At 45.0% G+C, this 56,974-nt stretch overlaps 2 protein-coding genes across 2 annotated transcripts; one reads left to right on the top strand and one right to left on the bottom strand.

Moving 5' to 3' along the window:
* The first annotated feature begins 27,185 nt into the window (after window positions 1-27,185).
* On the top strand, window positions 27,186-29,500 carry LOC135389317 (putative nuclease HARBI1). Its single transcript, XM_064619383.1, has 5 exons — window positions 27,186-27,372; window positions 28,081-28,350; window positions 28,443-28,555; window positions 28,649-28,756; window positions 29,471-29,500. The coding sequence occupies exons 1-5, from the start codon at window positions 27,186-27,188 to the stop codon at window positions 29,498-29,500; spliced, it is 708 nt and encodes a 235-aa protein (XP_064475453.1).
* Window positions 29,501-31,843: 2,343 nt separating this feature from the next.
* Window positions 31,844-36,888, bottom strand: LOC135372778 (uncharacterized). The gene is made up of 8 exons (XM_064606249.1): window positions 36,653-36,888; window positions 36,455-36,580; window positions 36,220-36,379; window positions 35,256-35,419; window positions 34,968-35,176; window positions 34,527-34,863; window positions 34,071-34,198; window positions 31,844-32,530 (listed from the first exon to the last, which is right to left on the bottom strand). The coding sequence occupies exons 1-7, from the start codon at window positions 36,862-36,864 to the stop codon at window positions 34,099-34,101; spliced, it is 1,308 nt and encodes a 435-aa protein (XP_064462319.1). The 5' UTR covers window positions 36,865-36,888; the 3' UTR covers window positions 31,844-32,530; window positions 34,071-34,098.
* Between the last annotated feature and the right edge of the window lie 20,086 nt (window positions 36,889-56,974).

Below are 56,974 nucleotides of genomic sequence, written 5' to 3'. Positions count from 1 at the left end.
GATGGCGATAACGATGCTGATTCATGTGAATGACTTGGAGCAGGTCACCCACCATACCAGTGCTCGGGATTTGAAATTCCAGATTTAAATGAAATCCGGAATTTCAAATCCACAAAAGAGACTGCCATATTTGGCTTGGACTTGGTCGGCAGCTTGATTATGAACATGATTTGGATTTGGCCTGTATCACACTTTTGCTCGGAAATTTGGATTTGGATTGAATCCTACGCTTGCTTAGAGATTTGAATTGAATCACGCTTTTCCGCAAACATTTTTTATTTGGATTTACATAATTTATCATGAAATTCAGCCTATGTGCATGAGTGACGTACATGCCTGCGCGATTGCGGCGCAACACTTGCCCCGACTCTGTCTGCCTGTGTTATACTGTGTAACTAACTAAGTGTGCTGCCACTAAATTCAATACTCCTCAATATTCGGCGACTAGCCCACTGAGAAAAGCTCGGCGACTCTTCATAGGATAAACGATTGCTCTTCGGTGGTACAGCCAGAACACTGCAAAGAGGGTTTTGCACTCTGGTTACGTCAATTTGCGGCCTATACTTCATGCGCGAAAATAGAAAAAAAAAGCGCTAGGACCTACCTTATCCTTCCAACTCCTGGTGCTGTATCATTATGCTCCTCTCCCATCTCTTTATCTTACATAGGTCTTTGCATTCGTTACGTAAGAAGAAATGTATCAAGGTGTACCATACCAGGGCCAGCGACAAGGAAGTAATATGAGCACTGCATGCGTTTCCCGCAGCGCGACATTCGCACAAGAATCAAGTTCCTATTTCTTTTTACTGCAGTATATGCTCATTAAAGGAGTACAGAGGGCCATAAAAAAAAAAAATTCAGATTAAGACATCTGATGAAAGTGTGTGTGTCATTATACCGAATAGCGCGAAAGGTTTTGATGTGTGCAATTTGCTTCCCAGAAAAAAAATTCACATAAACATAGCTCCGCGCGTTCCCCCTTAACTCGCCACTCCAGCTATAACGAGGACGAGGAGGTATGATGCCACGTCACCGATGACGGTATAAGGAGAACTCGTTCTGGTTCGCCGGTCAGTGGGGGTCAGCGCCTTGTCCCTTTGCCGCTGTAAACCTGTTTTGCCAGTTCTCCCAGAGAATTGGGGATAGAAGGAGCGGCCGAAGCATTACCGAACAAGGAGAAAGGCTTTATCAGAACCCCGAACAGCCGAGAAGCAGACGACAGCGGAGTAGCAGACAACATTTATCTAGGCCAATCAGCGAGCGTTCTCCTTATAGCGTCAGCGCGAGGTTCCAGGCAGATCACAGGCTGGTACTGCTCTTCACCACCGTTGCGCACGGTCGCTTTTTGCGGCGTATTTTAAATTCAATTTCTGCGATAATTATGACTCTGCGGTGTGAATTACTTCCCATGGTGCATCTTACTGGCCTACTTAACAGTTTTATAGGAAGAAAACTGTCTGTTAAAAGTGACTTCTGTGCTACTTTAAGCTCCACTGAAGTAGATGTCTTCCATGTTTTGCCTCCTTTTCTTAGTTATATACGCAACTGTTAGGAATTCGTGTTAGTATAATTAGGTATCCTGTGGAAAAATCCGTGCTTCGAAAACTGCGGTATTCTGAAACAATTCCACAGCTGTTCCGAGGGCGGTAGCAATGTGGGGGAGGTAAATATTGCTCCCAGCACCGTGTGTCAGAGATTGCCGGCGCACGTCAAAAGAACCCCAGGAATTATCACCAGTTCTACCCTGCGGCACGTGTAACATATCGCCACAATACGCAGACAAACCTTTTGTGTGACAAGTCGTACCATTATCTTCAGCAGTGTTAGTTACTCTTCCAGATTTGTATGGGATTTTGAAAAAGCCGGATTTAAAGAGGGATTTGATTTGGAGAGCGGAAAATAAATCCGGATTTAAAGTGATTTGGTTTACGCGAATAAATTTAAATCCGGACTTGATCCGGACATCATACTGCACTTTTTTTGTCCACGCATTTAATCCTCCATCGAATGTATATGCTCCATCTACAACGCAGAAAAGAGTTGCGAAAAGGACGTTAGTGCACAAATTAGTCCTGCAAAGCCCTGATGCGTTCGCTTTTTGGTGAGAGCAGCTACGCCGATATCCTAGATGATTGAAACGGTTGTGGTACTCTGAAAGCCCACATCGAACTCACAAGAATACACCTTTCGATACATTATTCCCATTTCGGTACAGTATCACGTGAAAAAAATAAAAAATCCGAAACACACATATGGGCACAGCCATATTTTATTACGTAAATGCACCCGACCAGGCACTGTGACGTGTACGCGCCTTCGTACTTGTCAGAAGAGATCGGAACCAGTAATTTTTTCGGTCTGGTTGCGGGTACGGGTACAGGCATATTGGTTCGATTCAGGTTTAGCTGTTAGCTCTGGTGAACCGAATTTATTTGCTTGAACCGGTTCAGGTATATCGGGTCGGTTCGGGTTCGGCTCAGGGAGAACACCCCCCCCCCCCCACACACGCACACACACAAAAGAAAGCGCTCAGCGATCACCGTTACTTTTTTGGGTCCCGGTTCATAGGTCAGCTATGCCGATGTCCCAAATAGCCCAAACGGTTGTGATATTCTGAAAGCCCACATCCAACTCTCCCCAAAATGCACCTTCATTCTCCTAGTTCGGCATAGTACCATGTAAAACAAACAGATAATTCATTCCGAAACACACATGGGCGCAGCCATATCTTTATGCCGTAGATGCACCCGAACGGGCATTGTGCGTGTACGCGCCTTCGTACAATGGATTCCAGTTACGGCTTTTCGTGGCTTCACGTATCTGTGTTTGACCATAGCGGACAGCCGGGTTCCACTTAGGTTCCACTGGTTCTACGGTGGGTAAACAGTGCAGCATCTGCGAACTCCTTCGTGAGCGATGCTCTGTGCGATGTTGTGACTGGAATTCGTCGTTTGTGTTTCGTGAACAATTTGTATCAAGTCACGTCTGCGTTAGCCCCTTTACAGCACTTGCCCAGTGTAGGGTCAATTATTTTCGGAAATAGACTGATGTTTCGACAGCCGTTTTAGCAGGAAAATGCCGACAACGTTTTATTTTTGCAGGAAAAAATCATACGCTATGTATTTGAGAAACCGCATAATGCTATGGGACATGTTTTTTGCACGATGTATCAATGTGTAACACCGTCGACGATGTTATGGAACGACGAGCGATGTAAAGCAAAATACCAATCACATTTTAAACTTTTTGTGGGATTCTGTGCATTATTTTCCAGAAGCTTTCTTTTTATCACGCACTCCCATGTCATGCTGCGTCGTGTAGCACGCTACAAACTACTGCATTTTCATGTCTAAGTTTTTGATTTAACATCTGGATTTGTTTTTATTAAGCACCGTAGCACAAAAACACGCACAAAGCTCCAGACGCCATATGGCTGCACACCATGTAGACGCAAAAGAAATACCAGAGCACATATTGCCACTTAGAAATGTTGTTTCAGGGGTCTGAAGAGTTAGGACATAGCATAGGTCCTATAAATCAAATCAGTAGGTGCACCTTATCCCTCTGTAGAGTGCCATTTCAACTAACAACTCAGCCCATGGGGTGTAAAAGTGTTAGAGGAAATTTGTGTGACTGTCGTCATGGGTGACATCACTGGTCAGCCTCTCAATTAATTCCGTTCTCAGGTATTATTGCGCAAATCACTTTATTCATAGCAATCACTTATTTAATATTTATCATGTAGGACATAAGCAATTTGTAAAATGCAACCATCTCTGCAGCATTCACGAGTGCCTCCTATATACATTTACAGTTAGAGACACGTTACCAAGCTACTCACAAAGGCCACTCTTACAGGGCCCGTGTAACTATAGCGTCTTCATGAAAGTTATGCTTTAGCATAACCATCGCACATGAAGTACAATTATACAGGATGTCACGAAAATCTCCCGGCTGAATAATTCGTGAACAGGTGGCGCCATCGAAGCAATTTCTTTTTGGTAAAGATCCTTGGGACATCGTCATGAACTGAGTAGTGAGTGGCTCATTTGCATACGCTCACTGGTTAAATAAACATCATAACTTTTAAATTTTACTTCGCACGCTTAGGGAACTTCTGTTTTACGCATCGGGACCTTAAGCGAAAAATAGTGCAAGAAAAAAAACTGTGTCGACACTCAGTGAGTTTTCCGAGTAATTAATCGGTTTTGGTTTACATATTTCTTGCGCGGAGCAGCGCCAATGCGCTCTTTGGATCGGCTATCCGGCTGTCAATTTCGTGTTCATCCGCCTGGTTCACGCACCGGGGCGACGGAAGATTAGCAACAGCCGCAAGAGAGGCTTTAGTATTCCTTCTTAAAGTCTGGTAAACAGCGCTGGCGGATCTGTCGTTCCATAGGTGAGATAGCGTGATCTTAGCACGGATGATGACGAATGCCGGAATGCGCCGCGAGCGCTGTGAACTAGTGGGGTACAGAGCCGTTCATAGGGACAGTTCGGCCATTAGGAGTAGCCTAACTTCAAGCTCGTTATGCGACGTCACGGCTAAGTGACCTCCCTCTCCGTGTTCTATAGACCTGTTCCACTAATGTTTGGCTCGGCGACCGCAGCGCCGGCCAGGCCCCTGTTGTACAGCTACGGTACCAGTAGGTAGAGTCACTGTACCGGGTACAGTGACTCTACCAGTAGGTCGTGTAGGGCGCCTCTCCCGTCGTTCCGCTGCATTGGCTGCACCGCGATGGCATCTCTGCCAAAGAAAAGAAAACTGGGAACGCAGTATTGTTGTGTTAAAAACTGCTCCAACAGCCTGGAGAACGCGAGGGGTCGACTTCCGTCAGTGAAGTTCTACCGTTTCCCCTGGAAAGCGTACGAGAAAGTCAGGCGAGAGGCGTGGGTGATAGCTGTGCGTCGTCAACGGTAAGCTGCGTCCGACTGAAAGATGAGCTGTGTGACCAATGAAGTCGTTGCATTTTTTTTGTAACTTGCAGGGAGGATGGAACGGCGTGGACACCGAACTCATCAACGCGAATATGCAGCGATCATTTTGTTGATCACTGCAAGAGCGAGAGTGAAAACCACCCTTCGTATGTGCCGTCGATGTTTCCGCCGGCATACCGAAAGAAGACAACAACTGGTGACAGACACGTGAGGTAGGGCTCACTTCACAAAAATTTGCGCGTTTGCAAAAAATATACGAAGCTGTAGGATCGGCACCCAACTATGTAGCTGCCGCCTTCTTCCTGCATGTGGCCAGTTAAACACAAGGAGCATGTGAACGTATCCACAGTAATAACAGCATGGGCAGTCTTTTGTTCCTTTGTGTGTTCACTCTTCCTTGTATTCCCCCGTTTGGACCATTATTAAAAAGTTATCTTTCTTTGCTGCTGTGGTCATAGTCTTGTGAAATATTACAGGTGGCTAAAGCGATCAATGCAAGACCCTGTCTTGCCTGACCACTCGACGAATTATGATGGGGAGGCTTTGAACAGCATGCATGTGGATGACTGTCTGAGTACTGAGGCGGCTACCGATCAGCTGCCGGAGTCTTCTAATTATCTGAACCTGCTGGCGGACGCAGTGGCTCTGCTATGGTGGCTAAATGAATATTGTCTGGTGTGAGGAGCACCTACAGCCTCCTATCCGACGGAGCGGGACTCTTTCGGAAGACGGCCACCAGGCGCGCTGCTCCACGGATGTATGCTAGTTTCTGGGCGCTCTGGCTGGTTCCCGGGCGGAGTTCTTTCGCCGTGACATATTAGAGGGTGGGATAGCGACGCTGTCGCGTCTTTGAAGTGCTTTATTTTACTTTATCGTCGGCTGTGCACTGTTTCTGTGGAATGGTGAACCTTTAGCAGACTTCTGACGCCCCTGTGCAGAAAAAGCGGCGTGCAAAAACGAACAGAGCGCCGATCATCCGTCGTAGTACATGAATGAATTCAACAGGGGGGCCCACGCTACTATTCAGAAACACTCTTCAAGCTTGTCTCCAAACTTGAAGATACCTTCACAATGCTGTTTTCATATCATAAAGGGCATACAGACAGCCTACTAGAAGTATTGGCATGTGCTAGGGGCAGTGATGGGCAGTACTTGATGTACCAAGTACTCAAGTAGAACTTTAAGCACATTTCTGTGTACTTGCACTTTACTTTAAGTACATTTTAAACCGCGTACTTTGTACCGTACTTAACGTACTTTTTTCCAAATACTTTCCCATCAAGTACTCAAGTACACAAACTTGGTATCCAGACAAAAAGTCACAAAAGAGTATCAAAAATGCTGATCAAATGCCCATCAATGCTTTTAGGGGGATGCATGCTGTACCAAAAGTCCGTCTGACACTTTACCAAAAAGGATTTTTGTGCTGTTAAAGAGCATATTTGTTGAAGCAAATTTATTGTTGAGAGGCTTGGAACGTTGAAAAAGTAGCAACGCTTCTAAGATTATGTAAAATGAATGGAATGCACAGACATCCCACATTATAACACTGCAACCGGCAGCACAATGACTTGGTCAATTGTCATTTCAGTTCTTCCAATGCAGGGTTCTATGCTTTATATTGTCTCGTTCATTGGCAATTAATAATCATTTTATATCACAGTGTGTCTGCATTACATGATGAACACTCTGAAAGACACACATGCTTTACTTTTTACATTTTACGTTTTTTAATTGGTCACATGGATTAGGTTGCTGCAGATCACAGTCGTATAAAAATCATGACTTGCATTGTGCTTCATCCTTTTATATTTTCTTCGTGAACTTTTTAAACATGTTGTATTTCCAAAAGCACCATGGAATGCCCAGACATATATAATCTCCGTTGGCCTGTACGTGTTCCCCCCTTGAAATTTCCTAGCCTGTTATAACAGAAGATTAGTACCGGAACACCACACTAGGCAGGTGATCTTCGATCAGTCAGGGTATAATACATAATCCCAGCCCAGATGACTCATTACCTCTCTACATGTAACTGCAAATTATGTCATCTGATTATGTCCATATTCACGGGTTAGCACTTAACCTAGGACTTTATGGCTTTAGAGCATTTGTCAAGAATGCTCGCTAAGCCAGACACATATACTAAACAGTGAAATGTAAAGTGATGCAAATTAAATTCGCAATGTACTTGATGAATACTTGAAGTACTTTGCCTAGTACTCTGTGCTTTACTTTAAGTATAATTTTGAGGTACTTTTCCTATCACTGACAAGGCGAAGCCTTGAGCATGTTGGCTGTCAAACCCATAGCGAATATCTCACAATGAACATTGTAGAATTCTATGCTGTGATGAGAGTGCACTTTCCCGTAAGGGGCATTAACCGTCCTCGCGCAGAGCGGAACAAAAAACAGAAACTTTCAAAGGAGGCGCGTCTCCATCAGTGAATACACTTACGTGAGCATTCAGACTCGTGCACCGATGTTCTTTGTTTTCGTTGTGTGCATATTTATTCATTTATTTATTCATGATACCCCAAAGGCCCTTGCAGGCATTACATGGGGGGTGGGGAAAGAAAACAGTCAGCAACTATCGACTAAGCAAAATCAAATAATGATAACAACATATATACAAACAAACAACTTCGCGAAGGCACACAACTATCAATATAAGGAGAAAAAAGTTTAGTGGAGGCACACACAAGCAGAAGATAAAAAGTAGGTAACACACCAACCAGTGGTTCGCACTCGTGAGTATGGACGCTAATTAGTAAGGGACCTGTGGAACAACGAGTGATCGGTGATATCAGCTATCTGAGAAGGGAGACTGTTCCAGTCAATAGCAGATTTGCAAAAGAAGGACTTCGAGTAGATATTTGTGCGGCACTTGAATCTGTTGACCTTGAAACGGTGATCAAAGCGGGGGAAGATAAGAAGATACGAAGGCAGAAAAAATAGGCGATGTCAAGTTGCCGGTGGTGAGTAAATCAAAGAGTGATATTAAACGGTAGGAACAACTTATTTATTTACACATGGTAAACAAGACTTTCGTGCACGAGACTGCACTTCTTCGTGCACGAAAGTCTTGTTTACCATGTGTAAATAAATAAGTTGTTCCTACCGTTTAATATCACGGGGGAAGATAACTGAGGAACGGGAGAACGGGGGGATATCAGATGGGAAATTATGGATGAATTGGTGAAAGAGCAATAACCTGGCAACAAGCCGACGTTTATCCAGGCTGGTAAGGTTGAGTTGTTGTTTGATGGATGATACAGAAGAATTCCGCGAGAAATCAGCAACAATGAATCTCGCAGCTCGGTTTTGAACCGCTTCAAGTGATAGTGGGCTAGTTCCATCTCAAATCGAACAATCCGGTACACTTGATGTCTCGAATGAACGGGGAAAAAAATATATGTTGAAGGCCATCGGTGAGTTAGGAGAAATAAACGCTTTCCGAATTCTCTGCGCTGCGCAGTTCGGGAAATAGGAGAGGAGGAAAAAACTGCCTCTCATAAGGCGACGTCGTCGCGAGCGGGTTTGAGCGTTCGCTACAAGGCCATTTCTTCTCGCATTATAGTAATTTCTTGATCTGGCTTTAGACCACTTAGGGCACAATAGGATCCTTCGTTGGCAGTGCTGTACCGGTTTTTGTTTGTCTGCAAAAAAATATCAAAGTTTACTCAAAGTGCCGAAAAACACCATATTCACTGCAGCTTTGCGGACGATGTACAAAACGGATAAGACTGAGCTTTATGCCGTTTAATTTGCCATTCATAGGGCTATCGAATGATGTATAATTTGTTGCTCTACTCTGTAAGGAACGTAAGCGATACGTCTTTAGTAGCACCATACCACCGAAAAATGACGAATTTCGGAAGCCTTTATCTAAAACACCCCACCAAAAACTTACCTCGAAAGTTTTATATGTTGTAGGTAGTTCCTTAGACTATGCACAGAAGCAAAATCAAAATTCGGACTTGATCGGTAGGCGCACTGTGCGCACATTTTTCAGCCTGGGCTGACTTCTTTCGTCATTTTTCAGCCTGAGCCGACTTGAATCGCTAATTTTCCCCCGCTACAACTGGTGTGCAGTAGGCTGTTTACATGCAAAGAAGGCTCATACACAAAAAGTACAAGTGAAAATATATTTATTAAAGTCATTAGTGTCGAGAATTATGTTATGACTCAGTGTGAAGGAGAAAAACTTAGCCAAAAAATCTGATGCAATAGCATTGAAGGACTATCACAATTTTTCTTTATTACTGATAATTACGAAAGTTTTCATTAAGCAGAATGGGTAGCACATTTTAATCAAGGAATATATTTTAATCAATACGGTTACAATCAAAATTAAAAGTTTTATTATAAAAACTATATCATTATTATATGTGACCACCATAGTGGAGTTTTAATTACAAAGTTCTGATATGTAACTTCAAGAACAATAGCTGGACCGATTTCTCTAGTGATTTTTTATTATTTTCTTCCAGCGCGGTGGGTGGCGCGCAGGTGAGGGGCTGTCCGGGTGGTTACCAGCAGGCCAACGGGCTCGGTGCGCCCTGGGCCGACTTCTTTGGCGATTTTTCCGCATGGGCCGACTTCTCAAGCGATTTTTTTTTCAGCGCGTGATGGGTGGTGCGCAGATGAGGGGCTGTCCGCGTGCTTACCAGCGGGCTGATGAGCTGAGCGTACACTTATGGTTGTACACACTGGGCTGACATCTTTGGCGATTTTTTCACCCTGGGACGACTTCGTTCGCAATTTTTTTTCAGGTGGTGCGTGTATCAAAATTAAAAGTTTTATTTTAAAAGTCTAACATGAGCACTCTAGCGGAGTTTTAATTACAAAGTTCTGATACGTAACTTCATGCACAACAGCTAATATTCCATTATGACACTTTTAATCAAAAAATATATTTTTAATCAATATGATTACAATCGAAATTAAAAGTTTTATTATAAAAAGTCAAACATGACCACCATACCGGAGCTTTAATTACAAGTGCCGATATATGTATGTGGACAGCAGAGAAACTGGAAGACCATGGGACACGAACGCAAGAGGAAATCAAATCTATAACACTACATTGGTTAATCAAAACAACAGAGGAGGAGACTATCATTTAACTATCATAAAATCATCATCGTGACTTCCCCATACAATTTTCATTCTAAGAGACACTACTAACCTTACTTTGTTTGATGAATTCAATACAGAAAATATATTAAAAAATGAACTTCAACACATAGCACACTTCTAGCCAACAATCAGCTCTAATAATATCTGCCCTGATTTGTTGAAGACGGGAGGCGTACACCTGACAGTTATGAACATTTTCGAGCGCAATAGGGAAGATTATTCCAACATTACACAATTAATCATTTTCTTATTAAGTAAACAGCATAGGCATGCGGAAATAATGAGAAACACGATCAACAGCTAATAGAGAACCAAAACCTATCATATAAACAACAGACAGATGCAGGAAAATAAATGAAAAAAAGAATCTATCAAAACGATAAACCTGCACGGACGAATAGCAGAGAAACACTCTAAACGGCGCATCTGCCAACGTGTAAACAACAGACAGGAAAATATTACTGAAACAAGATCATCAGCTAATAGAGAGCCAAAATCCAACACGTAAACAAGAGGTACACAAAGGATAAATAGTTGAAGAACAATCTAACAAAACAGGAAACATGCACGGTGAATAGCAGAGAAACACTCTAAACAGTGCATCTACCAACGGTAAACAACAGACACATGCAGGAAAATAATTGAAAAAGAATAAATCAAAACGATAAATATGCACGAATGAATAGCAGAGAAACGATTTGAACGATGCATCTGCCAACATGTAAACAACACACAGGAAAATAATAGCGAAACAAACTATCAAACATTACAATTTGAAATAGAAATAATATATCTTTTGAACTATCATAAAATCAACCTTGCGAGCTAACAATATATAATTTTCATCTTGCTCAGGCACTATAAACATTACCTTGACAGAGCTATCCAAACATGCAACACAGCTATGCTTTACACAGTACAACCAGACTCGAGACTCGGTCACTCTCTCCATCTATGCAGCCCGGTGGGGTCACTCTCTCCATCTCTACAGCCCAAAGTGAGGAACCGGTTGTCAATCTGTGGGCTGGGGAAATCCTCTCTCTTTTTCACATTCTTTCCGCCAAAAGGAAATATTCTTAGGACTGGTGTACAGAGACGAATTTTTTATTGATTTCAAATAGACATTGGAATTATTCGACTCTCAAGAACACAATAAGAATTCCATCAAAAAACAATAGCACGCAAAAAATCTAAGAATAGACTTTCTAAGCAAACGAGAAAATATTATCGGCGCAAATAATATACGCAGAAGCCACAAACAACTCATCTGAAATGTAAATTATTGTGTTTGCTACAGCGAAAATCAACGCACACAGCTCAAAAATACATTCCCAACTAGTAGAATATTTTTATTAATATGAATCGAGTGATCATCTGAAACAAAGTCAAAGGCAGTAATTAATTTAGGCAAACATTTTTAGTAATCACGCAACGCAAATATACATCACAGATACACGTATTTTTCATTTCAGGACCCACTATTGGAAACGAAGTGAGAGAGGGAAGCTCCCGTACACTTTCGTTAAGGTTACGCCCGCAGGGAGTATAGGGGAACCCAACAATGGTCTTGGTATACAAAGCCATAAACTGACTCCCGCAAGTTAAGTTAGGGAAGGAGGGTCTCTAGCGCTGTCTTGTACGTAGAATCATTGAAATCACACATTTTTTCATTACACATTACATCTTTTCTTGTAAATTGACTTTCATAATTCTAACGTCAGGTGGAACATTATAAACCTGATAACAAAATTTTAATACATAGAATTAGCACCGATATTATTTAATTAAATGTCGAGGCACACTACAAACAGAACAGACAATTGCTATACATTGAAGAGATGGACAGATTTTGTACTCGTTACCATACGTCATGGGAGGACCTGATCAAAAGTTGCTCCGAAAAGGAGGAGCCGCGAAACGATTCATTTATCGCTGCATTTCAATACGTCCTAGACATGGTCGTATTCGGAGATATGGTGCAAATTATGGAATTCAAGATGCGAGAACTTGTATGTCGAATCTACAATAGTTATAAAAATATTTGCACGTCAATATCGGAAGGACCACTTGGATTGATGGTGGAGTTTTTGAGGTTTGCTAACGAAGAAATGAAATACACTAGACCAAACGTAATTGTAATCCTTGCAATGGGCATTGCATTAATCAAGAAAGCGATCAGATCAAATTATCATATACAAGCAGTCTATATCGCACGATTCATTACGGATTTGTTGAAATTACACCTAACGGTTGAAATGGAAAGTACGTAAAAAATCTTACCACGTGATATATTCCACTAGAGCCTCTACACACTTATTTTCTTCTATCAGTCCGCGCAATGATGTCGAATGAACACAAGTTCAATATTGTCGTGCAAGGTCTGATGTATCATCACTTATTGAAAATCAACAAACATATCAATTGCGGTGGACCATCGGACGATTTTCATCTAATACTCTCTTGTACGCCATTCAAGAATCTTCATACAAAGAAAGGAAACATCAATAAGAGACTGCGCAAGTTCGTCGCAACAAAGTGCAAGTTATTGAAGTAATACAAACACGGCGACAACATGTCACCTGCGTTAATCAACGCTGGATTCAAGCGTCCAATAATCAGAATAAATTACTTGATGTCTTCGGAATTCATCAATCAAGACAACAAACGAAAACTTCGGAGTTTGGAAATAGAACTGTAATTTATCGAAATAAGCAAGTGCATAATTGAAATAATAATCGTATTATTTGTCATCATTGTAATGTATTCTACACAGCGCAACGAAAACAGTTTATGACTAGATTGAAGATTGCTAAGGAGACACTACGTACAAAGATCTTCGCATGGAATCAGCGCTCGCAATCAAAGATATTTTTACACGACCACACTCTATACAACACCGACGGTAGAAGGAAAGAATTGTAGAAGAATCGATAATAGAAATTTAGAGGCATGTTACATCAATCTTTGTTTACAAATAGGATCACTAATATTTTGCGAAAGCTTATTTTATGAATTAAATTGCACAGCGTATATATTTTCTCAAACGATTGGACAGTTGACAATACTATATTGAAAGGAATCTATTATCAAATGACGCGATGCAAGTGATGGACATGCATGATGCGCTAGCGGAGTCTACAATTCTAATCATCATAACATGCGGCACGCAATTCCAATAAGATTTGGGGAGAATCGAATCACGCAACTGTCATCAGAAATGTTTAACCTCTATACAATGAAGATGAGCACTATCCATAAGATACGTAATTATAATAAGTAAATATTCCTTTTGCAAACTTAACCAAAGCAGCACCCATAAACGGAGCTCCAATTCACAGAATGTACCCGAGGTTTTTCATTAGCCATACTGAAAAACTATGAGTCTGTTCATTATGTCACGGCATATGAGGCACTACAAATGGGAAGGGCATACTTTAATTTTAGAAGATTTTAGCTCATAATGAAACAAAACGCAAACTCCAACACCAAAGGTTCTTGTTTAAATTTTCAAAGTCAAGTCTGTATACTCTTTCTTACAATTTTTTAGTATATAGATTAAAAAGCTGTCTATATAGTCACACATTGTATACAATATATTTGTTTGTACATTAATTGCTAAAATTTATCAGATCACATTCCGGAGCAGTGGTGACTATCGGTAAGTGTTTAATTAAAATTTGAACTGCTGCCGCAATTTACGAACTGAGTTGTAGAAAGTGTAATTTCATAGCCTTAGCTGGCTCACTTTGATACGCGAAGGTTTTAAGAACTCTTTCACGATGACAAATAATTTAATCGAGTGTATTGATATTTTCTATATACTCTATAACGTAATGTGAATTCTCCATGACGCGGATAGTAAAAGTTACGAATATTTTTCGAACGAAATTTACTTAAAACTCGAAGAAATGGTCATCCGCGTCGTCGAATGCGTTTCGGCAACACACCGGGCCGCCTTTCCCCAATGCCGTACCCGAAACCGAACCCGATTCTGCGCCCGACGCGTTAACGCGGTACCGCACGCGAGCGTGTTGCTTTCTTCCGGAAACGGGTTCGACGACGCGGATGACCATTTCTTCGAGTTTTAAGTAAATTTCGTTCGAAAAATATTTGTAACTTTTACTATCCGCGTCATGGAGAATTCACATTACGTTATAGAGTATATAGAAAATATCAATACACTCGATTAAATTATTTGTCATCGTGAAAGAGTTCTTAAAACCTTCGCGTATCAAAGTGAGCCAGCTAAGGCTATGAAATTACACTTTCTACAACTCAGTTCGTAAATTGCGGCAGCAGTTCAAATTTTAATTAAACACTTACCGATAGTCACCACTGCTCCGGAATGTGATCTGATAAATTTTAGCAATTAATGTACAAACAAATATATTGTATACAATGTGTGACTATATAGACAGCTTTTTAATCTATATACTAAAAAATTGTAAGAAAGAGTATACAGACTTGACTTTGAAAATTTAAACAAGAACCTTTGGTGTTGGAGTTTGCGTTTTGTTTCATTATGAGCTAAAATCTTCTAAAATTAAAGTATGCCCTTCCCATTTGTAGTGCCTCATATGCCGTGACATAATGAACAGACTCATAGTTTTTCAGTATGGCTAATGAAAAACCTCGGGTACATTCTGTGAATTGGAGCTCCGTTTATGGGTGCTGCTTTGGTTAAGTTTGCAAAAGGAATATTTACTTATTATAATTACGTATCTTATGGATAGTGCTCATCTTCATTGTATAGAGGTTAAACATTTCTGATGACAGTTGCGTGATTCGATTCTCCCCAAATCTTATTGGAATTGCGTGCCGCATGTTATGATGATTAGAATTGTAGACTCCGCTAGCGCATCATGCATGTCCATCACTTGCATCGCGTCATTTGATAATAGATTCCTTTCAATATAGTATTGTCAACTGTCCAATCGTTTGAGAAAATATATACGCTGTGCAATTTAATTCATAAAATAAGCTTTCGCAAAATATTAGTGATCCTATTTGTAAACAAAGATTGATGTAACATGCCTCTAAATTTCTATTATCGATTCTTCTACAATTCTTTCCTTCTACCGTCGGTGTTGTATAGAGTGTGGTCGTGTAAAAATATCTTTGATTGCGAGCGCTGATTCCATGCGAAGATCTTTGTACGTAGTGTCTCCTTAGCAATCTTCAATCTAGTCATAAACTGTTTTCGTTGCGCTGTGTAGAATACATTACAATGATGACAAAGAATACAATTATTATTTCAATTATGCACTTGCTTATTTCGATAAATTACAGTTCTATTTCCAAACTCCGAAGTTTTCGTTTGTTGTCTTGATTGATGAATTCCGAAGACATCAAGTAATTTATTCTGATTATTGGACGCTTGAATCCAGCGTTGATTAACGCAGGTGACATGTTGTCGCCGTGTTTGTATTACTTCAATAACTTGCACTTTGTTGCGACGAACTTGCGCAGTCTCTTATTGATGTTTCCTTTCTTTGTATGAAGATTCTTGAATGGCGTACAAGAGAGTATTAGACGAAAATCGTCCGATGGTCCACCGCAATTGATATGTTTGTTGATTTTCAATAAGTGATGATACATCAGACCTTGCACGACAATATTGAACTTGTGTTCATTCGACATCATTGCGCGGACTGATAGAAGAAAATAAGTGTGTAGAGGCTCTAGTGGAATATATCACGTGGTAAGATTTTTTACGTACTTTCCATTTCAACCGTTAGGTGTAATTTCAACAAATCCGTAATGAATCGTGCGATATAGACTGCTTGTATATGATAATTTGATCTGATCGCTTTCTTGATTAATGCAATGCCCATTGCAAGGATTACAATTACGTTTGGTCTAGTGTATTTCATTTCTTCGTTAGCAAACCTCAAAAACTCCACCATCAATCCAAGTGGTCCTTCCGATATTGACGTGCAAATATTTTTATAACTATTGTAGATTCGACATACAAGTTCTCGCATCTTGAATTCCATAATTTGCACCATATCTCCGAATACGACCATGTCTAGGACGTATTGAAATGCAGCGATAAATGAATCGTTTCGCGGCTCCTCCTTTTCGGAGCAACTTTTGATCAGGTCCTCCCATGACGTATGGTAACGAGTACAAAATCTGTCCATCTCTTCAATGTATAGCAATTGTCTGTTCTGTTTGTAGTGTGCCTCGACATTTAATTAAATCATATCGGTGCTAATTCTATTTATTAAAATTTTATTATCAGGTTTATAATGTTCCACCTGACGTTAGAATTATGAAAGTCAATTTACAAGAAAAGATGTAATGTGTAATGAAAAAATGTGTGATTTCAATGATTCTACGTACAAGACAGCGCTAGAGACCCTCCTTCCCTAACTTAACTTGCGGGAGTCAGTTTATGGCTTTGTATACCAAGACCATTGTTGGGTTCCCCTATACTCCCTGCGGGCGTAACCTTAACGAAAGTGTACGGGAGCTTCCCTCTCTCACTTCGTTTCCAATAGTGGGTCCTGAAATGAAAAATACGTGTATCTGTGATGTATATTTGCGTTGCGTGATTACTAAAAATGTTTGCCTAAATTAATTACTGCCTTTGACTTTGTTTCAGATGATCACTCGATTCATATTAATAAAAATATTCTACTAGTTGGGAATGTATTTTTGAGCTGTGTGCGTTGATTTTTGCTGTAGCAAACACAATAATTTACATTTCAGATGAGTTGTTTGTGGCTTCTGCGTATATTGTTTGCGCCGATAATATTTTCTCGTTTGCTTAGAAAGTCTATTCTTAGATTTTTTGCGTGCTATTGTTTTTTGACGGAATTCTTATTGTGTTCTTGAGAGTCGAATAATTCCAATGTCTATTTGCAATCAATAAAAAATTCGTCTCTGTACACCAGTCCTAAGAATATTTCCTTTTGGCGGAAAGAATGTGAAAAAGAGAGAGGATTTCCCCAGCCCACAGATTGACAACCGGTTCCTCACTTTGGGCTGTAGAGATGGAGAGAGTGACCCCACCGGGCTGCATAGATGGAGAGAGTGACCCCGCCGGGTCTCGAGTCTGGTTGTACTGTGTAAAGCATAGCTGTGTTGCGTGTTTGGATAGCTCTGTCAAGGTAATGTTTATAGTGCCTGAGCAAGATGAAAATTCTATATTGTTAGCTCGGAAGGTTGATTTTATGATAGTTCAAAAGATATATTATTTCTATTTCAAATTGTAATGTTTGATAGTTTGTTTCGCTATTATTTTCCTGTGTGTTGTTTACATGTTGGCAGATGCATCGTTCAAATCGTTTCTCTGCTATTCATCCGTGCATATTTATCGTTTTGATTTATTCTTTTTCAATTATTTTCCTGCATGTGTCTGTTGTTTACCGTTGGTAGATGCACTGTTTAGAGTGTTTCTCTGCTATTCACCGTGCATGTTTCCTGTTTTGTTAGATTGTTCTTCAACTATTTATCCTTTGTGTACCTCTTGTTTACGTGTTGGATTTTGGCTCTCTATTAGCTGATGATCTTGTTTCAGTAATATTTTCCTGTCTGTTGTTTACACGTTGGCAGATGCGCCGTTTAGAGTGTTTCTCTGCTATTCGTCCGTGCATGTTTATCGTTTTGATAGATTCTTGTTTTCATTTATTTTCCTGCATCTGTCTGTTGTTTATATGATAGGTTTTGATTCTCTATTAGCTGTTGATCGTGTTTCTCATTATTTCCGTATGCCTATGCTGTTTACTTAATAAGAAAATGATTAATTGTGTAATGTTGGAATAATCTTCCCTATTGCGCTCGAAAATGTTCATAACTGTCAGGTGTACGCCTCCCGTCTTCAACAAATCAGGGCAGATATTATTAGAGCTGATTGTTGGCTAGAAGTGTGCTATGTGTTGAAGTTCATTTTTTAATACCGGGATTCGAACCTGGGAGGTACCCGGGTTCGAATCCCGGTGCCGGCTGTGCTGTCTGGGGTTTTTCCTGGGTTTTCCTCAGTCGCTTTCAGACATATGTCGGCACAGTTCCCCTAGAAGTCGGCCCAGGACGCACATTTCCCCAGGGCGTCAGTCGTGACGTTGCCCACATATGTGAGGCCGACAACGGCAAGCCCTTTCAGCATCACCACCACCACCTCATTTTTTAATATATTTTCTGTATTGAATTCACAAAACAAAGTAAGGTTTGTAGTGTCTCTTAGAATGAAAATTGTATGGGGATGTCATGATGATGTTTTTATTACACAATGATTCTAGTCTCCTCCTCTGTTGTTTTGATTAACCAATGTAGTGTTATAGATTTGATTTCCTCTTGTGTTCGTGTCCCATGGTCTTCCAGGTTTTCTGCTGTCCACATACATATATCGTCACTTGTAATTAAAGCTCCAGTATGGTGGTCATGTTTGACTTTTTATAATAAAACTTTTAATTTCGATTGTAATCATATTGATTAAAAATATCTTTTTTGATTAAAGTGTCATAATGGAATAAAACTTTTAATTTTGATACACGCACCACCTGAAAAAAAATTGCGAACGAAGTCGTCCCAGGGTGAAAAAATCGCCAAAGATGTCAGCCCAGTGTGTACAACCATAAGTGTACGCTCAGCTCATCAGCCCGCTGGTAAGCACGCGGACAGCCCCTCACCTGCGCACCACCCATAACGCGCTGAAAAAAAAATCGCTTGAGAAGTCGGCCCATGCGGAAAAATCGCCAAAGAAGTCGGCCCAGGGCGCACCGAGCCCGTTGGCCTGCTGGTAACCACCCGGACAGCCCCACACCTGCGCGCCACCTACCGCGCTGGAAGAAAATAATAGAAAATCACTAGAGAAATCGGTCCAGCTATTGTTCTTGAAGTTACATATCAGAACTTTGTAATTAAAACTCCACTATGGTGGTCACATATAATAATGATATAGTTTTTATAATAAAACTTTTAATTTTGATTGTAACCGTATTGATTAAAATATATTCTTTGATTAAAATGTGCTACCCATTCTGCTTAATGAAAACTTTCGTAATTATCAGTAATAAAGAAAAATTCTGATAGTCCTTCAATGCTATTGCATCAGATTTTTTGGCTAAGTTTTTCTCCTTCACACTGAGTCATAACATAATTCTCGACACTAATGACTTTAATAAATATATTTTCACTTGTACTTTTTGTGTATGAGCCTTCTTTGCATGTAAACAGCCTACTGCACACCAGTTGTAGCGGGGAAAAATTAGCGATTCAAGTTGGCTCAGGCTGAAAAATGACGAAAGAAGTCAGCCCAGGCTGAAAAATGTGAGCGGGCAAGCGCGCACGCAACCCTCCGGCCACGCTCTGCCCACCGCAGCAGCCCTCCACCCGAGCGCCGCCTGTCGCGCACTGGAAAAAATACGCGAACGAAGTCGGCCAAGGCTGAAAAACGGCGAAAGAAGTTGGCCCAGGCTGAAAAATGTGAGAGGGCAAACGCACACGCAGCCCTCCCCTCGCCGATAATCGCGCGGACAACCCACCGCACAGGCGCCGCGCAGGGAAAATACGCGACGGTGTCCCAGACGCTGTGGGGGTTCGAACCAGACACCCATAGAGCTAAATCGCATCCGGTCTCCCTCGATACCACCTCCTACTACTCTCGATCTCCGCGTGAATTGCGTCACTAGGCCTTCATAGCCGAGTTCACCACGGACGTACGTCACATCACCGGCCCCGACAACGTCGTCGCCGATGCCTTCCCTCGCTCACCAATAGTAGCGCTAACGCAAGCGTTCCCTCCCGCGCCCGACTATACTGCTTCGGCGCACGCACAAGCCTCGGACACCGATTTCCAAGCCCTCCAACCGTCGCCGCATTCAGTCAACCTCCAGCGCATTCCCTACCTCGACACACCGCGCGGGCTACTCTGCGACATGACGACGGGAACGCCGAGGCCCCTCGTCCCTCTCGCTTTCCGCCGGCGTCTCCTCGACACCTTCCACGGACTCCATCACCCGGGTATCAAGGCCGCACAGCGGCTTATCGCTGCCGGCTTCGTTTTGCCTTCCATGAGCCGGGACGTCCGCCAATGGGCCCGAACATGTCTGGCTTGTCAACGCACGAAGGTGCAGCGGCACACAGTATCTCCGACACTGCAGTTTCCAACACCCGACGCCCGTTTCCGACATATCCACCTGGACCTAGTGGGACCTCTGCCCACGTCGTCCGGCCACTCCTACCTACTCACAATCGTGGATCGTTTCACGCGCTGGCCGGGGGCAATACCCATCCAGGACGTGACTGCCAGCGCTGTCGTCCGCGCCTTTCTGCACAGTTGGGTGGCCCGTTTTGATGCTCCAGCTGTCATTACTACGGACCGAGGGCGACAGTTTACTTCGCGACTTTTTACTGATGTCTGCCGTTTTCTGGGAGCTCGCCACCATCAAACCACTTCCTACCATGCCTGCGCCAATGGGATCGTAGAGCGCCTCCACCGAACCCTCAAGAGCGCCCTCCGAGCCAATCCTTCTGACCAGTTGGTAGAGCGATTGCCCCTCATCATGCTGGGGATACGGTCCGCCACCCGGTCTGACTTCCCACTCTCAGCTGCCGACTTGGTCTTCGGTGCCCCACTGCGTCTGCCCGGGCAATTCTTCGATGCAGCCTGCCTCCAGGAGCCGGCCCCCGGTCCCCTCAACTTCGCCATCCGTTTGCAGGCTTATTGCACGGACTTCCGGCCGCCTCCCACCCGCCCTTCGTCTCAACAAATTTTTGTCCACCCTCAACTAGCCACAGCCACTCATGTTTTCTTGCGCCATGACACCACCCGTAAGCCGCTGCAGCCCCCTTACGACGGCCCCTTCCTCGTCCACTCCCGCCAGGGCAAGACGTTAACCATCCGCCTGCCCAACCGTCTGAAGGTTGTTTCTGTCGACTGTGTCAAGCCCGCTTTCCTCCCTCCTGACGACTCGAACGACCCTCCGTCGCCGCATTCGCACTGCCTGAGCGCGCCTCCTCCTCGTTCTCCTGCCCGCCGCGTCAGCTGGACGTCTGGTCCACCATCGGTCCGCACTGTTCCGCGGCGACCTCTGGTTCAGCGGGGGCGTCCTTGTAGCGGCCTCCGCCGACGATGAAGCGCGTGCTTCCGCCCACGCTCTCCACACGGAGTTCATTCCATCCGCGGCCACCGTCCAATAAACATCTGCATTCCGCTACGCTCCTGGCCTATCCCTCTTAGCCGCGCTCACATACATATATACATACGCTTACATATCAGAACTTTGTAATTAAAACTCCACTATGGTGGTCACATATAATGATATAGTTTTTATAATAAAACTTTTAATTTTGATTGTAATCGTATTGATTAAAATATATTCTTTGATTAAAATGTGCTACCCATTCTGCTTAATGAAAACTTTCGTAATTATCAGTAATAAAGAAAAATTGTGATAGCCCTTCAATGCTATTGCATCAGATTTTTTGGCTAAGTTTTTCTCCTTCACACTGAGTCATAACATAATTCTCGACACTAATGACTTTAATAAATATATTTTCACTTGTACTTTTTGTACGCGAACAAAGTCGGCCAAGGCTGAAAAATGGCGAAAGAAGTTGGCCCAGGCTGAAAAATGTGAGAGGGCAAACGCACACGCAGCCCTCCCCTCGCCGATAATCGCGCGGACAACCCTCCGCACAGGCGCCGGGTAGGGAAAATACGCGACGGTGTCCCAGACGCTGTGCGGTTCGAACCAGACACCCATAAAGCTTAATCGCATCCGGTCTCCCTCGATACCACCTCCTACTACTATCGAGTCTTGGTCCCATATGCTATAGCATATGTCAATGGCTTGTGGTCTGTGTAGACCGTGAAATGGCGTCCCTCAAGGAAGTGACGGAAATGTCTGATCGATAGGTATACAGCAAGCAATTCCCGTCCGAAGGTGCTGTAACGGGTTTCTGTCGGTTTCAGGGCTTTGGAAAAGAAACCGATCGGTTGGAGCTCCCCACCGGGTGTGACGCTGTGGAGCGCCGCCCCCACAGCCTCGGAGGACGCGTCGACGAGCAGGACAGTTGGTGCGTCCGGAATGGGGTGGGCAAGTACCGCACAGTCGGCGATCGCCTTCTTAATGGTCAAGAAAGCGTGCTCTACGGTGGGTGTCCAGTCGAGTGATTTCGACGGTCCGCCGGGGCCGGCAAGCAGAGCACAAAGCGGGTTGAGAAGCTGGGCGCAATGAGGCACAAAACGCCGGTAAAAATTTACCAAGCCCAGGAACTCTAGGAGCTTACGGTGGGTAGTTGGGCGGGGGTAATTGTCGATAGCAGCGACCTTCCCACGGAGGGGTGTAATTCCGGATGCGCCAATGCGATGGCCAAGGAAGGCAATAGATGTTAAGCCGAGCTCACACTTTGCAGGGTTGATCACTACGCCGTACTCTTGCAAGCGGCGAAAGAGCTGTCGTAGGTGGTCTTCATGTTCTTTGGCGGGGCTGCTGCAATACGTATATCATCAAGATATACAAAGTAGAAGTGAAGGCCGCGCATAACCTCATCGATAAAGCGCTGGAACGTCTGGGCCGCATTACGCAGCCCAAAAGGCATGCGAATGTACTACTCAAACAAGCCGAATGGCGTTGTAATGGCTGTCTTCGGGATATCAGCAGGCTCTACCGGTATCTGATGGTAGGCCTTGATGAGGTCGATTTTTGAGAAGATGTTGGCACCGTGAAGGTTGGCAGCGAAATCGGAGATGTGAGGAATCGGATAGCGGTCCGGGACAGTCGCAGCATTTAGGGCGCGGTAATCGCCACAAGGGCGCCAGTCCCCAGGTTCTTTCTTAAGGACCATATGGAGTGCCGTGGACCAGGGGCCGCTAGAAGGCCGTATGTAGCCCGGAGAAAGTAGGTGCTCGAATTCGCGACGAGCAATGGCGAGCTGCTCAGGCAAAAGTCTTCGGGGGCGCGAGTGAACCGGCGGGCCTTTGGTGATGATATGATGCGTCGTGGTATGACGAGGCGGGGTGTCCGTGGGCGGCAATCTGATGACGTTAGGAAATTCATCGAGGACGTTACGGAATCGCTGCGAGGCAGCGGGTCGGGCGAGAGCTGGGCTTAGCCGCAGGAGGTCAGCCCCGATAATGGCGTCGGAAATGTCCGCAATGATAAATACCCACTGGAAATTTCGCCGCAGTCCAAGGTTTAATGTGAGTGAAGGCTCTCCGTAGCATTTGATCGGTGAGGAATTGACTGCTTGTAGCATGTGGGAGGATAATCGCCGACGATCGGAAGCACGGGGAGGGATGATACTAACTTCCGCACCGGTGTCGACGAGAAAGCGGATATGGTTGATGGAATCAGTGACATAGAAGAGGCGGCGACCGTCTGATCCAGCAGCCGCTGCCGCCTTCAGTGGCTGGAACTGGAGTTTTCCTGCCATGTACAAGACTGACGGCAGTGGTAGGCCAGTGCACCGAATGTCTCATGATACCAACAATAAGATGATTGTGCTGGAGAAGGAGAGCGGTAGCGGCGAGGGGAGCGGCGTCTGCGACGAGGGTCATCCCGATAATAAGGAGGAGGAGAGCGAGGGGGCCTTGAGGTAGAATTGACAACAAGAGTTGTCAGGCCGGACACTAAGTCAGTGAGACGGTCTACGCTGGACTGGAGCGATGTGACGGTGGTAGAAAGGCTCGCGATGGTAGATGCTTGAGAGTAGCTGGCACCGAACTGGGCCGCTGAAGCTGGGCATGGTGGGCAAAAGGCAGGAACAGCAGGATGGGAAGGAGCGGGGGCGGCTGGATCGGTGAACCCATGAGATCGGGTGGGATCCCAGCGTTGGGGTCACCAGTTTGTGAGCGCGGCTAAGACAGAGAGGCCAGGAGCGTAGCGGAAGGTAGATGTTTATTGGACGGTGGCCACGGATGGAATGAACTCCGGGTGGAGAGCGTGGGCGGGAGCACGCGCTTCTTCATCGTCGGCGGAGGGCGCTACACCGTCATTTGAAAGAATGTAGATGTGTGAACTAGAGCCCTGCACGGGCCGGCTTTTCGGGGCCCGACCCAGGCCGGGCGCATCGAAAAATGGCCCGGTCGGGCTCCTGCCTTCATGTTTTTATGCGGCACGGCACGGTCCGATGACCTAGTGCGTAGAGCCCGGCCCTGCCCCGTGACTCAGCGCGTAGATCCCGGCGTACTACTTCCAGCCTTGACGTACGCGTTTCAAGCGCTTATCACACAAGAAGAGAAGACACGGCCACAAATATACAAGAACTGTCGGTTTAAAGGACGACGGAAGCGAAAATAAGCTGCAAAGCTGTTTGCCTCATATTGCGATGTGTACCAAAACAATCCGGAATTTGACTTAGATTTACGTATATTGGTTGAAATGCCGCCAAAATCGCGATATAAAATTCGGCCGCGGAGCACTCTGAGCCCCTGGTCAGCGTCGCCGCGCCGCCGTAGCAGACCACGGAAGTGACGCACGTCGTCTCTCCTGTTGGAGCTCCTAACTTTCATTTCGCGGTTGTTTTGCGATCGGAGATTGATTTTCGCTACAAGAAAAATTGTATATGCTCGTGAAGTCTTTCATGGCTGTGCTTCAGCAACGCGAGGGCATAGTGTCCCTTGCACGAACGACACACGGATAGACAGCAGAAACATAGCGTCAAACATCGACTGACGTTTATTACAAAGACAGCACTACCGAGGCTGGGCCCCAAAATCCATCCGACGGAAGGTGATCTCATTCTCTCTAGGGATTGCTGCTTACATTGCTTCCTTACTTCCTTACTTACCTTGTGTTCGGCCAGGATATGTTTAAGAACAAACACGCTCTACCAGTCTGTGGTTGTTTCCGTGGCCGTATTGGCCATTGGCGCTCGACTGGCAATCGAGAGATGTGAAGTTCAAATTCCGCTGATGTCTGACTTTTTTGATGACTGCATTATTTCAATTGTTACCGAAAAACAGGAATCTTATTCTCACCTCGAATCCGTCTATGCCTACTTGTAGACAGGCGAAACAAGACGAGTAGTGTGCAGACATATTGTTGACGAATGGTTCAAAACAAATCCAGAGGTGCTCACTAGCATCGTGATAAAGCAGCACAAAGACGCGGACAAAGAAGGAAGACAGGACGACTGCTAACTCTCAACTAGCAGTTTTTACTAAACAAAACATGTTTATATACAGGGGGGAGCCTGCCCCTAGTCACATGACACCATCGGGTTACACTGCAACGTGTTCCCGAGATAACTTATCTCCGCGGGGGAGAGGCTCAGTGACGGAGCGCTTATGCATTGATCATCGTCGTGTTTTGTAATGAAAAATGCCTCTACTATTTCCCTTGTTAGCTGCTCATTGTGTACTGATAGTGTCTGTTCGCGCGAAGTCTGTACTATCAGTACACAATGAGCAGCTAACAAGGGAAATAGTAGAGGCATTTTTCATTACAAAATACGACGATGATCAATGCATAAGCGCTCCGTCACTGAGCCTCTCCCCCGCGGAGATAAGTTATCTCGGGAACACGTTGCAGTGTAACCCGATGGTGTCATGTGACTAGGGGCAGGCTCCCCCCTGTATATAAACATGTTTTGTTTAGTAAAAACTGCTAGTTGAGAGTTAGCAGTCGTCCTGTCTTCCTTCTTTGTCCGCGTCTTTGTGCTGCTTTATCACGATGAATGTACACCAACTACCCCGCTTTCACACACTCGTGCTCACTAGCCTTGGCTTGTCAACGAAGTACATCAGACTGAAAGAAAGAGCGGCCCCTTCGGTATTTTCACGAAAACGGAAGGCACAAATGTTTACCTCCACTTGGCGTTTTGGCGTACGTCCGATTCCCGCTACGGAGGAAGAACGGGGACGAAGAAGCATAGGTACGAACCCATCTGTCATAGGATATATCGCCATAAGACTTCCACGAGATCTCCGAATCGAACATCTTCAGGCGTTATTCGAAATTCGCCGTGTTTATCCCGTTCACCGGGCAGCCGCACATGGAGCACGAGAGATATTTGACGTCACGCGCTCCTCAGATTTTCCCGCAACGCTTTGCGGCAGCGGATGCGCCCCATGGCGATCGTGTCGGGTGGGCGGCTCAGCGCGCTCGTAATCGTCAAAAATATGCCCATCCGTACAGTGTACTCGCAAAATACTTGTGCCACCATAATTCTCCGTAATATCTAGACCTTGTTCGGACCCTTTTTTTGCAATGGACAAATTTCGCTTCCGTTGTCCTTTAACACCGCAACACACGAGACCAAATTAAATCCAGAGGCGTGTTGCTCACGGCACCCGCGCGTCATCTTTGGTCTCCGTTGCCATGCCAACGGCACAGTCACGTGGAGCCATTCGTCTCTTCCGCTAAGAGGCAGCGTGCTCGCCACTCTACCATGGTCATGGCCAGTGATTTCCCCAGAAATTTACTTCTGGGGGAGTGCCGAGCTTTCAAGGGGGGGGGGGGGTTATACTTGCTGAAGGTTCCACTTACGGATTTTTTCTTAGACACGTAAAGAATCGTGGCACAATGGTGACATATCTGCACAGCTTTCCCGGTTTATTTGTACATGTTATTACGTTAGAACACAGTACATTAGAATACAGATTCATCATGAACGGCATTTCAACATTAAGATGTATAATCACACGACCGAAAAAGAAAAGAGACTAGCACCTTGTCTCACGAAGCTCAATGAACACCTAGCAACCAACGGTGAAAACCTTAGAATACCTTACTTGATTGAGCTGGGCGCAAATGGTTCTTCATGATCCACATTGAGTTTACGTGCCCGCACGCATTCTTGCTCGTATATGTGCGCAATATATGCATTGAACAGTCACTTTGAAATGATTTTGGCAAATGCATGGTACGATCATCTGCATGACTGGTCCTACAGCCCAAGTTTGACAGTACAGGATGTAATTCGCTGCGCTGGACTCACTACCAGAACGTGTTGGTGGCCGAGAGGGGTGGGGTCACCTGAGAAATTTTAGGGGGGGGGGGTTGCAAAAATGCAGGGAGGGTGTACACCCCCCCTGGGGGGGTGTAGGGAAATCCCTGGTCATGGCGTGACTAATTTGTGGTCGCGAGGAGACGCAGCGCGTGAGACTCAAGAATTTGAATCTTTGGCCGTCAGCGTCGTCACATCGAGGAAATATGGCGGAACTCTACGCCTTTCTTGCTGACGAAGGGGTCAGCGAGAGCGAATCATCGCGACATTTTCGTGAACACCGCGATGCCTTCGACAGCAGTGTGACAGAAGAGGAGTTCATCGGCAATTTTCGATTATCCAAGGCTGCTGCCCGGAAGGTGTGTGACGCCGTTGCTGATGACTTGCGCCTATGTGAGTTTCTTTTCTGTGTTAGGACGTGTTTCACTAACGTCGGCTACAATTCAACCCGAGAGCAGTGCACGGTTTCATTAACGCGTTTCATGGACAGTGAGGCTCTTTTGAAACGAATTGACAAGGACGCAAGGTGAATTCCTGTAACTTTAGTCAGTGTTGACGGAAAGAAGTCCAATGGTAACACGGGGTCTTTAAGCAAGGCCTAACAGGTCCTAAACGTCAGGTTATCCTTCAATTCTGCATCATGAATGCTAGTTATTCGCGAAGATTCCAGGAAAATGCCGTCAGCTGATAATACAGTGCGGACCACAGAACGACAAAGTCTGAGTGAACCCAATCTCTGTTTGAATGTGGCTAAACTGACGTTGGTGAAACGGGGCCTGTGCAGTGAAAAGCTACAGCACTGCGATAAATGTAAGGGAAATGTAGCTTCGGAGCATTCATGAGGTTTGGTTGTACGTCAGCTATCGCAATACAGCGGTAAAAATCTGCACTTCATTATCGTTATTTCCCTGATGTTCTTGTTCCACACTAGTTGCCAGGAATAAGAAAACAGTAAAACAACAGCCTACACTCGCGTAACAGCAGGTTTTGCTTTGATCATTGCGTTGCGATTCCAAGAGGAAGTGCTTGAAAAGCTAATAGATTAATAATTGTGAACAACCAAGTTCTTGGGATCATTCTGAAATAAGTATCCACTTATAGCCCAGCAGTGGCGCAGCACAACTCTGTCAGTGGAGCAGAGAGTCCTGATGGCACTCAGATTCTATGCAACAGGAGCATTCCTGGAGAACATCGCCAGTGATGAATTCATCGCCACTACAAAGCGCCCGGTCTCCGAGGCTATCCATGCTGTCAGCCTAGGAATAATTAAAAATTTGGGACCGAGATATCTGAAGTTCCCGGCATCCACCGAAGAGAAGGTGGCCATCAAACGGGACTTCTACGCCATAGCAGGGATGTCCGGATGCCTTGGTAAATTTAAGTGACAGTTCTTTTCCTTTTACATTGGTGTTCATATGATGTTTCTTTTTAAATAAATGACAGGTGCTGTTCTTATCATGCAGGTGCAATTGATGGTACTGCAATAGCCATCGTCGCCCCGAGTCGCAGTGACCCCCGCTTTGTTGATGGGAATTATTATTCCCACAAGGGATACCACGCCCTCAACGTGCTAGGGGTGAGAGTGTGATTCTGAATTAGAGTTGCTATGACAGTGACAACGTGCTGAGCTTTTATTCAAATTTGGCTGCCTAAATTATGTTATTTGCAGATCTGTGATGCCAATCGCAGATTTCTCCACATTGACGCCGCGTACCCCGGGAGCTGCCACGACTCCTCAGTGTGGAGCATGTGCGAAGTCCGTCTGCGAGCACCGAAGGTATGTGGAGCATTTGTCTCAACTGGTTCAGTAATGGACTTCAAAATTGCACTTACAGTAAGCAGGAGGATGTGGGGGACAGGGGGGTTAGTATGCATCCTGGGCCGACATCAGGGGGAACTGTGTCTTCGTGAAATCCCAAGGAAAACTTCAGACATCACAGCCTGTGGTAGGATTCAAACCCACCACCTGCCAGTCTTCAGCACAACCTCCGTTATTACCAATGAGAGGGACTCCTTAACCCGCTCGGCCAAACACTCTAAATCAGGTAACGCATATGTAACGGTTAAGTACCGCTTGGCCAGGAGGTACATTTTTTAAAAAAACGTACCTCTTAAATTAAGAGGTACGAGTGCATGCGCCCTCACATGCGGTACATGTAACGGATAGCGCGCAGCGATTTAGGCCTACCCGTCGGGGTGCTTCCCCTCCTCCACGATATATTAAGAGCGCCAGGAAGCTACGCTGCACGATAAATATAACAAACTAATACCTTTATTCGGAAATTATATCCATTTCAGGGGTGATGCTTGTCTATCGAGAGCGTGCAGTGTCATGATGCTCAAGCACCGAACACATGGGGCACAACGTATATGGATGGACGCCGACCACTCCATCTCTCCTTTACCATTGCAGCTGCTCTGTGGTAACGCTTCTTTATCTCTTCCACACCTTTGGATTGCTGTTCCTCCTCAACTTCCGTTTTTTCCGCAGAACGTAACACCAACCACAGTAGACGATTGACCCACTCATTTACGACATCGCCTGGACGTAACCTAGGAGAAAATACAATGTAAAAAAAAAATCCAACAACCGAAATAGCTTGCCTGAAAAACATGCCTACTTGCTTGTGTAATCCAGGTGTAAAGTGCAATCTAGGCTCCTCTAATTCACGCATCAACGTTCGTGCATGAAGCACAAAGTTCGTTGTCTCCGTCCCTCAGTCGTTGTGTCGTGCCTGCCGGTGATCACGACCACTGGGAATCAGAGCGAAGATGAACGAAAATGCGTCGTCCAGACGAATAATTACTTCAGAGATATAATACGCACCTTAAATGACTCCAATCTTGAAAGCGTCGAATGAATTTCTTCGAAGACCCAACAGGCTCGTCCTCGCTCCCCGACGTTTCAAAACAAACTGATTTGCAGCGGTTCCAAGAAACGCATTCTTCCCAAACGTGCGATCCCTCACGGTCACGGCTTGAAGTTATTACACTTCTTTGACAGAATGGTAGTGCTCATCCATTACGGCACTGCTGCATAAGGGAATTTATTGACTGGTATTCGGAATCACGCGAAATATTTTTGCAGCGCATGGATATCGTGAGAAGGCGTTCGTACTCATGCGCCGGAAACACGCGACACACATGGGGTACAGCTGCTATAGATCGCGCTTAAAAAGTACCTAGCCGGTACGGATGGGTCTCGGAGCCCTTGTACCGTATGAATTTCGCAGTGGTCGCGAACTGTACCTGCTGGTTGAGGACTGTACCTCATGTGTACCGCTTGGCCTTCATGCCGTACATATCGGGTGCCGGATTTAGACTGTACCGCTGGTTTTGCTAGAAGTAGAGGCCAATATGGAAATATATATGTATACGTTATAGAAGAATAGCAGTCGTCCTGTCTTCCTTCTTTGTCGGCGTCCTTGTGCTGCTTCATCACGGTGAATGTACACCAGCTACCCTGCCTCCACACACTCCTTCATATATGTAGCTTGGTTTTGGATTTTTTAGTAGAGTAGCATGCTTTGTGTACACGTCAACATAAAAGTATTTGATGCTGTTGTTGTATACATCATTGCATACAGCAGATATATTAACTGCAGAATTAGACGACTTCGGAATTGGTACATTCACAGAGTAAATAGGCATACCTTCCATGGGAAGGTGCAGGTTTATTTTATACGAACTACATAAATATTAAATATTTTTCGGAACAGTTTGTCTACTGATGTCACGAGCTCACAAGTGTAACATCCATCAAATAATTTCAGTAACTATAGCTTCCTCTCTTCTGCGCAGGAGATCTGGGGTACCCTCTTGAACCATGGCTCTTGACTCCGGTTCGTTCTCCTGCGACACAGAAGGACCAGGCGCACAACGAAGCCCACTGCAAGACCCGGGTTCGAATTGAACAGTGTTTTGGAGTTTTAAATATGCGATTCCGCTACCTTCATCGCTACAGGACCTTGCACTTTGCACCTGAGAGGGCATGCAATATTATCACTGCGTGTGCAGTTTTGCATAATATGTGCATTGACTACAATTTGCAAGATCCTGAATGCGAAGATGAGGGCTCCGATCCCGATCCTCCTGCTGCTCCCGAGGAGGATTGGGATGATGTAGAGAGCGGTGCATCACTGAAGCTGGATTCACACATGCGTTTTTTGAGCGCGTTTCGCGTTCGCGGCGCCGCGAAACGCGAGCCGCGGAGCGTTTCCAGCCGCTTTTCGAGAACCGCTCCGTGCTGCAGCTTCGGACAGAAGAAACGCGAACGCTTTTCTCTCCGTCCAATAGCAGCACTCCGAAGGAGGAGCGGATGTCACGCTAACTTCCTGTGGCTCTCGCCGTCGTCGGGTACAAGATAAGATGGCGGGCGGCAAGTTCAACCTGGAAAAACTGCTCGACTGTACACGAGAACATCAGTACCTGTTCGACAAGAGACACCCCGACTTTAAGAATGCTCAGTTGAAAGAGGAGACATGGGAGAAGATTGGGAAGATATGTGGCATCAGCGGTAAGCACTGCGGAAGTCCGTTTTCGTGGCGATTGGTGACACATGTAGTCCAATTTCAGGGAAACAGTGCGCTGGCAAATTTAAAAACGCCAAGGACAAATATAAGAAAACGTTGCTGGCGCTCAACGAGACTTCGAGGAGTGGCGCAGGGACGAAGGATGTTAAAAAAATAACATGGCCACACTTTAATCAAATTCACGACATACTCGGACCGTACGTGGAGGACGCGCCGTAAGTACTACAACGCCCTTTTCAGCATTGTAATTTGTCCTTTGCAGTTAATTGGGCTGATAAATATTTCCTTTTAGAATAATAACAAACGTGGAAGTAAGAGAAGAAAGACAGTCCTCAAGGTAAGTGCAAAGTATTTATTCACATAGGGCAGCATTGAGATTCTCTCACTTTACTATTTATTTAACAGATACTGCAGGCTCTTCATGTAAGGGTGCACATACGAACAAAACTGATACATAAGAATTGTCAAGCCACTGATAACACTGTGTAGTCTTACCAAAAACGTACAACAAAATCAAAACAAGCAATAGCCCTATGGCCACCGTGCACCTCAACATAAAAAAGCAGTATTAGAAAATCAAAATTATGACAGATGCAAAGACCATGAAACTGTCTCTTCCAGCCCTTGGTTTAATCTTTCCTGATCACATGTATTGTAGTGTACAGCAGTGTCTGCAAAGTCTAATGTTCAAGCTTGGTCCAATACTTCCTGTGTTGTCATTCATATATACCAAAAAGAGTAACGTCCCCAGAACAGAGCCCTGTGGCACCCCTGACCCTACATTTAACACATTGGAGCCTAATTTCATGCAGTTCACAGTCCCCATCTCAACTGGAGGGCAACCAGCTGTCACCATCCCCACAGCAGAGTTCCCAGGCAGACATAGGATCAGAGTGAGTGGGGATGTGTATTTACATTAGGTGTAAATTTAAACTCTTATTGGGCTGAGCATGTATGACTGATGTTTTCACTCCATCTGTTGCAGTCTTTTTGCTGACCTCGACTTCCTGGAAGATGATCTGTAAGTAAATAAGTACATTCACAATTGTATTATTCACACATGTGACGTGCAAGTACGTAAAAAATTTGTGTCTAGTTGGGGGCCTGCATGCGGAAAATGTGTGCCTTGCCAACATCTTTGAATACGCTGTTGAACCCCTGACTTACTTTGTTTTAATCTTCTGCTTGCATAATGTTTTGCAAATAACTTATCACAATGGTCACATCGACCAAAAGTTTGCACTTTAACAACCTCTGAACAAATACTTCAGTGGCTTCTCATACACTTTACATAGTTGTCATCTCTGTCTTATTACCCATCAATCTAAAACAGACCTCAAGCTGAAGATTCAGCTGAAAAGACACCACCACCACCACCAGCGAAAAGGCGGAGATTCATAAAGAATAGACCAAATGAGTGAGTATGGGTTCATGCGAGGTGAATGTACGTGACAACGTAATGTTGTATTAGGTGCACCAAATATGACGACACCATGAAGTTGTGCCTTGAGAACCTGAAGGACATCCAAGAAAGGCGAAGGAATGCAAAGGAGGTGGCTGACGACGTGCATGTGCAATGTGCAGCACTTGCAGTGAAATTGCGTCGCTTAGACAAAGATGACCAGGATGATGCATTACACGAAATGGAGGAGATTCTGTATAAGTACCTAAAGAAAGCACGAGCGAAAAAGCAGCAATATGTAGAATCTTTTGTCTAGTCCACAACGCAAGAACTTGCAGAAATGAGATTTTAAATTTTCCGTCCCGTTCCTTCCACGTCATATGTTTTACTTTGTCATTCTTAGTTGTTTCATGTGCAATGTTTTATCTTCTGGTATTGTGCAATTCCTAGATTCTATTTTTTTGTCCCGGTTCTTCCACGTCATATGTTTTACTTTATGTCACTCTTAGTTGTTTCATGTGCAATGTTTTATTGTCTGGTACTGTGCAATATCTAGATTCTATTTTTTGTCCCATTTCTTCCACGTCATGTGTTTTACTTTATGTCATTCTTAGTTGTTTCATGTGCAATGTTTTATCTTCTAGTACTGTGTAATATCTAGTTTATATTTTTTGTCCCGTTTCTTCCACGTCATGTGTTTTACTTTATGTCATTCTTAGTTGTTTCATGTGCAATGTCTAGTACTGTGTAATATCTAGTTTCTATTTTTTGTCCCGTTTCTTCCATGTCAAATGTTTTATTTTGTCATTCTTAGTTGTTTTATCTTCTAGCACTGTGAAATATCTATTTTAGCATTTTAAATACATGTTTCTCTGTGATATCCTGGAATGTAAGCGACCTTATTATACAATGTACCTGACTTTCACTATGGGCAGCTGAGGAATGTCCACAAAAATGTGCAACGCAATGCAATGTCTTTCGTGGACATGTGATACAGGAATATGATTAAAAATGCATTTTCAATGATTATTTACTTGTCCCAACATTCTATCATCTACCAAAGGAAACTAATGTTCTACTCACCAGCAATATGCACAAGAAATGCAGGAAAAGTACACAATGCAAACAGGGTTTGAGAAAAGACAGAAGGTGCACACCTTGGTGGTGGACGTCACTTCCATTTAATCAGGTGCCCCAGTTTTTCTTGGCTTTGTCTTCCTGGAATGGCAGTGCACCTTCTTCCATGAAGTAGTCAGCCAAGTGCTCTCTCACTTGATGTGCAGCACTACAACAAGTTTCATCCAATGTTTTAATGTTAAACAGAAGTAAAACACAGCCTAGTGTTGAAGAGGCAACGAGGTGGGAGGTGAAACATAGCTTTCTGAGGAGCACATGACGAGCAAGCAGGCAAGCATGTGTGCAGGTAGATAAACATAACACATTATTGAATCTTCGAAAGATTAGCAATGGAGACACACGAAAAAAAGACATGACACCACAAGATGGTGCCAAGCGAATGTTACCCTCATGTGCAGTCCACCAGCATGCTTACTCATAATATGTTACACATTTTCCTCTTTGCAAAATTAAGCAAACATGTGAAAACATAAAACCTTGTGCAGCGAAGGCCTGTTCTTGGAAACTGCGCCAGAGCTGGCCTTCCAGCTTCTTCAGTCCTCCACATTCCTCGAACTTCATCCCCTTCAGATCCTTCACGGTCCACTACCCCAGTAGGGCAATAGCAAGCCTTGGATGACTCTGACTCACTGAGGAGGAAGTTGTGCAGAGCAATGCATGCAGCTACAATACGTCTAATGTTGTCGTCTTTCGCTGCAAACGGACGCCGCAAAATCCTCCATCGTTGTGCAAGTACACCGAAGGCATTCTCAATTATCCTCCTGCCTCGAGAATGGCGGTAATTGAACACCCTCTGCCTCATCGATGTGATACCTGCACCAACACAATGATATACTTATTTTCTGCATGGTGTACGATATGTGATTTGATATGGGGTACCACTGAAAATATTGATCTGCAAAACACATCCGACATACTTCGCTTGGGGAATGGTCGCATGAGAAACGTCTTCAATGGGAACGCCTCATCGCCCACAAAAAAGTAGGGAAGCTCTGAACGATTCCCAAGAGGACTCGCTGGGGGGATGTTGGCCTCTCCAGACACGACGTCCTTCAGAAGGGACGACTGGGCAAATATTCCGCCATCGCTCTGACTACCGTGATGACCTATCTCAACATAGATGAACCTGTAAAACAGTGTTTTAATTGCAGGCGTATGGTACGGCTTGGATTCCAAGTTAGTTCATAAAATCATGCGAGAAGTACCTGTAATAGGCATCACAGACAGCAAACATACACTTGCTAAAAGTGCCCTTATAATTCCTGTCAACACTCTCTGATTTGGCAGGGCATTGGACAACAATATGCTTGCCATCCATTGCACCAATGCAGTGTGGAATGTTCCAGCGCTCCAGGAATCCATGTGCCACCTGTTCACACAAAATGGAAGAATGAAAATAGCCGCGTGGCACAGCATAAGTCAGAGAAATGAACAAGCCCAATATTAAGCAGTGCTGGTGGTAAGACATTACTGTAACTACGCTACTTTTTCCAGTAATAACTTGGCTCATTGTTTTGGAGCTCCAGTAACTTCTTGAGGAACTACTTCCTTTTTTAGAGAACTTTGCCAAAGTAACTTGAGGCAAGTTCCTTTTGTTCAATTCTGATCCATAAGCAGGGAAAGCTGCGGCCTCACCCTATAATGATGTAGGGCAATCGTGTGGGCCCCAGTTGTATACGTGTATGGTACTGCTGGCTCTGCTGCCATGCTGTTACGTGGTGAATTGTACAAATTGGCCACACAAAAAGGCCACGCTTGGCATGGTTCGACCTCACAATGTTCCAAATGATGCTCCCCTCGATACGAAAATTCCAATGCCTGCTTTGTGCTGAGTTTAATAATTCTACTAAATCATCAAATACCACCCTGCAGATACACATAAAGGTATGCTTATTTCATTATATCAAATACTGGAGCAATCTTGATACAGTAGTAAAACGTCTACCACCACCCATACATTAAACAGGCAATAAACAGGTATACAAGGTGCACTTTTTAAAATGCATTGTGACACGTTGCCGACAGTGAACGTTTAAAAAAAAACTGTTGTCACAAAAAAGTAAATAATGGCCTCACACCAACATTTTGCACACAATAACTTGACTTATAACGAGTTTCTTTTATCGAGTAACTTGCTCATCTCTAATAATAAAGAGCAAAAATACAAACCTTCATCCAGTCGTCCACTGCTCTCGGACATTGCACATGAAGTGGAGACAGCACGTCCCAAATGACTTGACACGTCTCTGACACAATGCCACATAGCGTCGACCTCCCGATCAAAAAGTTGAACGAGCTACTGCATAAGTAATCCCCCGCAGCCAGGAATCTAAATACCAACAGTGTGTCACTGAGTTACACGCTGCTGCTAACGATACGCAGCGAACGAACGATCACAACAAACCTTAAGGTGGCGGCGAGCCTTTCATCTGGCTTGATTGATTTCCGCCACCGTGTATCCCTTTTGCGTAGCCTGTCTCCTACTAGACTAAGCAGTGAGTCAAACGTCCTCGGGGGCATGCGCAAGAAGCTGAACAGAACAGGCTTGGTTACACGTTACACAAGGACAAGTCGAGCAAATGGGCAAATGAGCAGAACTTACTCTCGGTAGTAGACCTCGTCATTTGCCCTGCGCAAGCCGGGAAGAAGGTTGTGGGCTTGCCCAACACAGTCCCGCTCCCGCAAACAAGGACGTACCCACCACTTCCTTTTCTTTTTCCGTTTTGTGGCAGCAGAGGCAGTGGCATAAGCAAGAAGGACGGTCATCAACACTTCTTCTTCCCGGTCCAATTCAGCGGCGTACGAAGCATCCATCTTTGAAACCAGGATTGGATTGGATATTTGCGAGAAGATGGCTACGAAGTACGATGAGTGCCGTGCTCTTCGAGAATACGCGTGAGAAAGAAAAGGCGTTTGCGAATGCGTTTCTCCCATGTGTGACAGGTTACCCAAGACGCGAACGCAAACGCTCTGGCGGCGCCGCTTTTTGAAACGCATGTGTGAATGGACCTTGACTGCTCAGGCAGTGCACCGCCGGCAACAAGTTGTTAACAGATATTTTTAAATGTGTATGGCATAAAAGTACAAGGGCCACATAATTTCTAATCTATACATTCTAATTTAAAGGACTTTGTGCACTTTGGGGTAGCCCTCTGTCCGGGAACTCCGGTGACATTTTATTTAGGACTGATTTACACCAAAACCATGGTACAACCATGGTGTCTACCAAATTCCAGACTTCAAATTCCCTGACATGTTCACGTTTTCACTTCCCCTTTCAAGGAAAATCCCTGACCCAAACAAAAGGAAACTTGGTACCTGCAGCTACATTTTAATATAGATCCCTCATGAAAGAAATCATTTATTGAGTATTAGTGAGGCTGCCTTACCCTTTTGCAGCTTGTCATATTTGCAAACTCCTACTTGCTGCTACGTGGCTGTGGCTTAGACACTCAACAACTGATTGGCACTCCCGAAACATGACCAAGGCACTTGTGTGTAATTTTGCTTGGCTTCAACTGCTTTCTGCCAAATTTCCCGAGTTTTTCAGTCACATGAAAATTCCCTGACAAGTCCTGGGTTTGCAGGTTGGTAGACACCCTCAAAACACCACAAAAGCGGATGTCAGAAATTGAGAGTATGCTGGGATACATATGTTCCCCAGTTTGACCATGTCATTCCATTAAGTGTATTTGTTGTCATTGTGTCTTCTTTTCACAGGTGCTGTAACGTATTGCACCCAATATTCTGTTTACTATTCATTCATTCTTTTTGGTCACTGTGAATGTTCTTTCTCTTACTGATTTTTGTGTTTTTCACGTGAATAAGAAATGTGCAAAGTTATGTAACCGTGTTATGTTTACAATTTAAATATATGTTTTCCATATACTCCAAAACTTAATATTTTGCAAAATATTTTCATTGGCTCTTGTCATTCCAAATGAAAAATATATTTCACATGAAAACAGTGTCTCTTGCAGTATTTCCCACCAGTACATCACAGGGAGACTTGAGTATTAAACTCCAATGAAGATGCATAAGTAGTAATACAGAGGATGGCCCACCTTAGATATTATTATTGGCATTCCTTTCATTTCCAATCTTGTACCTAAAGTACTCTGTCACGGCTTGAGCCATTGGACTGATAACCTGCACACAAGCGAAAAAAAAAAAAAAAACAATCTAACAGCCCTTCCCCGTGTAATCTGTCTTTGTATGTGTATGCATTTTTGATGATGACTTTGTGATGGCCATGAAGCTTCCCAGGTATGAAATTTAAAAAAGTGCATTTACTGTCGTTTGGGTTTATGTGTAAAGTTTCACTTTTGATTATTCAATTGAAATAAATATGTTCACTTAATGCAGAGCTGATTCTAATTAATTTCACCTACACTACATCTGTGCTGTGTCAGCTGTATCTCGCCACTTCCTTACCTCCCGGAGCTGCGTTATTTCCGCAGCAATCCGCTCCTGCACCTCGAGAATGCGATGTGCTATTGGTGCAGGGACTCGCCTCCTCCTCCTTCGGCATGGCCCTATTCTATCACGCTGTGTGCCTGATATGTCTGGCACTGCTTCTGCGGTAGCCTCAGTTTCCTGCTGGGGTGCAGCTGCAGACGTGCTTGCTACTGCTGCGTCGGTGTAGTGAAACACCTGTGACAGTGTGCTCGTTAAGTTATATGGATAGGCAAAGAAGTTATGCAATTCCTCACCGTAGGGCTTGTAGCTACTGGGACACTGCCATTTTCTCTTTCGGTCTCTGGTTGGTCAGCTTGTTCTGACACTGGCTGTGTACGTAAACGTAACGAATTCGTTGGAAGGCGAGCTTTATCTAGAGTACCTTTTTCTTACCATTTGTGGCACTTGCGTAACGTTGCCGGCCATACTTAGTCGTGCACCTCCTGCTGCACCAGATACGGTGTCCCAGCCTACAAGGGCCATGACACGGCAAAGGGAGAAGGAGACGCAACTATACGGACTGTTACTGGTTTAGATAGATGGCGCCGCTCTCCTTTTTTCCTTCCTCTGAAGAGCTGCTTCATAAAATTTATATGAAGCTTTCGCGTGGCTGACCACGCTTCCCCAAGTGAAAATAGCAAGCACTCACCAGAAAAGAGATATCCCTTATGGCCAATTTCTGTCCATTAAAAGAATTTGTTCTGAAAATAAGTCTAATAAACATGCCCAACGAATGTCCTGTTTTTTTTTACAGAGAAATTATCCCTCAGTGCTCATTCATAACGCTTTCGTCAAGTCTGCTACCGTAGAACGATCACCTTTGCTCTCTCCCAGACTCAAGCTGGACAAAACTGATGTAATTTTTGCAACAACATATCACAAATCACTTTGCAACACCAAGAGAGGTCTTTCCATCTCCCTCAAAATTGCTTTCCGTAGATCTCGAAACTTTAACAGCGTTCTAGTTTCTTCTTCGACGGCACAGGAGGAACCTGGTTGTCGTCCTTGTAATGGAGCGCGCTGTCAAACATCCAAAGCCAAATGTAGCCAAATGTTCAGTATGACATGCACTGTTGCGCACAGAAACCTCCAATTTCACATTGAAAATTCGCCAGTCCCTCCACTGCAATTCAGCCAATGCCTGGTATCTGATCACCTCTAGTAAGTGCAATGTGCAATGCGTGAAACACAACGAGAGAGAGTGAGAGGTCCTATGGTCACAGATTCGACAACCGCAACAGTGTCCGAGCCGATGACTTCTGCGTTCGTGTTTAGCGCAGCGTCTTGTCACCAGTTTCTTCACACAGCACCGTGTCGCGTTTCTGCTCATTTCGAATCGTGCACTGTTTTAGTAACACCTTCGTTTGCAATATAAGTTTTCTGTTGCTTTTTCGCCTCCTACTCTGTTAGTCGACAGTGTCTGCGCGAGGCTCCCTTCGGGGAAAGAGAAGCTTTATGTGGACTGTCTTTACACCAAGCACCGAAACGGAAGCGAGGTGCTACCTTTGTCATGCTGAGATTTCTCACAAGAACGGCAACCCTGCAAACCTTCGGCGCCATGTGAGAGCGAGACATGTTGGTGTTGACATAGACAGCATGCTCCAGACGGGTGGTAAGGCAAGTGTGGACACTGACGAACCGTCACAGGTTGAGGCACCGGTTCGCGCACCTGATGCAGCTCCAAGTGCTCCTGGACATCCTGCTGAAGCTCCTTCCATCGTTGCTGTCATGTACGTTGAACTACTTCCATTTATCATTGGTGATACCGGCCTCGGTGGCTCAGTCGGTAGCGTGTTCGCTTTCTGATCCCGAGATCGCGGGTTCAAACCCGGCCGAGGACGCCAGCAACTTGGTGGCAGGGTACAAGTTGCTTAGACACGCCATCTTCCGCGAGGGACGTTAAATACGGGGTGCCGTGTGATGAGCTTTCATCGCATGTTAAAGAACCCTCAGGTGGGCAAAAGCAATCCACAGACCGACCGCTGTGGCGTCGCTCATGATCGCAGTTGTCTCGCGACGTAAACACCCAATTATATATATTTATCATTGATGCGCACTTCTCAGCGTACTTCACTGAAGTTGGCCGAACTTACATATGTTTCGGAGTAACTGTGTCTCCCACTAACACTATAGTGTTGGGCAACTAGTAACCTGGCTTCGTACTCCTTATAGAGTACTTTCCTTTTAATAAATGTATATCCCCCCTCGTTTTAAGTTTGTCGCGCGATGCTTAGTTTTAGCAATGTGCTACAAGAAAACGCACCTGAGAGTTGTTATTCTTCTCTATTATTTTTATATTTCTTCGTCTTGTACCGGCTTACCAGGTACACAAACGTGCATTTCGGCTGAGGTGTTTCGCGGAAAGCAATGCGTGGAGAGTTTCTATATGAAACCTGAGAATATCTTAATAGGAACTAACTACTGTGCTGACTATTACACTTCACAACTGCCCTTAAAAATTTGGACTTTCGTGTATCCCGTTTTGTCTTTTTGCTCGGTGCTCAGTGACTGCCATTAAATAATTTCCCGCACATGTCAGCGTTCATGAACGTGGCCACTCTTGGCACTCGCGGACTGATTATCATTTGTAAATTGCAGCACCGGACCTGCTGCATGCAATCGCAACCCGACAGCGTCCACATCGGCGTCGATCTCGAACCAGCCACGCCGGGCTGTACTACAGCAGAACACAATAGCATCCTACGTGAGTATAGGCCAATGTCTCTGGCAAAAACAATCCGCCAGAACGAGAAGCTGGTGGAGATGGTTGCCAAGGAGTACCATCCATTCTCTCTTGTCGAAGACAAGGTATTTAAAGAGTTTGTGGCGCTCCTGAATCCATGGTACCAGCTGTCAAGCAGAAAGATGCTGTCAACGGTGTACGTACCGCAAATGTATGCCACAATAGCGAAGCAAGTGAAGAATGAACTCCTGGGCGTGCCTTGGTGTGTGCATAACCACTGATGGGTGGACATCGTTAGCCAACGATAGCTGCTTAGCTGTCAAGGCGCACTTTATAAATGAAGACTGTGCGCTAATAACGCGGCTCATCGACCGTTTTGTGTGGCGTGAACGGCAGACAGCGGAAAACATCGCCTCCAGCTTGTCGTGGCCGAGTGGGGCATTCAGGACAAAATATGAGCTTTGTGAGCGACAATGCAGCGAATGTCACTGCCGCGATTCGCATTTGCGGCTGGAAACACCTTCCGTGTTTCGCTGACACGCTCAACTTGGTTGTGCAAGCTGGAGTGCCGGAATTGGGTCAAGTGCACAGTAAGGTGAAAGCCATTGTGACTTTCTTCAAACACAGCTCCCACGGAATGTCCAAACTCCAGGCTATACAGCAGCAAATGGGTTTGGATCTCCTGAAACTCAAGCAGGACGTGGTGACAAGATGGCATTCAACATATGAGATGTTTTCGCGTATGCTATATCTGAGAGACGCTGTGCTCGCAGCAATAGCTATCCTCGACACAGACTTACAGCCTTTAACATCCCAGCAATGGAAGATCTTGGAGGGCGCATGCAAGATATTGAAGGCGTTCAAAGACGTCACAGAAGAAATGAGTACCGAGAAGCACGTGACGCTCTCTAAAGTGATAATTTTGTCGAACGCCCTGCTGCAGCACATTGAAGCAACTCAAGCGGAAGACCTCCCCGAGGCCTGCAAGCGCATGACAGGAGCAATGAAGGCGAAGCTCAACAGACGATTTTCGGATGTTGAGCGGAACATTACACTTGCGGGATCTACATTACTGGACCCCCGATTTAAGCAGTTACGGGTTTGCAAAGCAAAGCTCGTACGACGGAGCGTACCGCCCCCTCTCTCAGCGTGTTAGTGCAGTGCACACGCCGCAGTGCGACGACAGTGAGCATGAAGCAATAGCCCAAGAAGTACAAACCCCAGCGTAGATGGGTAGAAATCCAGCGAACCGGTAGAGATGTAGGAAGGGAGTTGCCTCAGGACAGAAGCCGCCGATATTTCGAACAGAGACTGTTCTTCTTCTGGGCACCGTCCTCATCATTGGCATGGTATTTAAAGGGTTAGGTGTGACGTGTTTAAAGGTTCATGTGAATTGTGGGTCAACAGCCCGGAGGGAAGAAAGGTCCGTACGGGTTTTTACGGCGGGAGTGAATGGCTGCTTTGTTAGAGTGTGGAGGGGATTATGTGAACGTAGTGATCTAGGCTACAGACCGGTTGCAGAAAAATGGAAGGTTCACGAACACGTGGACGAAACGGGACAACAGGCAAGAATTCGCAAGCATAGCGAAAGATAAGGAGGTTAGTGGTTACGCGGGGAAAATTCCAGAACGTGCATTTTTTTTTTTAAATATACATTTGTAATACAAAGTTGTGGCATGCAATAAAGAGAGCAGAAAGCAGTGGCCATGCAGAACATAACAGATGATAATGGATGTAGATGGGAAAAGCATATTTTATTTGTGAAGTGTTTCTAGGGTGCCTTGGGATTTGTTGATACCGGACGGGTGAAGAGCGTTGAACTTGTATATGAGATAAGACTCCCTATCACGTCTGTCACGTGTGGATCTAAACCCGGTTTCTAGAATATATAGTTTAATGTTGTCAAAATTGTGACCAGGAACGTTAAAGTGTTCAGCGACTGCTTTGGGGAGTTTGTTGGACGTGTCGGTTCTGTGTCCGGTAAGGCGGTTGTTCATTTGTTGGCCGGTTTCACCAATGTATTGCATAGAGCAGTCGCCGCATTCAATGCAGTATATAACATTGGAGCTTGTGCATGTGAATGCGTGGTTAACGGGGTGGGTGTAATTGCTCGCAGTGCTTTTGATGGAGTTAGCGTGTTGAACGTGCTTGCATGTTTTGCAGCGCGGGAGGTTGCAGGGTCGTGTTCCCGTGTACGGGGCGCTCGTTTTGCTGATTTTGGCATTGACCAAGGAGTCTGCCAGGTTTCTTGCGCGTCGGTATGTCACCTGTATGGGATTTGTGAATATGTTGTTAAGTCTGTCACTGCTTTGGAGGAGGGGCTCGTGCTTCTGTAGAATGGCTTTGATGTTTGGAAGTGCGTTGGAATATCTTGTGATGAAGCTTATTTGGCACGCGTCGGGATTTTTTCGGTTTTCCAGAACCTCGTTTCGATCGAGTGTGAGTGCCTTGCGACGGAATTCGGTTAGGAGGGAGTCTGGATAGTCCCTTTGGGCAAGTGTACTGCAGAGTTCGTCAAGCTTCTCAGCGTAATCTGTGTCGTTTGAACAAATTCTGCGTAGTCTTACACTCTGCCCATTAGGAATTCCAACCTTACAGTGACGCGGGTGGTGACTCTTGAAGTGAAGGTATTGTTGTTTGTCAGTTGGCTTTTTGTACAGGGTTGTGACGAGGTTGCCGTTGTCTAGTGATATCGTGGTGTCGAGGAAGTTAATTAAGTGAGTTGACTGTTGTGATGTGAACTTTATGTTGCTATGCGCGGTGTTCAGTAGATCTACGAACTTTTGAAATTCATGTTCCCCGTGTTCCCATATTATCAGTATATCATCGATGTATCGAAGGTACACCGTGGGTTTTAATGAGAGGGCGCTGAGAACTTTGTTTTCTAGGAACCCCATGAAGATATTTGCGTATGTGGGTGCAACAGGTGTGCCCATACTTGTACCGTGTACTTGTAGGTAGTATTCACCATTGAACTCGAAGTAGTTCAGTTTAAGAACCAAGTCCATTAGAGCGAGTATGGTTTCCGTGTCTTTTCTGGTGTTTGTAGTAGAAAGGGTATTGCAGAGGGCTGTGATTCCGTCGTTGTGTGGGATGTTAGTATACAGTGATGTCACATCCAGCGTGGCTAGTATTGTGTCCCTAACAAATGTACGAGTGTTGTTTATATCTCTGATTATTCTGAGGAGGTGGGGTGTGTCTTGTACATGCGATGGCAGTGTTGTCGGAATATGGTTTAAATAGTGGTCCAGGAATTTCGAGAGTCTTTCTGTTGGTGTGTTGTTATTAGATACAATTGGCCTGCCGGGGATGTCAGCCGTATAGAGCTCGTTGGCGTGTACCTTGTGGATTTTGGGCAGTAAATAGAAACGACCTGCGTCTGTGTTTGATGGGGTGAGATATCTGAGGTCATCACGTGTGATGAGCTTTCGTTCGTGGAGGTCCTGTATGGTATGGGTTATTAGCGCCGTGTACTCCTTTGTTGGGTCATGGTCCAGTTTGAGGTAGTGTTGCGTATTGTTGAGTTGCCTATGTGCTTCAGAGATATATTTATCTGTGGGCCAGATGACGATACTCCCACCCTTATCTGCGGGCTTGATAATGATATCATCTCTGTCAGCTAGCGCATTGATGATGTCACGTTGTGTTTTAGTGAGGTTGTGACCACGCGAGCTTTGGGAAATACCGCGAAGGATGTCGTTGCTTACTTGTTTAATGTACAGGTCTAGTGCGGGTTCTCGGCCGTGATTTGGTGTCCAGGTTGATGGTAGTCGGAGGTCGTTGTTGTTTTCTTGTGTTGTATGAGCGAAGAATTCTCTAAGGCGTAGCCGTCTCGCAAAGTCTGATATGTCTTTGTGGATTTCGTATTCGTTAACAGAATTGAGTGTAGGGCAGAATGTTAACCCCCTAGAGAGGACTTGTAGTTCGTCGCTGGTTAGTGAGCGTGATATATCTATTACGGTGCTTGCGTCAGCGTTTTCTCGGGGTGGCTCAGCGATGTTGCGGAGAGTTGTGGTTGTGGTGCTGGAAATGATTTGTTCGGCTGCTGCCCACTAACACGACACACGCAGCAGCCGAACAAATCATTTCCAGCACCACAACCACAACTCTCCGCAACATCGCTGAGCCACCCCGAGAAAACGCTGACGCAAGCACCGTAATAGATATATCACGCTCACTAACCAGCGACGAACTACAAGTCCTCTCTAGGGGGTTAACATTCTGCCCTACACTCAATTCTGTTAACGAATACGAAATCCACAAAGACATATCAGACTTTGCGAGACGGCTACGCCTTAGAGAATTCTTCGCTCATACAACACAAGAAAACAACAACGACCTCCGACTACCATCAACCTGGACACCAAATCACGGCCGAGAACCCGCACTAGACCTGTACATTAAACAAGTAAGCAACGACATCCTTCGCGGTATTTCCCAAAGCTCGCGTGGTCACAACCTCACTAAAACACAACGTGACATCATCAATGCGCTAGCTGACAGAGATGATATCATTATCAAGCCCGCAGATAAGGGTGGGAGTATCGTCATCTGGCCCACAGATAAATATATCTCTGAAGCACATAGGCAACTCAACAATACGCAACACTACCTCAAACTGGACCATGACCCAACAAAGGAGTACACGGCGCTAATAACCCATACCATACAGGACCTCCACGAACGAAAGCTCATCACACGTGATGACCTCAGATATCTCACCCCATCAAACACAGACGCAGGTCGTTTCTATTTACTGCCCAAAATCCACAAGGTACACGCCAACGAGCTCTATACGGCTGACATCCCCGGCAGGCCAATTGTATCTAATAACAACACACCAACAGAAAGACTCTCGAAATTCCTGGACCACTATTTAAACCATATTCCGACAACACTGCCATCGCATGTACAAGACACACCCCACCTCCTCAGAATAATCAGAGATATAAACAACACTCGTACATTTGTTAGGGACACAATACTAGCCACGCTGGGTGTGACATCACTGTATACTAACATCCCACACAACGACGGAATCACAGCCCTCTGCAATACCCTTTCTACTACAAACACCAGAAAAGACACGGAAACCATACTCGCTCTAATGGACTTGGTTCTTAAACTGAACTACTTCGAGTTCAATGGTGAATACTACCTACAAGTACACGGTACAAGTATGGGCACACCTGTTGCACCCACATACGCAAATATCTTCATGGGGTTCCTAGAAAACAAAGTTCTCAGCGCCCTCTCATTAAAACCCACGGTGTACCTTCGATACATCGATGATATACTGATAATATGGGAACACGGGGAACATGAATTTCAAAAGTTCGTAGATCTACTGAACACCGCGCATAGCAACATAAAGTTCACATCACAACAGTCAACTCACTTAATTAACTTCCTCGACACCACGATATCACTAGACAACGGCAACCTCGTCACAACCCTGTACAAAAAGCCAACTGACAAACAACAATACCTTCACTTCAAGAGTCACCACCCGCGTCACTGTAAGGTTGGAATTCCTAATGGGCAGAGTGTAAGACTACGCAGAATTTGTTCAAACGACACAGATTACGCTGAGAAGCTTGACGAACTCTGCAGTACACTTGCCCAAAGGGACTATCCAGACTCCCTCCTAACCGAATTCCGTCGCAAGGCACTCACACTCGATCGAAACGAGGTTCTGGAAAACCGAAAAAATCCCGACGCGTGCCAAATAAGCTTCATCACAAGATATTCCAACGCACTTCCAAACATCAAAGCCATTCTACAGAAGCACGAGCCCCTCCTCCAAAGCAGTGACAGACTTAACAACATATTCACAAATCCCATACAGGTGACATACCGACGCGCAAGAAACCTGGCAGACTCCTTGGTCAATGCCAAAATCAGCAAAACGAGCGCCCCGTACACGGGAACACGACCCTGCAACCTCCCGCGCTGCAAAACATGCAAGCACGTTCAACACGCTAACTCCATCAAAAGCACTGCGAGCAATTACACCCACCCCGTTAACCACGCATTCACATGCACAAGCTCCAATGTTATATACTGCATTGAATGCGGCGACTGCTCTATGCAATACATTGGTGAAACCGGCCAACAAATGAACAACCGCCTTACCGGACACAGAACCGACACGTCCAACAAACTCCCCAAAGCAGTCGCCGAACACTTTAACGTTCCTGGTCACAATTTTGACAACATTAAACTATATATTCTAGAAACCGGGTTTAGATCCACACGTGACAGACGTGATAGGGAGTCTTATCTCATATACGTACAAGTTCAACGCTCTTCACCCGTCCGGTATCAACAAATCCCAAGGCACCCTAGAAACACTTCACAAATAAAATATGCTTTTCCCATCTACATCCATTATCATCTGTTATGTTCTGCATGGCCACTGCTTTCTGCTCTCTTTATTGCATGCCACAACTTTGTATTACAAATGTATATTGAAAAAAAAAAAATTGCACGTTCTGGAATTTTCCCCGCGTAACCACTAACCTCCTTATCTTTCGCTATGCTTGCGAATTCTTGCCTGTTGTCCCGTTTCGTCCACGTGTTCGTGAACCTTCCATTTTTCTGCAACCGGTTTGTAGCCTAGATCACTACGTTCACATAATCCCCTCCACACTCTAACAAAGCAGCCATTCACTCCCGCCGTAAAAACCCGTACGGACCTTTCTTCCCTCCGGGCTGTTGACCCACAATTCGCATGAACCTTTAAACACGTCACACCTAACCCTTTAAATACCATGCCAATGATGAGGACGGTGCCCAGAAGAAGAACAGTCTCTGTTCGAAATATCGGCGGCTTCTGTCCTGAGGCAACTCCCTTCCTAAACCCCAGCGTCGGCCCTCTGGGAAACATTCGAGCTTCGCGTCTCCCGCTTAAAGAACCAAAATGCGACTGCTGCGGGAATCATAGAGCTGGACAGGTATTTAAAGGAACCGCTGCCCAGAACACAGGACCCATTGAATAGACGACTTCACAAAATCCCACTGCTCTTTGCGCACGCATTGCATTCTGGGCGCTTGCTGAGCGTAGGAATGAAGAATAATCTTTCGCATTTCGCTTTCGCTGACCTTGACACGTCGTGGACAATGGACGGGTAGGGGAAAAATCGGAACAGTGTGGAGGCCACCCGTTTCTTTCGTATTAGTAAACTCCCACAGTTCGAAGCGGCGCAAGACACTCTGGGATTTTCTGAACTCGTCTATTGGTGGAGAAGCAGAAAAGATGTTTATCCAAGCGTTTACGATGTAATGAAGCACAGGATGTGCATACCTGCCACGTCTGTACCACGTGAACGGGTGTTCTCAAAAGCTGGCCAACTTGTCACTGAGCGACGGAACAGACTGCCAGCAAAAAATGTCAGATATTTGTTATTTTTGAACGCCAACATGTAACCATTCACATCCCAGAACACACAACGTAGTATATGTTGTGTCCATTTTTGCGATCGTTTTTCATTTATCTTCCTATATCCTAAAAATATCTGTAACCCCGACTTATTGATTGAACGCTTTCGTCCTGTTTGCTTCTTCTCTATTATTGCTGTTATCGGAAAGTAACCTTCGTTTATCAATTTATTTCATCATAACTTTATTGCTCTTGGCATATCCTGTACAGTATATATTCATCCTCCCATAGATTATTGTGCATAGTTGCTTCTGCACTAGCTGCTCATGTAATCTGTGTGGTATTTGCTGTGTATAATAAACGTCGTCAGCCTTAAGATTAAACATCGTAACAGCGTACGAGACAAGGACGACAGGGAAACGGACCAGTGATTTATCCATACCCCCCCCCACCCCACCCCACACCTCCCTAACAGCCCCTAAGTTTTTCACCTGTGTGCCCCCCTACAGGGAGCGCCCTTGGAATTTCAGCTTTAGACACATGTTAGTAATGATATGTTAAGCTGTAATGATGAAACTATAATAATAACCCCCCTCCCCAATAACGGAGGCTTCAATGGGTCTCCGTTCTCCCTTCGTACTTGTCTAGTGCGCTGTTACGATGTTTAACCTTGGTACGTACCAACAACCCCAGTTCAGAACTGTTCTCGTTAATCTCGTCATCATGTCCTTATTTAAGGAATTTGATAGGCTACAAATAGTTATAGCTACATTGTTGTGAATATTTATTCGGTTATTTGCCTTTTTTATATATAATATTTAAATTCTATTTTATTTCTTCATCATAAGTGTCAAAAATTTTAGTAGTTCTTCAAGCAGGAATGAGGGATTTAATAAATCCATATGGACTTTTTAGAATGTAGGAAAGTAGTTCCATGCAAGTTTTCGTTTGTGTTTAACTATAATAATTTTTAATTTTCCATTAACATTTCCAGCTATTTTAAATTTAATAGGGGACCTAATATTATCAATTAATGTGATATTAATCCCCCTAGTCGTGTTTGCATTGATGTCTACCTCAACTCTCGCGTGCAGAAATGCACTAAGAGGTAAATGAAATCTCCCATCCCATTGGGTTTTATTCGTAATATTGCGCGAATAAAATGTTGGATACCAAGATAAATGAATATAAGTGTGACACGGGCTGTTTTACGCTGCCTGTGTACTGTCGACCACGAACAGAACGTACCCCATTAGGACGAACAATCAGATAGAACAAATTCAGGTTTAACTTCTGCGGTTGCACGAGATGCGCTCTTAATTAACAAGAGAAAGCGAATGATGATACCGCACATTTAGTTCCCGGTTGTGTGAGACACCATAGCAACTTTGACATCCACACCACACGGATCAGATAAGCCGAAGCCCTTCAGGCCAGGAAGTAAATTTACGCAAACGCAAGCGAACGACGCAAACATCTCAAATTGATTGAGAGAAGTGACGCCATGCTGGCCACGCAGATAGTTACAACATTCTTCTTTGTTGTTCAAGAATACGGGCTGTATCTGCGTACATCAACGTGTTATTTCTCGAGAAAGGTGACAACACAACGTCAGCACTCCAACCGCGGATCCTCGCTAACAGTGTTAACGTAACAGTTGATACAAATACTCCCAAGTCGTACAGAAAGAGCGCACATCCGCTATGGCACATCAGAAGGACGCCGTCCGTCTCCCAGCCGCCATTGACATCATACGCGGGTGCCAGACGACCCCAGGTTACGCGCGAAGCGAAAGGAAGGCAGGAAGGAACAGCACCAAGCGTGCCTCTCTCTCGTATCGCAAACTGGAACACCTGATGAAACACCTATGAGAGAGGTGCCCATCTCCTATAATTTAGCCCATCCGTTTCCAATGAAAGCTACCACCAACTCATTCCCCTGTCGTTTGCGACTGGGTCTCCGAATATTCCCGTTGCTGTTTTCACACTTGGAGTCCGGCTGAATGTCTTATTCCAAGCATCCCGCCTTGCCTTCTGTGCCCGTCCGCTCCACCGGTCGTTCCGGCTGTACTAGCCTCCTGAGGCCCATTATGTAGTTTAAACTTAATAATGCTTTGTTGAATCCTGAAAACCTTACACTGCCACACCTTCTTGAACTCCCCTACGCCCAATCGTTTTAGTTCCCTTCCCAGCCATAGTCTCACATAAAAGCTTATTCTATTTATAACTATTTCTTCTGTCCATGCCTCAGCTCCGTGTGTTATCCGACAACGATTTATCCATCCCTGATATGTTGTTTCGGCTGCAACTAATTGGAAGAATTTATACTCATTTTTATTTAACCTGACTAGTTGATGTCCCATTGCTTCCTCGTATGTGAGTGAAGTCAGTTTAAAATATTTTTAACACTTTCCCACACCCTCCTTATTGCCATGCAATCGAAAACTGCGTGGGCTACCGTTTCCGGGGCCCTGCACATGAGACAATTCCCGTCTGAGGACTTTTTCCTGACGTAAAACTTACTTCGTGAGCAACCTTCCAGAGAAGACTCTTCCTACTGTCTTCCAACCAAAACCGCCTGATACGCTGCCACGCTTGTGGAACTAAGTTCCTTACCGCCTCTTCTTCTGCTTTTGTTCAAAGTGTTCTGTAAAATTCTTTTGCTTTGTAAGTTGTAAGTCACCATTTGTGTCCAAGTTTTTAAGTTGTTTCATTATATCTTTCCCCAATTTATATGGCCATGGGAGGTAGGCCGATTTTGCGCCAGATATTTCAATTCTCCCTGCGATAAATCTTCTCAATGTGAAGCCCAGCCAGAATTTTGCCATTTTATTGCCTACTCCGTCTCCTTCTAAAGAGTTATATATTCCTTTCACAAGGTGTGCTTTGGCCAGAGATTCTAAGTCTGGAATATCTAATCCTCCTTTGTCCATAGATAATGTTATTTTTTGTGGCTTGCCCATTGGGTTCTCCCATTCTAGGTAAAATTAAAAATTAATTTCCTGAGATAAGTTGTCACTGGCTTTTTAACTCCTTCAACACTGAATAGGTATGACCATTTAGGAATGATCAACGTCTTCACAATTCGGGCCCGAGTGAAGAGCGGGTGTTCTGTGTGCCCGATTTTATCCATAACCTGTTTACTTTCCTGTAGTTTTTTACTAAAATTACTTTCCGCCACCCCCATCTTATTGTACTAGATACCTAGAATTTTGATTTCTAATTCTGTTTTAATGTCTATAGGTCCCTTTTTTGCTGTCAACCGCCCAGATACAGGCAAGCCGACTTGCTTTTATTTATTTCCGCGCCGCTTATTTTTCCCCATCCATCCATTGTTGTAAATAATTCTAAAGCCGAAGACTCGTCCTTAACTATGACTGTGAGATCATCGGCATAAGCAATAATTGCTTTTTCTTCTCCCACAAAGGGTAGTGGCACCGATTGTGTTAAACAGTTAGAATTTAATTTTTTGCAGTAGCGAGTCAAATGCAATGACATACAGCAGGGGGGAGAGGGGACAACCCTGTCTTACCCCTTTCCCAATTTTTAAAGGTTCACTAATTACCCCATTAACCACGGCCGAACTAGTCGGATTTTTATACAATGTTCTAATGGCTGCTATCAAAGCCGGGTCTATTCCTTTATTCTGTAGCTCCCTAAATAAAAACTCGTGTTCTATTCTATTGAAAGCATTCCTCTGATCAACCGCAATTAATAACCCTTCGATTTTCCTGTCGGCCGTCCATGTTAAAATATCTCTGAGCTCCGTATTCTGCCTATTAATATTCCTACCTGGCACTCAGGCACCTTGGAAACTGGAAATCTTATGCTCTGTACCAACCGAAAGTCTGTTGGCTAAGGCTTTACTCAGTATTTCTAAATCCCCGTTGAGTAGCGTTATGGGTCTCCAGGCACCCAAATGGTCCTTTTTCTTTTATACTCCTTTGCATATTAAAATTAAGTGCCCGTTTAATAACTTAGTTCCCGAAGGTTCCTTTTTTAAGTCCTTCGTTAAAGACCTTAGCCAGTATCGGTCCCAGGATATTCGCATATTTTTTTATAAAACCGGTTACTAATGCCATCAGGTCCTGGCGACTTTCTTTCCCTGGGTTGTCTTATTGTATTTATGACTTCTTCGGAGCTGAACTCGACGCCTGAGGCGGAGTGTGTCTCAGTTTGAGACATGCTGCAGGAGGCCCCTGCGTACAGGCCTCCGCAGCCATCGTTGCGGCCGTTTCCAGCCGGGTTTCGTCGTCGGCTACCAGGGCCTCCATAGGCCCCTTGGCCTGTGCCGTCTCTTTTGCCAGTGACTCACGAGAACACCATGCTTCGTTCTCAAAAGATTCCCGCGCAGTGAGGTATCTGGCAGCTTTCCGTCGCTCCTCCCATAGGAGGTGCAAGTGCTCCATTGCTTGCTCTTTAGTGACGCTGGTCAGAGTGGATTCCCCTCTTTCCAATGCTCTAAGATGGCCCTGTAGAGTAACCAGGTCGTGACGGCGCTGTCTCGCTTTCTCCCACCAAGGGAGCCATTCACCATTCTCCTGAGGCCGACACCGGATAAGACTGTTTATGTCATTATCAATGCCTTTGCCTTCAAGCAGACTCGTGTTCAGTCTCCACGGATGCATTTGGGGACCCGTGCCACCGACGCCTCTCAGCGTGAACAGAACTCCTCTATGGTCGGTGATACCTATTGTGTCCACGACTGATATTCTGGATGTTTTTACAGAAATCCCCTTTGATGCATAAGAACGATCGAGGCTGTTGCCCGCACTTTGCCACCATCGGGTGTAACCCCTGTCCTCTGCTGCAGCATGGCACCAGAAGTCTACCATCTGTTTACACTGTACAAGATAAGCTAGTTCTTTAGCCCCCCTAGAGTTTCTGTGAGTTCCCCTGGACGAGTCAACGGCCTTATCTAACACACAGTTATAATCTCCTCCCATTAGACAGTTATGACTTCCCATTAGAAATTTTGGCAATTCTTCCTCGAAGAAGGTAAAACTACTATCGGCTTTATTTGGCGCGTAGGTGCTTAGGATGGACAAATGTTCCCCGCTTATTTTTAAAGTTACTTGAATTATCCTCCCTTCTGTATCCCTGTCCCAATTCAGTACAGTAACATTTCTGGTTTTTAGAATAATTATACCTACCCCTCTAGAATTATGGGAACCGAAGCTCCAATAAGATTTAACTTTAAAGGTCTCCTCGAATTGGACTACATTTAAAAACATGGCTTTCTTGCAGTAACAAAATTGTGACACCTAAAAAAAAAGTCTAAAGTCTATTTCTTGGTTTTGCTTTACTTTGTCCCTAAAGCCTCGAGCGTTGAGAGTTAAAATTTTGAAGTCCATCTGAAGTGGTTAAGGTGGCTGACAAAGCGGTCTATACAAGAGTGTTTTCCTTTTTCTGGAGCTCCTTCTGAGGGCCCGTTTAGGTGTTTCAGATATGTCCTCCTCGCTTGAGCTACAGCCACGTTTGGAGATCTCCTCCATCAAAGTTTCATCTGCCTCATTTTCACTTTCGGATGCAGTGCATGAGACCAGCGAATCGGGGGTGGTCACCACAGTAGTGGAGGAAGCCGTTTCCTCTTCCGAGGCATCCTCCCCTTCCTGCCCCTGCGCCACATCCGACGGTCGCGTTTCCGGCACCACAGAAACGTCCACCGAGGGCTCCTCCCGTGCACCATCTACGTTCGTCTCACACTTCACCTCCTGTTCACCAACAGGTTCCGACACGATTCTCTCCTGTTGTTGTACAACAGGGTCCTTTAGCAATTTCTGCTGTTCTGAGTCATCGGGGATCATTCCCCGCCGATCCCCGACAGGGTCCTTCGTCAAGCTCTCCTGCTCAGGGTCATCTGGGTATATTCCCCGCCGTTCCCCGACAGGGTCCTTTTGCAAAACCACCCGGTCGGAGTCATCCAGAGAGTCCAACCGAAACGTTTAACGGTCCGGTTCGGGTTTAGGTTCGGCGATAAGGGTTCGGTTCCGGTTCAGCTCCAGAAAGCAATTATAATGGTTCAAACCGGTTATTTCCAAACGGTTCGGTACCCGAACCGGTTCAGGGGCGACGGGTGCGAATGAAGCACAACAGGCAGGTTAAAACAAGCTTCCGTGTGTGTGTTACGGTGCTTGAAGTGGGCAGGAAAGCGTCAGTAGTTGTTCAGGATTTTGAAAGAGTTTGTGCGATATGAAAGACGGTAGCGGTTACAAGAGGAGCATAGCCATGAATTACTCATTTGGGTTGACTTTCCCCACACGTAGCTCAGGTCGCGGAGGTTAACTCACCCACCGGATTTTTCGCAGAATCTCACCAGGAATAACAGTCAACCAAGCCTCCTACCCTGGCCTAAGTCATTTAAGTAATTGAAATTATTCGTTACCAGTCAGAACCGCGATTACACGTTAATCAGATAACGACGCTTCATGGTATGTAATTGGATTGGAATGGTGCGATCGTGAGCTCTGGGACATTACGTGTACTAAAGGGCACGTTATTGTGTCAGCATTGACCGCCGACGTGCTCGGCGTTAGAGTGAAGTGTCTGTGGAACAAAGACAAAGCAAGTGCAAACAGACAGCTCGACTCATTTTAGACCCACTGGCGATTTTTAGATACTGTGTCTGTATGGTCGTTTTTGCTTCTTTTATTTTAAATCCACAAAGAAAGCCAACTTGGCATGTTCTTTCCATTCTGACCAGCATGAGTGTGGCCGGTGCTTTACTTTCTAGTACCCTAGGCACGCCCGGGCAAACTAAATAAACGAAATGACGGTAACTTCACCTCCTGACCAACCATCATCCCGAATGACACCGTTTTTTCAACGCGCCCCTGCTTTCAACAAGCCAGGAGAGAACGACGCCAAACAAGATGATAGTTGGTGAGGAGGTGAACTTACCGGCATTCCGTTATATTAAGTTTGCAGTGTGGCTAGCGTATAAGGGGCTTATCTAAGTTCACACGCGCACACGTTGGGATTTATGCTGCAGCGTTGTACACACGAATACGTGCTAGAGCTGAGCTCAGGTAGTTTGCTTTCGCAATGCGCTACGTACAAGAGAACAGAAGAAGAAAAAGAAAAACAAAGGGGAGAATATTTGAAGGTCACACAGCCGACGACATATACGGGGGGGGGGAGGTGATGTAGGGGGAAGGTGCGGTCAGCCTACTCTGAAGTGGCGGCTCGGTGCACCCAGGGAAGGAAGAAGGGGGAGGGTGAAAGAGGGAGGGGAGATGTGATGGTGGCACAGGAGAGGGAGTGGCGTGCTAACCCTCTTGCTCTGGGATTTGGGTAGTCCCAGAGGACTACCTACCACAGAAAATATGCGAGTGTCCCTCAGTAGACTTCATTGAGATGCTCCCTGTACCACGGTAACCGCAAGGATTATTGGCGAAGTTACCCCATGACGACATATACGTCGGTTGGTCCGCGTATTCGCATTTATCAGGATGCCTGCGATAACGGTAGAGATGATTTCTAAGACATAGCGCTGTCAAAGAAAAACTGACAGGTTTGTGTTACAAACGGACTGATCCTCAAGTGCAGTGCCTGTTGCTGACGCAAACGTCATAGGAGAGTGTCAGTTTCCCATTGACGGTGCTATGTACCAGCGATCATTTCTGCTGCTAGGGTGGACACCCTGTGTATAGCTGACTCTGATTAGTATATTATTATAATATGTCACTTATTGACTACTACCCAAAACTGTCCCTCATTTCCTGTTGATCCCTAATGCTTATATATATTTATGTGTATGTCATAGACGTTAGTAGTCCTAGCAGTTTTAAGTTACTATCTGTTGCTATTTCGTGACTCGAGAAGATCCAAATCATTGTTGGGAGGGCACGACTTTTTCGGCAAGCAAGAGGATGTCTACGGAGCTAATAAATGAAGAAAAAATACGAAAAATAGTTTTTGTGTTGATGCACAACATCCAAAGTTTCGCACTTAATTCCGTGTGAACCGTTATTTGAACCGGAAACCGGTATTTCTTTACCGGTTTAGTTCCGGTTCAGCTCCAAGATTGCGTCGACTCTTTCGGTTCGGTTCAGTTCCGGTTCGGCCAAAAATAACGGTTAATAACGGTTTTCGGTTCGGGTTCGGTTCGACTCTCTGTCAGGAACGTCCTGTTCCTGCCGACCTCCAACAGGGTCCTCTCGAGTCACTGTCTCCTCCTCTGAAGGATCCCACCACTGTACTGTCGCCTCCTCATTCAACCTTCTCTCTTCATTCTTCTCGACGCGGGATGGTAGCGCGGGAAAGTCGTCCTAATTCTCACGCCACGCGTTAGTCACGATGGGGACGGCCCACACGCTCCCCACGCTCTTTGACACGCGTGCAGGCGCCCTGTTCCGGCCGCAGCCGCACTCCCCTGTACCCCAGGTGCCGCAGAACCGGCAC

Source organism: Ornithodoros turicata, chromosome 1, assembly GCF_037126465.1.
Source record: "Ornithodoros turicata isolate Travis chromosome 1, ASM3712646v1, whole genome shotgun sequence".
Taxonomy (NCBI): domain Eukaryota; kingdom Metazoa; phylum Arthropoda; class Arachnida; order Ixodida; family Argasidae; genus Ornithodoros; species Ornithodoros turicata.
Note: the sequence above shows the minus strand (reverse complement) of the source record. Positions and strands in the feature narration are given on the sequence as shown.

What these genes read in the sequence shown, in the direction of transcription:
- LOC135372778 (XM_064606249.1), bottom strand. Translation starts at nt 36,864, where the DNA reads ATGGATGCTTCGTACGCCGCTGAATTGGACCGGGAAGAAGAAGTGTTG. An exon ending in GACGAGGTCTACTACCGAGA is followed by an intron (nt 36,581 to 36,652) that starts GTAAGTTCTGCT and finishes TGTTCTGTTCAG; the next exon opens with CTTCTTGCGCATGCCCCCGA. An exon ending in GCGACCATTCCCCAAGCGAA is followed by an intron (nt 34,864 to 34,967) that starts GTATGTCGGATG and finishes GTGTTGGTGCAG; the next exon opens with GTATCACATCGATGAGGCAG.
- LOC135389317 (XM_064619383.1), top strand. Translation starts at nt 27,186, where the DNA reads ATGGCGGAACTCTACGCCTTTCTTGCTGACGAAGGGGTCAGCGAGAGC. An exon ending in AGGGATGTCCGGATGCCTTG is followed by an intron (nt 28,351 to 28,442) that starts GTAAATTTAAGT and finishes CTTATCATGCAG; the next exon opens with GTGCAATTGATGGTACTGCA. An exon ending in ACGCCCTCAACGTGCTAGGG is followed by an intron (nt 28,556 to 28,648) that starts GTGAGAGTGTGA and finishes TGTTATTTGCAG; the next exon opens with ATCTGTGATGCCAATCGCAG.